Genomic DNA, 71,614 nt, shown 5'->3' with positions numbered 1-71,614 from the left:
AATGTAAATACGTTTTGTTTTGTTTTGTTTTGTTTTAAAAAAAACAGTCGACTGAGCTGTGTATTTCACTCATAGATTAGAGTGAAATCTTGAAATCTATAACCCAGTTACACCTTATTTGTCATCTCAGGTATACTTTAAAAACATAAATTAAGTATGACTTTATATTATGTTCTTATGTAATTTTTTAAATAAGTAACAATACAAATGGACTGCACATTTTAGAAACGTAGGTCAGACATAGTGGTGCATGTCTTTAATCATAGTGCCCTGGCAGGAGAGGCAGACAAAGATTTGCGGACATTCATTTTTCTCCCCCCAGCACCATTTGTTGAAGATGTTTTCTTTTCTCCAGCTTATGCTCTTGACATCTTCGCCAAATACTAAATGTCTGAAGTTGCATGTACTCAGGTTTGGGTCTTAGATTTTGTTCTATTGGTTTACATATCTGATTTTTTTTGTCAGTACCATATTGTTTTTATTATTATGGCTCTGTGATGTATCTTAAGATCCGCAATTGTAATCCTTCCAGCATTGTAATTTGCTCAGGATTGCTTTGGCTAGTCAGGGTCTTTTGTGGTTTCATATGAATTTTAGGGTAGTTTTTTTTTATTATTATTCTGTTTCTGTGAAGAGTGAGATGGAAATTTTGATTGGGATCACAGTGAATCTATAATAGCTTTTGGTATAATGGTCATTTTCACAATGTTAATTCTACTAATCCATGAGCATGGGGTGTCTTTCCATTTTCCAGTTCTTTCTTCATCTCTTTCTTCAGAATTAAACCTTTCATTGTAACACTCCTTCACTCCCTTGCTGAGATTTATTCTTTGACATTTTATTTTCTTTGATGCTATTGTAAAATGAGAGTGTGTTCATGACCTTCTTCTCTGTATGTTTGTTGGTGGTGTGTAAAAAGCCATTTATTTGTGCAGGTTGACTCTATGCCTTGCCATGTTGCTGAATTTGTTTGTCATTTCTAAAAGTTTCCTGGAAGAGCATTTGGGAACGCTGATATACACTGTATCATTTTCAAACTATAGGGGTAGTCTGGCTTCTCCTTTTCCTATTTGTATGTCTTTAATTTCCTTCTCTGTCTTACTGCTTCAGCCAGTACTTTGAGCACAGTATTGAAAAGGAATTGGGGAAGTGGACATCCTTGTCTTGTTCAGTGGTAATGCTTCAGGCTTTTCTCCTGTTGTTGACTGTAGGTTTCTCAGATTTAGCTTTTATGGTGTTGAAGTAAGTTCTCTAGAATTTTATCTGGAAGGCACGTTGGATTTTGTCAAAGGTTTTTCTGCCCCCATTGAAATGATCATGTGATTTTGATCGTTAAGTCCATTTATGTGATCTGTGCTTTTTTTGACTTATGTGTGTTGACTCATCCCTGCATTTCAGGGGTAAAGCCAATTTAGTCATAGTGTACAATCTTTTCGCTGAATGTCTGTGTTCTGTTTGCAAGTATTTTCTTGAGTAATTTTGAGACTGTGTTCATCAAGGATATTGGCCTGTAGTTTTCTTTTTTGTTGTTATGTCTTTACCTGGTTTGGGTACTGGAATGACACTGGCTTCATAGAAGGAGTTTGGGATTGCTCCTGTTTCTATTTCTTTTTTAATAATCTAAGAAGGATTGGCTGGAGATCATTTAATGTCTGATAGAATTCTTCTGTGAATTCACCTGGCCTGGGCTTTGCTTTTTTATTTGTTTTGTCTTGTTGTTTTTGTTTTTGCTTGATTCCATTAGTATTTCAGTACAAGTTTGTTATGTGTAGGTTGGGTTGTTGACTCTTTCTTGGTTTAATTTAGGTGGTTTGGTTGAATGTAGAAGTTCATTAATTCTTTTAGGTTTTCCAGATTAATAGAGTATCAGTTTTTAAACTATTCCCTATAATATTCTGAATTTCCTTGCTATCTTGTATAATGTTTCTCTGTTCATTTCTGATGTTGCTAATTTGAGTCCTCTCTCTTTTTTTTTTTTTTCTTTGTTAGTTGGGCCAAGGGTCAGTTAATCTTATTTATCTTCTCCAACTAGCTCTTAGATGTCTTGAATTCTTTGTATTAATTCTATATTTCTATTTAGCTGATTTCTGCTTTAATTTTTACTATTTCTTGCCATTGACTCATTTTGGACTTGGTTTGTTATTATTTTTCTATCCTTATTTGTGTTATTTCTGATTTTTTAATGTAGGTCCTTTGAGTATAAATTTCCTTCACAGGATTGCTTTCCATGTTTCCCAAAAGGTTTAGTTGTATTGTGTTTTCAGTTTTCAATTTAGTCTCAGAAGCTTTTTATTTCTTTCTTGATATATTATTTGGCATATTCATCATTCAATAATGAGCTGCTAAATCTCCATGGATTTTACTATTTAGTAGAGGGTTTTTTTCCCATCAATTTTAAGTTTTATTCTGGTCAGATAGGATACAAGGAGTAATTTCAATCTTTTTAAATTTGTAAAGATTTATTTTGTGTTCCAGAATATGGTCTACTTTTGAAAAGCTATCATGTGCTGCTGAATGGAATGTGTATTCTTTGGTGTTTAGATAGAATACTGTGTAGATATCTGTAAAGTCCATTTGATGTGTGTGATGTCAGTTAATCCTGGTGCTTATTTTTTGTTTAGATGATCTGTATATTGGGAGAAATGCAGTATTGATATGACCTACCATTAACTGATTAATTTTAATCTGTCTTCGTTACTATCTATTGATATGAAGAGACACCATGACCATAGATACTTATAAAATAAAGCATTTGATTAGGGGTTTTCTTAGAGTTTCAGAGGGTTAGTTCATGATCATCATGTGGTAGCATGGCAGATATTTCACTGGGAGTGCATTTCTTTAGTTTGGGGAGTTTTCTTCTACAATCTTGTTGAAGATCTTGGTCTTCAACACTGACTAAGGATTCTTCTCCCTTACCTATGCCTAGTATAGATGCCACAATGAAAGCTTTAACTCTGATAAGAGATGAGAAAGACCTAGAAAATTGAAAGACACCCCATGCTCATGGATTAGTAAAATTAGCATTGGGAAAATGAGAATTATATCAAACATTATTATAGATTCAATGTGATCACAAGCAAAAGCTCCATCTCACTCTTCACAGAAACAGAAAAAAAAAATCCTTAAAATTTTATGGAATCATACATTGAATTATACATCATTATCTGTATAATTTGAAGGTTTATTTTTTCATGGTGTACCTTCCTATCCTGTATGTTCCTTTCCCATGTGTACTTTAAAAGATCCTTCATATTTCTTGATAACTTGGTCTAGACTCTTTGTTTTATTTTTGAGACCTGATGTTCTATCTTCTGCTTGATTATTTATGAGAAAGGCTTCCCCTTGAGTTTTCCAGTTGGACTATTGGTTGTTTTCAATTGCATTTTCATTTCAGCTTGAGTCTTCTTTAGTGTTTCCATCTCTTGACTGAACTCCATTCTCAAGTCTTGGATTGTCTTCATTATTTGTACCAGCCTTTTGGTCTTGAACTTTCAGGTGCTTATTTTCCTTAAGTTCTTCTCTTTGATTTCACTGAGCTGTTTCTCTGTGGCTCCTTTAAGCTCCTTGGAGTCTTTGATAAAGTTTATGATTATGCTTTTAAATTCTGTGCTCTGGGTTTATCTAGCTAATTCTCATTGGCAAGCATTTCTACAGCACTGATAGGATTTGGAGAGAAGATACTGGCTTGATAATTCATATTGTTGGTATTCTTGCTATGGGATTTGGGCATGTGGACTTATTTTGCCAGTTTGGGTTTGTTATAGGCAGAGAAATCTTGCATGGTTCTAGGCCACTTTAGGTCTGTCTTATGAGATGGGGACATTCCTTTATTAATTGTTGTGGATACTGGAGGAATATCTCTCTGAGGACAGTTCTAGAATCCACTTTAGAAGATCTTTCATTAGTACTTCATAGGAAAAGGTTGGGAAAAGGGCCCATTTCTGTTTCTCAAATGCCAAGGGGTCATATTCTAGGTCAGTGTTTCCTGAATCTGACAGGCCTCAGGGAAGGACACTCAAGCTGGTGACAGAAAAGCTTTTTGGGTCTAGATTCAACAAAGTCCATTAAGAGTTTTGTGTTCCATTATGTTAAGTTCCCTTATAACATAAAGAAAATAAAAGTGACACCTAGTCTGCTTGCCTTCAAGATTAAAGAGAGGATTAAACAAAGCCCTTGTGAGAATAAAGAATATTCTGTAATGGCACAACAGAATGGCCGCCTCTATGACTGAGAGTCTGATTTGTCTTTGCTAACAACATGGCAGGCCTGCATAGACCTCCATGGCCTTCTTGCCTGGCACGCCTTCTCCTTTGCCCTTTGTAAAGCTTCAGCACCCTTCAGGATCTCTCCTCTGCCAGGCTGCATTTCTTCCAGGCCCAGCTGAGCTCACTCAGTGGAGTTTATGGCTCACTATTACTTGGAGGTTTTTTGTTTTTTGTTTTTTGTTTGTATCTTATGCCAGAAGCACAGTACTTCCCATGCACACCCCCCCCCAAAAAAAAAAACCAAAGAAACAAACAAAACAGAAAACAAAAAGCATGGGTCTTTAGTATGTAAATGCTTATGAATAGTGTGTGTGTGTGGTGTGTGTGTGTGGTGTGTGTGTGTGTGTGTGGTGTGTGTGTGGTGTGTGTGTGTGTGTGTGTGTGTGTGTGTGTGTGTGTGTGTGTGCTGTGTGAGACAATCTCTTGGTTGGCTGGAATCTGCTCCCTAGAACCAGTTGTGCACACCAAAAGTGATCAACACTGTCAAGTGAATACATTGAAATGGACAGGACTGTGATTACAGCACAAAAATTAATAAAGGTTATAGGTGTGCAACAGCATCTCCACCTCTAACCAGCTGTTAGCATGGCAGGTATAAGATGTACTAAGCAAATATGCAAGCACAGTTCCTAGCACAGAGACCACAGCTGGTATACCTCCATGCAGGAAGACGGATGGAGCTTTACAAAGAGGCTTCATATCAGACTTGATCTTCGCAGTCTAAATAAATATGAGAAAGGAGTCAGACCTTTTTATCTTAGTTTTTGTGATATTAGTTCTCGACATTAAAATCATAATAGAGGCGTTAGGGAGATAGCTTTGTGGGCAAAGCCCTTAATAAGAAAACAAGAGGACCAGAATTGGAATCTCTAGCACTTATATAAAAAGCAGACTGGGTTTCACGTGACTATAAGCTCAGGCCTGGGAGCAAACACATGGAAGCCCAGGAGCTCAATGAGCCAGCTGAGCTGCGAAGGTGAGTTTCAGGTTCAGTGAGAGACTGTCTTAGAGAAGTCAGATAGAAAGCAACAGAAAAAGATACCAGTCTCAGGTCACTTTCTATGCCATAAGAAGCATGACCAAAATGCAGCATGGGAGGAACAGATTCACATCCCACTGATAGCTTTCGGTTCACCTCCCATGGAAGCTAAGGCTGGAGCTTGAAGGCCAAAACTGAAACAGAGAGTGTGGCAGAACACTCCTTACTGGCTTGCTCTCCATAGCTTCCTCAGCCTGCTTTTTTATACAATACCTGACCAGAGGGCAGGAGGGCTGGGGCCTCCTACATCCATCATTAACCAGGCAAAGGTCCTACAGAAAAGCAGTTCCTCAGCTGAGGTTCTCTCTTCCCCAATGACTCTAGTTTGGGTCAAGTTGACAAAACGTAGCCAACACAACACCCAACATCCTTCTCTGGCCTCCACATGTGCATGCATGAGTGCATTCACCTGCACATTCACAGATGTGCAACACACATACATCCCACACACCACTACTAGAAAACTGGGTAGGAGAGGCACAACTTTAGTGTGATTATATAAAGATCCTAAAACAGAAAGACCCTGAAAGGCCAGCCTGAGAAAATAAACAAACAAATGAAAAATGTTGGAGGTTATTGCCAAGAACAAAGCAACACAACTTAATTGAAAAAGTACCAAGGTAATAGGAATACAGAGTTAATTGAAATTTAAAGTTGTCATCATTAGTTACAAGGAGCAAAGTGACTGCAAGAGTTTCATATTTGAGTCTTGGCATTCACACCACTGAATGTTCTCCCTAGCTTTAGTATAATCACATGGTAATCATAGGATGGGTTGTTCTGCTTTGTTTTTTGAGATTTTTCTGTATTTCCTTATTGCTCCATTTCCTCTCTTCTGTAACCTTGCTTTTTAACTATTTGTAATTTTACTCCTTAAAAGGGGCCCAAGAAATGTACTTGGGCTGTTCTCTTTAACCCGACTTAGGAGGCAGTTGCTGGCCAGCTCTTGAGTCACCCCAATAAAATCAAGCTTGCTCCAAATTTTGCTTAAAAGTGTGGTAGTGGCCTTACTCTCACCCAGTGGGATTACTGTAACCTAACATACTTGTGACTACTGGGTAGATTCGTTTACAATGTACAAAAAGATCTTGAGCTTCCACTAATCTTAAAGTTACAAATGTTACCAGGTAGCATCTTAGGCCTTTAGCAGAGATCTTGGCACTTTGCTATAATCCACTGTGGTGCTCATGTATTGGCATGTCTAGTTGCCAGTTAGTGAACTCTTTAAGAAGCATTATGAGATGTTGCTTTGCTACAGGACGTAGGCATAAGGTTATTATATAACTCAAATGCTGATTTCTGTACCCTGCCCCGTATCTGGTTGCAATCCTTGTTCTGAGAATCTCCTGTCTCAATGTTGCGTCAACTCTGCTCCCCAGCTGTCTCCTGATATACCAATAAAGCAGCTCACAGCCAATCATTGAGCAGGGAAGAGAATAGGGCTGGACTTCCAGGGGAGTCAGGAGTTAGAGCCAGCCAGGGGAGAAGGAGTTAGAGGAGAAAGAGGCGGTTCAGCCACTGGAGAGGTCAAGGAAACATGGGGAGAGAAGAGCTGGAGCTGAAAAGCTACAAAGTGCTGGGATGTATCCTGGAAAGAAGCCAGATTAGCTTAGACAGTTAAAAAGGAGAAATAACTGCTCAGTTATTGCACTGTGAAGCTTATTATTAAAATACTATAATGGAGTCTCAATTATTTTAGTGATAGCTGGGTTAAGAGAGAAACTGAGAAACACGCATAGTTTTATAAAAATAACTTTAACAAAAGGAGGTGTGTCAGTGAGTGGGATTTCAAGAGCTCCCAGCAAGCTCTTTTCCTTTTCCTTTCCCTCTCTCTTTTCTTTTCTTCTTTCTTCTTCTTCTTCTTCTTTCTTCTTCTTCTTCTTTTCCTCTCCTCCCTCCCTCCCCCTCCCTCTCTCTCTCTCCCCTCCCCCTCTCTCTTTCACCCCCTCTCCCCCATCTCTCTCCCCTCTCCCACCCTCTCTCTCCCCCCCACCCCTAAGGATCATGTACACTCAGCTACTTCTCCATCACCATACCTAACTGCATGCTGCCATGCTCCCTGGAATGATGACAATGGATTAATCTCCTGAAACTGTAATTAAGCCCCAATTAAATGCCTTCTTTTTATAATGGTTGGCTTGGTCATGGTGTCTAGTCACAGCAATAGAACTAAGTAACTAAGACAGACACCTACCTAATATTTCCTCCAATGTATTTTTAAAGTAGCTTGGTTTATGGTTTTATTACTATAAGAACTGCATAAACTTGCTATCATGTTGAAACATAGTGTTGTCCAAATTTGTGTTCTCAGGCGTGGCACTCATATTTAGCTCCAAGTTATGTTGTTCCATATGCCCTATTATGTGCTATCTCATAAAACACTACAAAATGAAACATACCTTTCTAAATAGAAGATTAATTTAAATCTTGTGTTCCACTCATAAGAACCTGAAAACTTAATAAATCATTTTCAGAACCCTTGTCTATAATCTCATAGTGACTTTGTGGCCAAGTACCCAGGACTACTAAGCAATAAGCACTGCTCTCTGGGCCAGAAGCATGGCATAAGAATGGGATGGTGCTCTGTCTTCTAGATCTCACCTTTAGAAGCTGGATCCTACAGAAGAGAGGAAGAAAAAGATTGTAGAGGGGATTGAAAGAGGGAATGGAGAACACCAGGTTAACATGGCCCACTGAATCAACAAAGCAGGGTACATATGGGCTCACGGAGTCTGAACAGCAAGCATAGGGCCTGCTGGGGACTGCACCAAGTCCTCTGCATGTAAGTTGTGGCTGTTAGCTTGCTGGTTTTGTGGGACTCCCAACTATGGGAGCATGTGCGTCTTTGACTCTTTTGCCTGCTTTTGGGACTCTTTTCTGTAGGGTTCCCTTGTCCAGCCTTGATGAGAGGGCTTTTGCCTTGTCTTATTGTATTGTTTGTTCATTTGTTTTGTCATGTTGGTTGTTGTCTCTTGGAGGCCTGCTCTTTTCTGAATAGAGATGGAGGGAGAGTGGATCTGGGGAAGGAGGGAGGGGAGGGGAGCTGAGAGGAAGAGAAAAAGGGAATCTATGATTGGGGTATATTGAGTGAGAGAAGAATCTATTTTCAATAAAAAGACAAGGAAGAAAAATATAACATAAAAAGACAGCATACTTCTTAGCTGCACTGGGGGTCCTAGGACTGAACCCAGAGCTCCTTACACACTAGGTAAGGCCTCTAGTCCTGAGCCAAAGTCTATATAGATTTATGTCAGGGGTACAAGAATGATTTTGCCATTTCACAGCATTCCGTCATCTCATCCAATTCATTAAGTTGCATTAGGGTTAAAATGATAGAACTGAAGAAAATATGTACTCTGCAAAGTATGGCTTTTAAGTTTAGAATCTTGTAAGGGGTAAGTGTAGTGGTTCATGCTCACAGTCTTCACACGTAGGATGCTGGGACAGAATTTAAAAGAGTTCAAGGGCATCTATTTATTTATCAGTGGCTTTATAAGCTAGTTCTATACGGGAGTCATTGGGAGCAATGTGGCCATGGACACGGGAGTGCAAATGTCCTTATAGAATGGGGTGTTGACTTCTTTGGGGGCACATGTCTAGAAGAAACACTGCTGCACTGTATGATAGTTCAATCTGTAACTTCCTTATGAACCTCTGTGCTGCTTTCCAGGGTTTGCACCACCTACAATTAGAAGGACAAGTGTACATACAAGGCTTGCTCTTTTCTGTACCCTTGTCAATGTAATTCTCTTTTTTTATTAAAAACAAACAAACGTCAAAAAAGGAGAAAGAAGAAGGTGAAGGAGAAGTAGTAGTAGTTGACTCCCTAATTGGTGTCCTTGGGACACTTGAGAGTATCAGAAAATAAGTCATACTACAAAATAAATGAACAACAACAACAAAAAGCAAAAGCGTATGCAGGAAATGAAGGAGAGCAGGAGAGGATGTAGAAGAAAGGGGCAGCAAAAGGAATGAGGATGCAGAAGAGCTGTGGCTTTGAAATACAAACCTGAAAGGAGAGAAAGGAAACCAAATAACGAATGGAGTAGCCTTGTGAAAACTGGGAAGTGAGCTGTGCGAGGTGACACACATCTGTGCACTCCACCAAGACAGGCTTGAAAGTTAAAGGTCAATCTTGGCTACATAGTGAGACTCTATGCCTAGGTGTGTGTGTGTGTGTGTGTGTGTGTGTGTGTGTTGTACCTACAGAAATGAAATCGTATATCTGAGAAATGTGTGACTTATAACAACTAGCAGAAGAGTGCATGAAGAGTCTATGGAAATCTTAGTTATACCAAGAGGACTTGACCTAATGGCCCCAGAGCCATTGATCTGTCCACAGAAGGGTGGCAGCAAGGGATGTTGAAGCAGTGAACCAGGATCCTGAGGAGTCGGGATGAATCTGACCTATCACACGCTCACAGAAGTATTTCACACTACTGTACACTTTCAGGTCAGAGGAGGCCATTTGAACCCAAACTCTGCCTTGGTCTCTGGCTTGCTGGGCCTGGTGCCGAAGCTTTAATGTAGTTGGCACCAGAGAAATCAGCCATGTTAGGAGGGCAGTGAATGGAAGAATACCCCCAGAGAGCATCAACATGCACGTTTCTTTTGCAAAGGAAAGAGGATTCTCACAGGCTGAAATGGGATGGGTGTCTTTAAGAGCTCAACACTGCCAGTTGGGGCATCTCCTGATTTTAACTGTGTTCTAGCTCCTTTTCAGACTGGTGTCCATTCATCATGCCTGTGATGCTCTCTAACCTGAATTTGACAGGGAAGTGGAGTAGCCTGTTTGGAGGGCTACCATTAAGTACAAACAACAAACTGATAATGTTAAAAAGCTTTACACACATGTAATATACGTTAAACATTCTAGTCCCCTCTTTGGAGTAGAAATAGGATGATTCCTATGAGTCAGAGCCACAGTTAAAAGACAAGGTCAACGTGAGACACCTAATAAAGCCAGAGACAGGTTTTATTTTCTTCATTGGGAAGCCACACTTATGTGCATAGAGATTCAGGGGGGCCTCAACCAAGCTCCTTGTTTACAGGCAAAGTGAATGCTTTGAGAGAAGAAGGCTTTCCACAGATGGCCCAAGTATTACTAAAGAAAAGAGCCAGGAATAAGCTGGCATTAACATGAAAAAAGTGCCCTGGCAGGAGAAAATGAGGGCGGTTTTCTATAGTTCAAACTCACTGGTTTTGAAAAATTGGTCCCATTTGCATTTAAATGGGCATATCAGAATACCACAAACCCAGGGAAAACACTTTGTAAAATGTTGACCATACTTTATTTCAGGTCAAAGACTTTTCAAAAATTATTTTAAATAAAAGGGTTTATGTGTATGAGTGTTTTAGAGTACATATATGCATGTGTGCTAAACACATGCCAGGTATCCTGAGGAAGCAGAGGAGGGTGCTCAAGGCTCTGGAACTGGAGTTACAGAGGTACTGAGCTGCCATGTGTGTCCAGGGAACTGAACTCAAAATATATTTCTTGAACTTTCATTCATCTCCAATCCCAGGCAGCAAGTTCATGATTTGCCCATTTATTACTGTCACCAATGCCCACAGTTCTTGAGAAAGCATGCTTAGGTCACTTTCTTCTCTCCCCAGCACAGATGTGAGATCAGTGCCGTAAGCAATGCCTGCTACCTGAAAATCATTCATGAGTACTCAAAGAACCAAACATTTCAGAAACCTGCTTCTATTTCCCAGAGTTTGGGAAGAGTTAACTTTACTGGCTTCCCTAGGACAAAATCTGCTTCATTTAGGTCAAAGGTAGTCCCATCCACTGCGGTTAGTCAAGGGTGAGATACGATTTGAGATGGCACAGGCAGAACGTACAGCCTTCTATTTCATGTTTCTATGTCAGCTCAGAGGCATGCCATCCTCCTGTCCTGCAGCCCACATTGTGAGCATGAGGAGAACACCTTTTAGGATGAGACTAAGGCTGTTCCACCTTTGGATCGACTTATGTGGATAAACATCCTCACACTTTACTTTAGAGTTGAAAACTATTGGCTTTATGTGGTCTCATGAGCAATTTGTACTCCAGGGGCTGAATTCTCCAAATCCACCAGTGCTCCATGGGAACTGGGCACAACACATCTAGGCATGCTGTGCAGCCCCCCTTCTCCAGCGCTAGAGTGTGTGATTGGTCCAAGTGAGCTCAACTTGTAGAATTGGTTTTGTTCCAAGAGACTTCATTTTATCTTCAGGCAAGTAAATTTTTCCTACTCAGCTGCCACAGAGAATCTAAATTACCCTAGAGTGTCAGGCTAGCCTCTAGCTTATGTACAAAAAACAGTCCTTTTCTATGAATGTTTTACATTTATCCAGCTTAGTTCCTCTCTTAAAGTGAGAAGAAGGGAAGAAGAGAGGACAGAGCTTGGAGTTCTGCTGGACCAGTTGCCATGTGCTCCACCCAAGTTCCTCTCCCAATGGCTTATGTGTCTGTTACAAGCACTGTGTTGAGTGCTTGAAACAAAGTCAAGAAGGATTCCACAGCTAAGCAACCTGGGGTGCTGGCGTTTCTCCTTGTAGCTGTTACTCTGTGGTGAGAACATCAAAAAGCATCAAAGCTGAGGAAAAAGGTTAAGTGTGAAGATCAAGGTCAGTATGGCTGTCAGTATGATGGGTAAAGGCCAGCACATCTGTCTGATGAGGAGGCTATCCTGTTTTATTTCACCTATCCACCTTTTTCTAAGTATTCTCTAAAATAGTGGAGTAGCAATTTATGAAGACTAGATTAACCACCACACTTCGGTACATAAAGCTGGAAGGACAGGCTGATCTTTTATCATATACCAAATCCTTACAGAATACCTGGACTTCCTTATGGGGACTGCTGCCAAACAAATCTACAGCAGGACTTTTCCGTATCCCCCACCCTACTCCAATGCACGTGTGGCTCCTTTGCCCTTCATCCTCAAATCCAGACATCCTTGGCTGAGTTCCAGAGAATTCTGAGACCACATATCACTACTCACCTTCTCACCTCCCTGCTCGCTCACACATCTGCACCAAAGTTAGCTTCTCCATGTGATACAGCCTCCGTTATTCATAAACCTCTCTCCTTGGGGTTGGACCACATACAGCCAACATTGGCAAGACACTCTCAACCCTCCGGTTCCGATCCCTTTACCCTATAGTCTCCTTAAAAAGCTTTCCTCTTCTGAGGTATACCCAGCCCTACCCAGCCCTACTGCTGTTCCTTTACTTCAACGCAGGCTTCATGACTGTGCTCTGTTGTACTTTTCTAATTATTTTATTTGTTTAAATCTTCTCACATATAAGAATAAACAATGGTGTCTTTTAGTATTTGTTCTACAGAGTACCTTGCTTACCATGGGACTTGAAAGCTTGCCTGCAGATGCTTATCAACTGACAGAGAGAAGGCACTGGGTTATACATGATCCCTACATCCCTGGCCTTTCTGTTGGTCCTGCTCTTTTCAATAGGACAGGCTCTTGGAGACAGAGCAATAGGCTTCCGTGCTCTAGTCTACCCTGTCCTTCCTGCCTTGCTCTGCATTCTGAGTAGAAGGGCATATGACACGGATGACTCCATTTCCAACACTGACAGGCCCAGCGCTGCTTCCATGTACTCATGTTCTCCAGGCTGTTTAATGTCTTGCAGATACACGAAGTCATTCTTGATTTCTAATCTAAATGTCCCTGGCTGCAGCACAAGTCCGTTCCCTTTATCTTGTATCCCCACGAAAACTAGAACCAGGGCATTCTCTGCTGAAAGCTATTTCCACACCACAGAGCTCTTGTTAAAAATGTGCTTACCAGCTTGTCGTTTTTTACAAGTTAAGGATATGGCTTGCTGTATTTTAAAATTGGCCTTGGTTTTAAAATTCATGGCCATCTGCAATGCTCACTATGGGGAGGCCAGCCTTTAAGTCTCCAAAGAGAGAGAAATTAAGGAATTTATGCTTGCTTTTAATTTTTAAAATTAAGATATCAGAAACACAAATGATGTTGCCTTTGTAACATAGCCCATCCCAGCCTTGAAGAATGATTACTATTGGAAAGTTAGGTCACGCTGGTAAGTTTGAAAACTCTCTCTATACATAATATTATATACATGTCTGTTTTATCATATATATACACACACACATATATATACCATACACACACACACACACACACACACACACACACACATATATATATATATATATATATATATATATATATATATATATATATATATCCCACGTCTTAGTTTTCTTTCTACTGACATGATAAAACGCTGACCAAAACCAGCTTAGGAAGAAAAAGGTCATACTCCATCCCCAAGAGAAGTCGGGGCAGGAACCTGGAGACAAGAACTGAGGCAGAGACCATGGAGGAGCGCTGCTTATGGGCTTGCTCCTTGTAGCTTCCTCAACCTACTTTCTACATAACCCAGGACCACCTGCTCAGGGGTGGCACCACCTACAATGGGCTCTCTGCCCCCATAACAATCATCAGAAAATGTCCCCACAGACTTGCCAATCAGATGGAGATGACTGTTTCATTTGTTCCCTCTTCCTAGATGACTCCAGCTTATAGCTAGTTGACAAAAAACTAACTAGCATGTCCCATATATTACATACAATACACACAATTTTCAAGTGCTCATACTTTTTGCCTAAATATCAGGTCAAGCATGTCCCTGTGAGAGGCTCACCATGTAGGACAGTCAGGGTCTGAAGTTGTGAACCTCCTGCCTCATCCTCCCACAGAGTTGGGGTTATGGGCTTGCGCCATGATGGTACCCTTGACCAAATTCTTTCTTTCTACTTTTTTTTTTGGTTTTGTTTATTTGTTTGTTTTGGGATTTTGAAGACAGGGTTTGTGTAGCCTTGGCTGTCCTGGACTTGATTTGTAGACCAGGCTGGTTTCAAACTCAGAGATCTGCCCGCCTGATTACAAGCATGAGCCACCACACTTGGCTTGACCAAATTCTGTTTTTTTTTTCTTTAAAGATTTATTTATTATTATGTATACTATGTCTTGCTTACATGTACACCTGCAGGCCAGAAGAGGGCACCAGATCTCATTATAGATGGTTGTGAGCCACCATGTGGTTGCTGGGAATTGAACTCAGGACCTTTGGAAGAGCAGCCAGTGCTCTTAACCTCTGAGCCATCTCTCCAGCCCGACCAAATTCTTGATAGTTTAAAATTATTTGTACAACAAAGGTTTGTAAGATCACAACTCTGTGTGTGTATGTTTGTCTGTCTGTCTGTCTGTAGATGGGTGTGGGTGCCTGCAGAGGCCAGAATTGGGCATTGGATCCCCAGAGTTCAGTGTGAGTGCTGGGAACCGGACTCTAGCGCTCCTAACTGCTGCAACAGCTCTCCAGCCCCACTGTTGTATTCTTTAAGACAAACAGACTTGCATTTAACATTTTAAATTATGCATATAATTTAAATTTTAACACGACTTCGTCAGAGCAGCCAATGTCCACTGCATACTTCCTTTCTAGGGCCTGTCCTTTATTGGGCTCTCTACAAAATTGGATGAGAGCTGCCGCTAGCTCCTGGCAGTCCATCCTGGAGGAATGCACTGATTTTTAAAAGTGATCCACTGGTTATAACTAACAGGTTTGCTATCGCTAATCAGGGAAAAATATATACACCTTTGCTGAGCCTAGTTATCCAACATGGAAGAAGAGATGGTAAAGGAAGCCAGAAGATCTATCTCAGGCTTGGCTGGCTGGCTGACAGCATAAGATCAAAGGAGAAAGTAATATCCATGTGCTGCCCTTGATCTTTTTTTCCTGAGGCTGCTCAGTTTGGGGTGAAGGGGAAGTTAACTATGGAGCTGGCCCTGCTGCTGAGGCAGGGCGGCTCTCTGCTTGGGCATCTCATTTATTTCCTGTCTGGAAATTTCCAACAAGGTTAGACCTTGTGATGTCTGCCTTGCCTTTGTGTCCTTCCTTCACCAGACAACCCAGACCAGACATTGTTATACAGGCCACGCACAAAGCAGCTGCTGGTTCAGGATAAGATTCTTAGTAGAGAAATTATTTCTGGAGAAAATGGTAGGAATCCTGTTCCTGCTGTGCATGGTTAGGATCAGAGAAGACCGCTCTGACATGTGTCTAAGGTAATCAAAAGTCTTTTACTAGCCGACTGGCAACTACACTGGCTGTTTGGGATCTCAGTGTAGCAGTGAGCCTTTTTTGGGGTGAGCTTTAAGCATGAAAGCCATATCCTGGGTTGACATACTTCAGTCAACAAGAGTACTTAGCCAGAAGTGGTACTGCAGAAGCAAAAAGAGCCAAGGTTAGTACATTTAGAGACTTCCCAGAACTATGGACTTTGATGGGTTAGGTATTTGTTTTCATTTTTTGGCAGATAGTGTTGTCTATGTGCTCAGTTTCCTGGCCTGAATGATCCTGCCATTATGGCGTCAGTTTGCTGAGGTCCAGGAGCCTGTTACAGCTACTGTGGGAACATCATTTGTGTGTTGGATCACAGAATACACATTTGATGTCAAAAATAATTTTTAAAAAGAAGCAACTTAACCTAGAGTGAGGTCATATAAAGAGCAGATGAACAAAGCTTTCACAAGATTCAAACTGGCTTCTCTCAGCTTCTGACTGAATTGCTGTACCTGGCCTCAAAACGAATTCTGGCAACATGTTTTAATCTTTTCGTCTTCACCTGTGTTTAGCTTGTTGTCTCTGCAACCTGCCTCTGTAAAAAACGTCCCCGTAAAGAAACTCTTGGTCAAAATCCCTCTTCTTTCTCCTTTTGCTGCTCTTAAGTAGCCTCTCTTTCCTATCCTGTTCTCTTGAGCGTTGGGTGCAGCCCATCTGACTCATTCTGTCAAATCTTTCTCTGATTCATCACTTTGTCTGCCTCTAATCACACATCATTTCCAAACATGGCTGCTTCCTCCTATAAACTGGCTTACCTTCATTGTTTGGGATTAAACGTGTGTACTAAGGTGTGTCTGTATTCCAGTTGGATTACATAGGCCAAGAAGGTCTTTGGATGCAATCCCTTGCCAGAGCAGCCATGTTGCTAGATTGAAATTCCTCTACAGCTTGCACACCAAGGATTGATTTTTTTAAAAATATTTATTTATTTTATATATAGTATTCTGCCTGCACTTATACCTGCACACCTAAAGGGGGCATCAAATTTCATTACAGATGGTTGTGAGCCAACATGTGGTTGCTGGGAATTGAATTCAGGACCTTTGGAAGAGCAGCCAGTGCTCTTAACCTCTGAGCAGCCTCTCCAGCTCCAAGATTGATTTCTAATTAGGCTCTATTTGCATAACAAGAGGAGAGAACACAGGTTTACCACTAGCAGTTAGCCCTATCCCCATATCAAAGAACATGCCTCTGAGGACTAGCTCAAGGGTCACTTCCATCCTTAAGTCCTGGTCCGTCATGAATTTCTCTGTGCTCTCATCAGGAAAAGCATAATTCTTGCAGGTAGGCAAGAACAAAAAGAATACCACCAGTATACTTAAGACAAGTCTGTAGATCTGCCATCTGCCCAAGTGAGTGACCAGACCTGCAGTCTCCTGCTTCTGTTTAAACTGTTCAAAGTGTAACCTGGGGCTGGGACCTGAGATTTATGGCCTAAGAGTGTATGTAAGTTAGCAACATCTTCTATTCAGGGCCAGCTCCTCTTTGAGCATTAGCCAGAGCCAGACAAGCACTATTATTAAAAGGCTTTTCCTTTATTAATCTTTCAGTGTGCAGTAATTTCTCCCTAGGCAGGCATATCAATTCTACAACACCCCTTTTTTGCCCACTGAGCCATCTTGATGGTCCAGTTGGGTTAAAATTCTTCATCTCATATCCAGCATAAAAAGTAAAGCTGGTGGGGGGGGGGGCGCACCCCCTTCCCCTCCAGTGTTTGTCTTTGTTTCCTACCTCTTATTCACAGCGAGGGGAGACTAGCACAAGAATTGAGCTGTACTGGGTAAAGCACCAGTTCTCACAGTGGTCAAGTGCTGGGGTTGTTGACAGTGCACAAATGACACTGACTTTGCTTTTGTCTGACAAAAATCATGAAATGTTCCTCCTTGGCCTTAGAATAGTCTAGTCGGAAATGAGGTGGGTTTTTTTTGTTTGTTTGTTGTTTGTTTTTGTTTTTGAGACAGGGTTTCTCTGTGTAGCATACGCTGTTCCAAACTCACTTTGTAGACCCGGAGGGCTTGGATTAAAGGCGTGTGTCACCACGCCCAGCAGAAGTGAGTATTTTTAAGTGGTTCCTGCCTGACGGGAGAATCTTAGCATTTGGCTTGAGATCTTGACCAACTTCTAGTGTCACAGGCTATCCTATGTCCTTTCTCCAAAGCTTCAGCCATCTTTATATTATAACTCAGACCTCTGCATTTATGTTGCGTGTATCACACTGCTGCCTCCACAGAAAGTACAAAATGCTATTAGACTGGAAAAGAAAAAACATAAAGGACATATTCTGCTCAGAATGAACAGTTCAGGACAAGGCTACTGTCCCTTATAGGTAGGTGGCCCTTTAAGAGATGAATAATCGACCTCTCCATCTCCTGAGTCAGGGCATAATTGCTTATTCTGTTGTCACTGGTGAACACTAGGCTGCAAGACAAAAACAAGATAACCAAATTTCCTCATTATTATCCAGCACATGGAAGGCTCCTGATCCAGAGTTCAAAACCAGCCAAGGCTACATAGTTTCAAAGTCAGTCTCTGCTATGTGGTAAGACCCTGTGTCAAATCCAAATCAGACCAAAACTAAGTCTTGTTACTAATAAATTTGTATGTTGAACCCCACGTTATACACATATTTTTTTATTTATCTTAAAGAATTAACTACCAAATTGGCCCGAGCCCAATTTGAATACTGCTCACGTGCATTAGGAACCTCGCTGTGAGAAATACACCCATGGGCAGAAAGCCGCGGAGCTCCACAGCCTCCGCTGCCACCAGAGCCCGCGCAGAATTCAAAAAGGAAGCCGAGCGGGCGGGCCCGGAAACGGAGGCACGCTAGTGGCTCCGGCTGGCGGGCCCCTGGGCGCGACTTCCGGCGGTGCGCGACATGGCCGCAAGCCGGGACCGCGGGGACTTGGCTGCCCGGCAGCTCGTGTTCCTACTTCCAGGTAAACGTGGGCCGAGAGCACTCGTGGTGGCGGCGGAGCGGGGCTTTTGTCCGGGCCAGCACCGGGTCCGCCAGGTCCTGGCGAGCGCCGGCGGGAATTCGGCGCTCCGCACTTTGCAGCGCATCCTGGTCACGTGTCACAACACGCTGGAGGCTCCAAACCCGGAAGCGTTGTCAGAGTTTGCGCGGGTTCCCTAGGGTTGTAACTGGTGTTACCTGGCCCGTGGCGGGTGTCTGGGGTTCCAAGACGCCGCTGCCCTTGGGAGTTGCTGGGGCACTCAGTTACAGCTCAGCGTCTAGAAGCTTACCGGTTGCAAACCATGCTTAGCCGCTCTCTGCTGCTCTGGAAAGGCCTGGGTGGCCAGGCGTGAGGGAAACTGGATGGGGTTAAGCAGAGCGTGGTTTAAAGCAATTCCAAGACATTACAGTCGAAATTTCAGAACCGGGCAGTTCAGCATCCCTGTAGAGGGGGAGCAGCTATCCGGGCATGTGGAGGCATGGGGCAGCAGTCAGTGCCACATGAGGGGGGACCTATTAAAAGGCCTGTGAAATAAATGTGGGTTAAGGGTTGCAAGCCAGAAGCGTTCTGCCATTTTACAGATGATATAGATACATTTGATGTTACAATACGGGGAAACAAGGAAAGCTCCATGGTCATTGTATTTTTGAATTTTAGCTCAGCAGACGCAAAGAAAGCATTTTTACAGCAAATATACTTCACCAGGGTACGGATACCCAGTCGTGTAGATTTTTTACAGTCTTGGCGTAACAACCTGACTTGTGCATCTTTGCACGCATAGCTCTTCTCCTGCGTCAGATGTGTGCGTTTTGAGTACGCACCTCGCCGAATTGAACACAGCGTGTTGCAGATCGCAGTGTAGCTTTCCAGCTAGTAGCTCATACCTCGTCCCAGGTATTCTGCCATCGAGTTAACCTTTTCCTGTTTGGACGCCTGTGCCTTTTGCATCCGTCTTCCTTCCCTCGGTGCCATATCTGCCAGGTCCATCCATGTTGTATGTACCACGGGTTGGTTGGTTTTTTTGCATTGCTTCTAGTTCGCTGTGTGTGTATCAGTGCTATTTCTCTATTGAGGGTGCATGAGGTTAGGTGTTTCTATTAGGAGTTACACTCCTGAGAGCACTTTTCTGAGGCTGCTGATGGACCTTGACATTCGTTTCCTTAGTGTCTCCACCCTGGAGTGGAAGCCGCTCTTAGGTGCTGGGTGGTTTAGCTTTAGTCCTGCAAAACGCTTTTCTGAAGTGATGGATACTGATTGCTCACTCCAGCTGCCCAGGAAGAGTTACAGTTAAGCCACGCCCCCCACCCCCCCACCCCTCCGCATTGAAAGTCTTTGGATGGTAAAGCAGCTAGTGATAATTCAGGGTTCTGGTGGTCCATCAGAGGGCTAGCGGATACTTTATTTTAATTGGGGGAGTGGGTCCTCCTTTCACCCTTCTGTTCGTTACATCAGCATAATTTGATTTTCAGAGTAGGAGCCTTAATCATCATTTTGCCATCTAGTATGCCGATACTATGTAGACAGACCCAGTAGCTGGTCAAAGTTAGAGGGTTTTGTTTTGTTGGCTGTTTACTTAGCATTGACTTCATTCGTAAAGTGTGTCATCATCATAGCAAACACAGAAGTGAAAAGAGTCACGTTCTGAGTGTATTTCTCAAAGTGATAGGTGTAGTTGAGGTGTCCCCTCACCTGTTCACTCATTAGTTCACTCATTAGGCTGATAGCACAGTGTGGTCAGTGGCAGTGGTTAGGGGGTTCTGAAACCGTTAAAACTTGAGCTTCTGTTCTTCCAGATGGCCTTTAGTGCCACCTGCAGGCTCCAAGGGTGCAAACACCTTAGATAGCTGCCATGCTGACTACCCTTAAATGTCAGTGCATCAGCTTCCTGGGACTGAGACGTCATCTGGGAATGCCCTGGTTCAGTAAGTCCTGGCCTGAGACCCAGGAACATCTTGTAAATTCCCAAGCTCTACTTCTTAGGTCCAGCTGGTCTGGGACACCTCCTGCAACTGCTACAGTGAGGACCAGCCCTGGGGAGCTGGAGTGTGGGTACCCATGACTGAGGATCCACTGTAAGATAGGCTGGATTTTCCATAGTTAGGAAGTGCATGGCAGAATACAGGAAGAGGACCAGAATCACACTTTGTTGTTTCTAGCAGCAAGTGAAGCGTCTTTCCAGGTAGCAGTGGACTGAAGAGCAAGAGACTGTTTGCCCCTGGCTAAGTGTACAGTTAAGTTGGGCCCTTCATAAAGAAAGTAAAGATCATATAAAAGTTGACAAGGGTATTTGGCAGAAGTGGCCTCTATTGTTTGAGAGTTACATTGTTCTCAAAGTGAAAGAGGATTGTGTACATTCAGGGCACAGCCACCTAACCTTGTGATGATACGCCCTCAACATTTAATTAACGCTCAAGTAGCCTGGCGTCCCTTTCAGAGGCAAGGTGGGATGTTGCAGCATGGTGAATATATCTTTGCATCTGGGATGAGCGTAACGCTTCTCTAATGTAGCTTGGGAATGCTGCACTGATTGCTGCTTAGTTATTCTAAGGCTGGTAGTATCTTTACTTTCGGAACATGTTATAAGTTTCCATCCCTCTTTGCTGCTAAAAAAAAAAGGTAAATGGCGAGTCATATTTTTAATACTTGTTTTCTTTAGTCAAGCCTTTGTACACTTGTCAGTTCTACTGAGCTGGGTCAGGTGTGAGAGTCAGTCAGGAACATGTCAGCTGACTGTAGAGTCCCCCCCTCCCCCCTTCCCTGCGCAGGAAATGTCTACACGTTAGTGTTCTATGAGACAAAAAAGGGAAAGTTGAAATAATATAGAACTCATGTATCTGGGTCCACTTAGCTTGAGTAAAAATGTCCTTTATCAAGCCTCAGAGAGAAGAAGGACCCAGACCAAATTGGGCTTTAGAGCATCTCAATTCTGTTGAGGTTCCTTTGGGTACGACATAGCTCCCAGAGGAAGCATCTTTGTTCATCATTTCCTTGGGTAGCGCCCATATTGGCAGCTTTTTTGGAGGCTAAAGCCTTTGGGGAATCCCACGTCTGCCATCCCAGTGGATCAGGTTCTGACGGTTGAGCACGTTCAGCCGCCAGTTGGTGTGATCTTGTCCTCTTAGTAGTTGTTCCAAAAGACTGAGAACAAGTAAGTACTTATGGCTCTCACAGATTTATCCCCCAAGGCAGAATTTAAAAATGCACATAAAGGAAAATAAGCCGTGGTCTTAAAATTTGAATAGCATCCTAGGAACAGCAAAGATTCGCCACACCTTAGAGCTGTATGGAGGACGTTAGGCAGCTGCTCGGTCAGTCCTGTCTGAAGCCTGCCTATAACGGAGTGGTTGGGTTTAATTTCTCCAGTATGGAGAGGACTGAAGTCGCAGTTTAAAACATCGCCCTGCAGTACCACTTTCCTCACTATACCATGACCCATATTTGACCGGCACTGTGACTGACTCTCGTCCAGAAGTAGCTGAGCAGAGTAGCTGCTCCTCCTGATCCAGTTGGGAGGTGTTTCATACGAGGAGATTTTCAATAAAAGTCAATTTTGACCTTTTAAGTACCAAAACTTGCTTTGGCCATTTTTTATTGAGCTTGTTCTAAAGCTGAAGAATGCATATTAGATTTACTGAGAGTGTTTGTGTGCAAGATATCCTACCAAGTTCTGCATGTCTCTTCAGTTTTACATGGATCATAAGACACACTGGTTCTCACTTAACGTATTCTAGAAAGGCTAATTGTCCTTTTAACACTTTGGAAGTTGTAACTCGTGTGTGTGTGTGTGTGTGTGTGTGTGTGTGTGTATAATTCCCTGTGCATTCCTGATTTTATCACAAGTTGATGGAAACAGCCTAACTCTAAACTGAGTAATTATTTTGTGCTCTGGGCTTTTTTACATGCATGTTGGCCCGACAGACGCCAATGAATTGTCATACCCATTTTATAATTGAACAGCTGAGGCACAGGCAGATTCACTGTCTTGCTCAAGGTCACACTGCTTGGTAATGTGAGGGTCTGAGATTGGCAGTGAACCTTTACGAGTCCTGGCCCCATGCTGACGTCGTTGGAGAAATAGTTGAGACTCTCCACAGAGTCCCTTTTCTCGTCATTTTCTACCACACTGACGTGAGTCCTTTAGTGTAAATGTGGGCTTTTACCTTTTTCTTAATTAATTTATATGTTTTCCATCTGTTCTGGGTAAAAGTAAAAGAGAAGTTTAAGGGAAAACAAGGAGCTTCCAAGTCTGGTAGGCAAAGAGCCAGCCATGGGATGAACAAAAACTCTTTAAGTTTGGTAGAACCCTTCAATCCACAGGTAGTAATTTTCTCTGTAGACTACTAAGTGTAGGGATGTGTGGGATATTACGGGAGATTCATGACTGGCCTTTGAGGTGCAGTGTCTTAGTTAGGGTATCCACCATGACCACAGCATCTCTTATGAAGGAAAACATTTAACTGGGGCTGGCTTACAGTTTCATAGGTTTAGTCCATTATCAACATGGCGGCACACGGGCAGACATGGTCCTGGAGAAGGAGCTGAGAGGTCTACATCTTAATCCACAGGCAGCACAAGGAGACTGTGTGCCACACTGGGCATAGCGTGAGCATAGGAGACCTCAAAGCCCAATCCCACAGTGACACACTTCCTCCAGCAAGTCCACACCTACCTTGACAAGGCCACACCTCCTAATAGTGCCACTCCCAAGCATTTAAACACCTGAGGTTAAAGGGGCCATTCCTCCTCGAACAACCATGCAGTGAGAGCCAGCCTCTGAAGCCATGAGGAAGGCCTGGCTGAGACAGGATGTCTTTAGAAAGCTGAATGTCCTTAGAAAGCTGGAAACTTACCATCTCCCCAGTCTCCACCAAAACCCAGCAGCCTTGTAATAAAGAAGCACACCAGATGTGATCTGAAGCTAAAAAAAAAAAAAAAAAAAAAAAATCCCACTGTGGGAACATTGTCCTTGTTTGACCTGTCTTGTAGCTTCCGCCCCCACCTGACTCCTCAGGACACTGTTACTGTCTGACCTGACTTAACTGGGGAAAGTCCCATTCCCTAGGGCATTTGTAAAAAACAAAGGCAAAGGTAGTGTTTAACATCGTATCTTCTGAGAGGCTGTATGCACCCAAAAACAAAAACCTGGCCAAAACTTACAGGGAACATGTAGAGAGCCACGTGTCTGTTTGGGGCTCTGGGGAACTCCGATTTGCTCACAGAGAGTGAGAAAGCATTGGCCCAGCCTCTCATCTCTGACTGATGCCCTGAGAAAGTAACGCAGAAAAGTGAAAGCAGTAGTGTAAACGCTGGAGTGTGGAAGGCTTCCCCCAACACACACACAGAGCCCCTTAGCAGAGACGTACTGGATCCGAGTGCTAACCACTGAGGTGACTGAACAGAACCATTCTGACTGGCTGCAGAGAAGACAGACTTCCTAGAGTTAGTCCAGGAAAGTCACTGAAGGGACCGGCAGCAATACCTAGGAGTTAGGGAAGGACGAGCAAATGTCCAGAATTGCAGCATTCGTTATATTTTATCTAACATATAATGTTGAGTTGTTTTAAAAACACAAGATGCACACTAACAGGAGAGTCTGGCCTGAGTGTGAGGAAAGTAGTAGATGAGCCTGCCCTGCAGGAGGCTGAGGGGTTGAGTCTATTCTACAAAGGTTTTCATCAGAACTTAGGAATTTATTCTAAGAACTAAAGCAAACTGTCTGAGTAGTGAAAGCATAACTGAAACTGTACTGAGTAGAAATAGATGTACAAAAGAACACGCAGACAGCACTTTGATAAGGGACCAGACGATCAAGAGGCTCTCCCACCTTCCCCCAGCCAAGACCTAACCAGCACTGTACATCAGTCAGACCTAACAGATAAGGTATGAAAGTTTTCTGTGTAGCCTTGGCTGTCCTAGGACTCACTCTGCAGACCAGGCTGGCCTCAAACTCACAGAGATCCTTGGCCTCTGCTTCCCAAGTGCTGGGGTTGAAGGCGTGGGCCGCCACTGCCCAGCACAGCAAACATTTTAAGTGATAGAAGATAGACCAAATACAGCCTTCAGCAGTGGTGAGGTGAAAATGGAAGACAGTGGCAGAAGGACATTTGGACTTACAAATACTTGGAAATTAAACAACACAGCCTTGATGACCAGTGAATCACAGAAAAAAATATGAGGGAAACCAAGCAAATAAAACATGAAGACTTACAAAACGCATGAGACAGTGCTTGGAGCGTAAGATACAGAGCTACAGAGCTGCACAGTATGAAATTAATAAGGTAGAAAGACCTCGAGATCAGTAACCTTGCCTTCTCCCACAGGGACGTTCACTAGCCCCACAGCACAGCAGAAGGGAGGAAGCCAGCATGAGTGCGGAAAAGAAAGAAAGACATAGGCAGGCACCAGAAAGATCAGCAAAGCTGAATTGGCTCCTTCTGAAAGCTGGAAAGCATTCAGCAAATCTTTAGCCAGACTGGCCAAGGTGGGAAAAGGAAACTGAGTTTCTAAAGTCAGAAGTAAAAGAGAAAGATCGGACTAGACCGCAGTAAACAGCTTAAAGAAGTAGCCTGGTTGTCATAGAAACAGCCCGGTTTCCAGTGGCTTCACTGGAGAATTCTATTAGACATTGAAAAATAAAACCAACCCTGCAAAGACCTTTCAAAAAAACGAGAAAAGAAGACGGCATACTTCCCTACTCAGTCTGTGGGCTAGTGTTACCCTGAAAAGCAGACAAAGACATTGCAGAAGCCAGTTTATAGTTTATGCACATAAATGCAAAAATCCTAAACAACCAGCAAATAAAGTCCAGGAGAATTAAAATAAAAGGATTATGTATGAGCAAATGGGATTTATTCTGGGAGAAAAGGCGGAGTCAGACTGAGGTAGGCCCTGCTGGTAGAGTAAAAGCCAAATGCGGAGGCATCTCCCCTAACACCCTTTCTGGTGGAAGTCCTCGGCAGTTTAAGATTAGGGAACTGTCTCCATCTGGGAAAAAGCTACAAACAGTGTTGCTGCAACATATTTCATGTGTGTGTGTGTGGTGGGGTGAAAGTATTTTGGGTAAATTGGGATAAATAATGTCCATCATTAAAACTTACCTGTGCTTAAGGTGGCTTCTGGGAGCATTTAAGTTGCCTTTGGCCCTTGCATTTATGTAATGCTCTTCTTTTCCTTTGGATAATGCAGTTCTGTACCAGGGCTGCCAGGCTGCAGGTGGGGTCCTTCACTGCCCTACTTGATGATAAAGAGGTGAGGGGCCAGAGGGATTGATGGGCAGGTATAGGGAAGTAGACAGGGAATAGGGGTGTATTGGGCAAAGCTTCTGTGGGGGCGCTTTTATTTGTAAGCTAGTCCCAGCCTGAAACAGCGGCATAAAATGTTAGAACTAGAACAGCTGAGGAAAACGGTGGCTTAGGACGACACGGCTGTTTCTCATCCTGCTGTGCCTGCGTGGAACCTGTCAATGAGAAGGCATTTAGGGAAGGCCAGCTTGGCGGTTGCTACTGTCCCATTGGGATGCTAAAGGGAGCCAAAGAGGCCGGATCCTGGTGGCATTTGTCACTGTGAACTTGTTATTGTCCAGATTTTTGATTAGGCAAAAATCGTTGCGTAACTTTTTTCATATTTAGAGGAAGTATAATTAGTTTTGAAACCATTGCAATATACAAAAGAACTTGATTTGTATATCGGCATCTAAGTTCTTAGGGAGCACAGCAGTTAGCACTTCTCAGTTCTTAGGGAGCACAGCAGTTAGCATCTCTCAGTTCTTAGGGAGCACAGCAGTTAGCATCTCTCAGTTCTTAGGGAGCACAGCAGTTAGCATCTCTCAGTTCTTAGGGAGCATAGCAGTTAGCGTCTCGGATGGATTGCTTGTCTCTTCTCTTTGGATCTTCTCTGGTTGCTGTGGAGAAGCTTTTGTGTGATGTAATCCCACCTGTTATTTTGGCCTTTGTTGCTTATACTTTTGGAATTAGATCCCAGAAAAGCCTTTGATCAGACGAAAACAGAGGTACTTTCTCCTGGTAACTTCACAGTTGAGCATTTTGACCCACTTGGAGTTGATTGCATCTCGACTCAGTCCAGCAGCTGGTTGTTTTGTGAGGGAATAGGATTTCCCTGCTACCAGGACAGCTTCGTGCTGTCCGCCTTGGTGCGTCACAGAGAACGTTGGCATTTTCAGCATGGCACACTGATGATTTGGTTGTGCTCCATAGCTGCAGATGTCCTTACAGCCTGGCGCTGTGGGCTGTTGACAACTTTCTCGCTGCTTTCTGTTGAAAACACTGATACTTTTGGGGAGTTTCTAGAAATCTTTTTTTTTTTTAACTTGGCATTTCAATTTTTAATTATTTGGGGCTCTGGAGGAATGGGGGAGCTGTTAGAGAAGCACTCAACACAGCTTTCTCATGATAAAAGGAAGTAGTCAAACTAATTCAAGTCCTGGTTGAAGGGTGTGCCATTGTGGTGAGGTATGAGGAAGCTGTGAGCTGAAGGCTGTCAGCTTTCCTGTGCCTGGAGACACAGGGAGAGGGGTAGAACTTGCTAGGCAAGAAACATGGGGGCGACAGTTAACTTACTTTGGTATTTTAGAAAGTTCTAACAGGACCAGACTTTCTAATTTACATTGTAGTCTAGATGTGTCCCTTACAGGAGTCTTACCGAACCTGCAGCGCTCTGTAACATTCCCCACAGACTCAGGAGCTGGGGGACAGGTTAGCAGCTGTCGGCGTGAGGTACCCACAGGGTCTGTGTGTGCCATGCGTGCTCTGCAGCTTGTGCTTGGGGGAGCACTGGCAGTGCCATGCCTTCTACATTAAGGTTAGGAAAGCTTCCTGGTGAAGTCTTAGCTTGCGCCTCTCTTACGCCCATTCGTTCTTTTTGTGCTTGTGTGTCTGTGTGGTTCCTGTGGGCAGCATGTAGTTTTAATTTGGTCGGATTTCTGCTTATCGTTGGGATGTTCAGACCGTTGACATGTGCATGTGATTATTGATGCAGCTGGAGTTGACTCTGCTGGCCTGCTGTTTCCTGTTTATCATGTGGATCCTCGTGCCGTGTGTGTCTACTTTGCCCTTTTTCTTTTTGGTTAAATGGACGTTTAACCAAATGGGATTCAGCTTTATCTCCTTTACTGTCTTGTTCATGACAGTGTTTTGCGTTTCATAAGTTTAGTGATTGCCGTAGAGGTTCTTGTACACGTATTTAATAGGTCATATCTACCTCCAAGTGCTGTATCACTTCGCATGTGGCACAAGAAACTCACAAGTACCCTTACGTTTCTTCTCTTTTGGATTTAAGCTGTTGTCATAACTGTTCTGTGTACATATGATGTAAACACTCCTCTGAATTACTTTAACCTAAGCAGGCAATAGTCCTTAAAGAGATTAAAATAATAAGAACAACCCCTCCCCTTATTAGTACCCATTTTCCTGCTCAGCTTCCTGCGTCTGGCACCACCATCCTTTTCCTGAAGGGTCTCCCTTAGCGGTCCTTGTGATGCGCGGATACTACTGATAACTTCTTTCAGCTCTTGTATGTCTAAAGTTTTATTTTCCACCCTCTTTTTCCAAGGGTAGTTTCTCTGTGGTTATGGTGTTTGACTTCATGGATGTTTCTGGATTGTCCTCTGGCTTGCATTGTTTTCACATGCTTAGGCATGTGGTCTTGCCTCTGTTACCGAGTCTTTAAGTTCATTTCTCTTCTGACATTACTTCTGTCTGTCAAGTTTTTCTTCTCTAGCATTTTAGTTTAGATCATTTAAATCTTCTGCCCCTTTACGTTTTTATGCATGAGCTGTTTCTGAGCCATTTCCTTCAGTTTTAATGCTCCATGTAATGCCAATCTCTTTTGCAACAATCGACCTTTTTTCCTACTTGTCATCATTGGCCACACTTGTCCATATCTTTGGATATCTAGTCATGTGTGATTAAATACCAGATATGAATTTATTTTTTTAGATGATGAATATTTTTGTATTCTCAAATATTTTTGGACTTCGAAAATAAGTTACTTGGCAAGAAGAGTCTGATCTTTTAGCCGTTGCTTTTTAACTAGTGTGACAAGATCTTAACAGCACACTACCACAAGATCTAGTGTGACAAGGTCATGGGTAATCACTGCCTCCTTCCAAAGCAGTACGTGTTTAGTGCTCTACCTAATGCCCTGGAATCATGAAAAATGGGTAAAATGAGTGTGAGTTGTCTCTCATGTGCTCATGAAAGTGAAGAGCAGTTCCCTGATGCACACACGTGGGATCGCATTGTTGCCAGCCTTCTTCAATGTGGACTCCATCACCTTCTTGTCTTGGGAGCTCCCTGCTCTGTCACATCAGCTCTAAAACGGCCAGGCTTTGCCTCGCTCCTCTGCACCAGGCCCTGGAAACCCTCTCAAGGAAATAAGCCAGGGCAGTGAGCCCACCGTTCTGCACGGCTGCTCCTGAGTGTCTTTAGAACAGCGGTGTCATGCTTTGTATGGAAGGCTATTGTTGAGTTCCCCGTTACTCTATCTTAATTAAAAGTAGAAATCTTAAAAGGAGATCTTCCTGGTTATGGATTCTGTATGCTGTTAGTTCAAGGAAAGGTTGTGTTCTGTTTATGCCTAAGCCAATTTTTCAACCTGCTTGCGATATCTGTGTGCATGTGGAATGGACAGAGCAAAGAGAATAAGCTCAGCTCCTCACCAAGACCTCTCTGGGTGCTCTTGTGTAGACAGGCTGTGCTCTTGACCACCTTCCTGGGTGCTCTTGTGTAGACAGGCTGTGCTCTTGACCACCTTCCTGGGTGCTCTTGTGTAGACGGGCTGTGCCCCTTGGCTGCCTAGAGTCCCTGGATCCTTTGGCATCTGTGTGAATTTTAACTGTGCTGCTCTGTCTATTGAAGGTATCATCTTGGTTTCCATTTTTAAATCTATGTAATTAAAACTTTGACAGATACTGTAAAGGAAACAGTGCAGAAACTTGTTTTCTGCAGATTAAATCCATTATAATTAAAGTCTTAAGGTGCTGATACTAAGGCAGACACAGATAAGTGGATCAAAATATACTGTCTACAGACAGACCACACATATATTTAAAATGATTAGGGTAAAGATTTTCATGGTGGGCTTACTCTGTGGGTTTTGGTACAGATGTCCAACCGATTAAAAATTAAAATTAGATTTCTTTCCCATATCTTGTACCCAGGGTTCTGAATTGCCTAAATACAAATTTAAAGTATCCACAGAAAATACAGGAAGTATACATACTTTTGAGGAAGAAGGCTTTCTAGACCGACACAAAAGATACAAGCATAATGGAAAATAGGATTACACAAAGATTTTATGTCTTTAATATGGCAAAAGATAAGTATAAACAAACAGAGCTAAGCTATAGCCTTTATTATATAAAGGCTATCTATAAAATAGTTTTTTAAAAAAGATGACAACCTCATTGAGAAAATGAGCAAGGGATATGATTAACAAATTGGTGTCAGAAATGAAAAATAGAGGTGTCTACTAAATATTTTTAAATGACTTTTATAATAATAGCTATGATTATTTTTTATTTCTGTTCGATTATGGTAAGTGCTTTTGGCTACTTAAAGTTTTTTTAAAAATATATTGTCATCACCATCTTGTAAGAGGAGATTGAGCCTGGGGAGAAGAGCGTTGGCCTAGGTGACAAAGCGTCCAGCATCTGACTCTAGAGCCTGCCTCATCCCTTCCCTTAGAGGAACCTTAAGCCTGCGTCAGAATTCACCATAGCTTACACTGAAAATAGTTATTTACCAAGGGCCACACAGCTCATAAATTGATAAAGTAAAAATTTTTAAAAAGTGGGAAAAAGGAAACCAGGGTAAAGTGAGGGCACAGCAGGGAGAACATCTTCACATGTCTCAGGCTCACCATTCCTTTTCAGAATATTTAAAAGATGCCTCCAAGAAGACGAAGAGTGGCCTCCTGTTTGTAAGACTGGTCAGCCCGCGCACAGGTGGGTCTCGCTTCCCCCCGGTCCTCTCATCCCCTCATCCAGCGCTGAGTGTTCCCTGCCTGGTGCGGAGTGTGTGGAGTCCTGCCTGCCTGTATGTCATCTTGAATTAACCTCAAAGTTCAGATGGTGCCCTGCAGTGAAAAACCAAGCTGATTACTTTTCCAAGATAAATCATGCTAAACACTGCAAAGAATCTTTTTCTTTCTAGTTTTCATCCACAGAATGTTGAATCATTAGACATGTTGGCAGCATAGAAAAGTCACATGTTTGAGTTCTTTCTGGAATCGGATTGATTTTTCTTTGGCTCTTTTATGCCAACTTTTCTTAGAGTGCTTGCCCAACACTAGCCAGTGTTTATATTCATTTTGTGTTGTACAATAAAATAAACAACCAGAGTGAAAACGCAGAAGGCCATCTTTGACATGCACGATTCTGGTTGGTTTTGGTTTTTATCTGTTCTTTCTTTCACGCTGACCAAAAAGGATATTCCCCAGTGGTTTTTCTTTTATTAAGATCATTGTTTACTGGAGAGCTTTATGTTTTTTTGAGAGGTAAGTGTATTTTAATTTTTAATTTATTTTTATTTAGATTTTTCAAGACAGGGTTTCTCTGTGTAGCCTTGGCTGATCTGGAGTTGCTTTGTAGACCAGGCTGGCCTCAAACTCACAGAGACTCGCCTGTCTCTGCCTCCCGAGTGCTGGGATTAAAGGCGTGCACCACTACATTTTCAGTTTTATTTTCTACTTTCAAGGCAAAAGTATTAGAGCGCACTCAGCCTTGTGCTGACGCTGGATTTACTTCCTGGATTTATAAAGCTCTGACAAGACACCTGATGCCTCGAAGTCATGGCTCTCCTGGTGACTGTAACTGCACAGCGGATGAGGGAAACTCGTGGGTAGTGTGCTTTGTTGGAAAGATGTTTAAAGCAGGCAACGAGAGAGTAAAACAGAGCAAAACAAAAGCAACCGCCTCCCCTTTCCTCCAGTCCTGTCCTCAAAGTGAAACTGAATGTGCTTGTTGAGCCTCAGGAAGGAAACAGCCAGAGCAGGGAGGAGGGGTCCAGGAGACGCTGTGGGCGGCCTGTTCCGCAGCACTTAGCCAGAGAAGGAAAGCCTGCCTCTGCAGCTCCGCCTCCATTTAGATGCTCACAGACAGGAGCATGCGTGTTTTATTTTCACTACCGGCCAAGAAAAAGTAAGAGCTAAGTTGAACACTTATGTGCCCTTCTGAGGTAGCTCAGCGTGGCTCTGCACATACAGATGAGCACGCAGAGGCACACTCAGGGTCATGTAGCTTCCCCATGTCACACTCAGCGTGTGGTCCCAGCGATTGCTCTGTGGTCAGGAAATGATTTTAGGAGTTGAGGGGTAAACATCAGATATGCATTCCTTTTGTCCCCCCTCCCCGCACCACATAGGCTATGGTGCTAAAGACGGACCCCGACCCTGAGTTAGGGGTAAAAACCCTAACTCAGATATGCACAGGCTTCACACCTCCTGTCCCCACAAGTCTGAACCCCAGACCTGGCACATGCTGGGCAAGTGCTCTTCCGCTGACTGAGCTGACTCCTCTCCCCGCTCTGCTTTTAATCCTGTCCAGTTGGCTGAGGCTTGAAGATGCCCTTCCCTTTCTCAGTAGAGTGGCTGGTGACGGCTGAGGGCTTGGTTCTTGTCTTTGCTCCTGTGACTAGCGAGCTGCATGCTGGCAGAGGGACAGACGCAGGCACTAGCTCGCACGTCTGTCTGAACCATTAGGACTCTGTAGGCAGGAAGCTGTGTAACACACAAGGCGAATGACCGTTCGCTCTCATGGCTTGAGCTCACTGAGCTGAGCTGAGTGTCTGTGCCTAAAATCCATCAGCTTTCCCTGGGTCTCCATGTCTAGGTTCCCCTTAGGAGCATTCCTCAGAGCTGTTGGACAGACTTCCGAGGGACACGAATGTGAGAGAAGTGACTAACTCTGAGCCCGCTTGTGTTACAGGGGAAGGAGCCATTTACTTACTCGACATGTGTCTGCAGCAGCTGTTTGAAATAAAAGTTTTCAAGGAAAAGCACCATTCTTGGTTTATAAATCAGTCAGTTCAATCAGGTAAGTGACAAATTGTGTGCACATGCATGCGTGTGTGTATGCCTGCGTGCATGTGTGTGCATGTGTATGTGTGTGTGTGTGTGTGATTTTGTCCCCATCATTAGCTAAACACATACTCCTTATCTTGTGTGGGTCTACTCTCTTGCCTTTGAAGTGTGTAAGAGGGGCATCAGAAAGGGTTTGGATCAAGTGAAGCTAAGTCAGGTTGTCACATGTTAAACTGATGATTCTGATTTGTCTCCTAAGACACCAACACATCCTCTGGCAAGTTAGATGGCCTGTGTGCCCTGGAGTGCAGGTTGAGTTGATTAGAAACACTTCCTTTAGAGGAACCTTTAACATACTACTTCCTTGAGCAAACCTATACAGTTTCTAAAACATACTGGGATGTAACGAGTTTTTAAAAGATGGTTTCTCACCTAAGTTACAGTGCCCTTTAGGCAGCTGTCCTCTCACTGTGTGGCTGTCCACTCCTCAGAAGAGGGGTCTGTAGTTCACAGTTTGGAGGTTTCAGCCCACAGTTCCTTGGGCAGGTTGGTTCTGGGGTAGCACATCATGGTGGCACCGCATGGCGGAACCACTCACTTCATGGCCAAGAACCAGAGAGAGAACAAGGAAGAGGCCTCATGGCCCTCCCTCTCCAAGGGGTCTGATGCCCTCTGGGACCTCCGTGGGCACCTGCATCCAAGTGCACATGAGCACACACATGCACGCGCACATGCACACATGCGCACATACAAACACACAAAGAATAAATTTGTTGTTGTTGTAGTTTAATGAAATGTTGTTTTTATATATATAGCTGAGGAGGTAGAAAGTACACTGTCCCCTTCTGTTGTTGTAGCTGTGCCTACTCATTAGAGCCTGGATAGTCTGCCTCATAGACCACTCTTTTTCATAGTTCCATTGTGTTTTAAATATATTCCTTAAAAAACAAAACAAACAACAGTCATGGCTCCCAGGATATTGATCCTCAGCTCAAAAATGTGTCCCTAGTTCCTGCAGGTGGTGGAGTGTCATCTAAAACGAGCTCAGAGCTTCTGACTGGTTTTTTTTGCTAACCTGCTTTTCAGAGTGGTCAGACAATGTCATAACGTCGCCTCCTTAATTATTTGCTTGCTACACACACTGACACAATTTAGGTTAGGAGTTCTTACATATGTAGATAGGTTGTTCTGCCAAATATTAAAGATAAGCACATCTCTTTCCTAAACCAAAATTAAAAGGTTAGGTAGAGGCAAGAGAACTGCTTTCAGTTGCCTTAATAACTGTACCTTCCCTGTTTCAAGTGTGTGGAGAGGAGGGCTCCGGGTCTGAGAGAGGAAGAGGCAGAACTGTGTGGAGGGCAGAGTTTTCACTTGACTGCTGACTTCGCTTTGTCTTCTGGGCTGGGGCATCATCTGGGGTGGTGCACTGCACAGGGAATCTTACTCACCATCTGCAGTCCTCAGCCTCAGGCCATAGTGGAAGCTCTGCCCTAGAGCATGCTGGGCTGGAATTCCCAGGGCTTCACCCTTGCGCCTGGGGTGGGGGTGGGGGTGGGCCTGTAGTTTTACAGACTGGCTGACATGGCTTCCTGAGCTCTCTGACTCACAGTTCTCCTCACTTTCCCACACCTGTACTTTCTCCAGTGAGGCCAATAGAAAATGATTCCAGAGTTGAAATGAAAAGTCAGAGGTCGCTTCCAATATTTTAGTTCTCTTCACTCAGGAGTTTGAAGCCATTTAAAATAAAAGCTCATAGTGTGTGTGCCTTTTGAGAGTCTAGACTGAAGAAGGCGGTCGAAAGGCAGTTGGAATCTCACTGTAAGAAAGGAGAGCATTTAAACCAAGGTATCTCTTCACACCTGAGTTCACACCCGAGTTCACACATGAGTTCTCCTGGTGGGATGCACAAGCTGCTGCACGAGCTGTCAATGGGCAGATGTAGGCATGTGCAGAAGAGTTTCTGAATGTGAGGTTTCACATGCAGCTCCACCTGAGGAGTGAAATAAGCAAGTGGTCCATGTAAGGCTACACCCCTCTTTGTTCTTTTTCATCTGCAGGGGGCCTTCTCCACTTTGCAACACCCATGGATCCTCTATTTCTGCTCCTTCACTACCTCATAAAAGCGGGCAAAGAGGTGAGTTTCCCACTTGGGGCCTTTGCAGGGAGGGGCAGAAGACCCTGCTTCTCCTTCCCACAGTGAGCTTCAGTCATTAGTGGACAAGCCCCACGTGTACCAGTGAAGGTCAGAGCACCCTGCCCTGTCCTGAGAGGCAGCGCCTCGATGGTGATCTGGCTTTGCACTAGGTTACTGTCCCCTCAGCAGCCTAGCTTGCCGCTCTGTGCCCTCAGTGGTAGGCAAGCGTAGCAATGAGAACTTACCACAAAGCGCTTGCACGGGAATGTTAAGAATTTAGCCGGGACGGAAAGTGTGAGTGGCTGAGGAGCAGGTAAGCTGGGGTGTGCCTCGTAAATGCTGACTAGTGGGGAAGCTATGTGTAGTTGGGACTTGAGCATCCCAGAGCAAAAGTGCTTGTTTCCCTCAGCACTCGGTCTTTCAAGGCTTCCTTGATGATGTCTGTGCCTCGAGGTACAACAGCAGTTACTGGATACACTCTTAGGGCTGTGATGATTCTGCATTCAGGATCCAGATTTATGGAAAATTCATTGCTTTTACTACTTAAGCAAGGATATTGCTTTTTTTGTTGCTTTGGTTGATTGATTTTTGGTGTGTGTATATGTGTGTGTGTGTATGCATGCATGTGTGTGCTTAAATAGATATTGTTTATGTGCAGGCATGAGTAACTGCATTTATGTACAGCATATGTGCCTGGTACTCATGGAGGCCAGAAGAGAGCATCATAGCTCTGGGAGCTACAGGCAACTGTGAGCTGCCACGTAGATTCTGGAAACTGAACCCAGATCCTCTGCAAGATCAGCAAATATTCTTGACCTCTGAGCCATCCCTCTAGCCTCAGAGATGGGATGGCTATGTTAAGTGAAACTTGCAATTTAAAAACTGCAAGAGTACAGTGCCAGCTAGGGCGCCTTGGTGTCACTCTTGCACTCACCTAAGGAGCCCAGTTTTGCCTAACATTGTTTCAGTTACCAGCGCCATGTCAAGCTGGTGAGAATGCAGGCAGCCTCTTAGAATTATTGTGACTATAGATTTGAGATTGGAGCTTCTTAAAGGGGAATTAGAGACACTCAAGGACCATCAGTCAGCTTGAAAATCTTTGAGTTCACAACTTTAGTGAGTGTTATTTGAACTGCGCGGCTTAAGTACACGCACCACCTCCCCATCCTCTGTTAAAAGCAAGACCTGGGTTTTGTGCGTCTTACTCTGGCCTTCTGGTGGCCTCTAGGATGCTGTATGGCAAATTCAAGGTGACAGATACAGAGTGAAGCAGAAATGATGCTCACCAGAGCCACTGCCTTTTCTTCTTAAATCCTAGCCGTGGGGCCTGGGCATCTGGTATTCCCTTCCTATATTTTAGATGGGGTCGTATCTAATTTAGTTATTAAAATATTGTCCCCATTTTTAAAATTTGGCCTGTTCTTCTAAAGTCATAACCTTTAGCACCAACTCTTGCTAACTTTATATTTAAAACAGATTTCTTATTTTACATTTTTATATACATACGGCAAAGAGAATTTGAATGCAGTAGCAATGATAAAACTTCTATCGTGACTGTGGTGCCATCCGTGTCAGTACTTTTAAAGCCAATAAGTATAAAATACCGGTTGATCATGGAAGATAAACCTTTAAAGTAGAAACCTAAAGACTGTAACACTGAGGAGCCTGGTTAGATGGAAGAAGATTTCATTCAGGTATTTCTTGCCTCTTTTAGCCTAATGAGAAAAAAAAAATAACATGTTATCACATGTGCTATGAAAGAAATGAGAGCATTCACCTTGAAAACCCGAGAAAATCTATCAGTCACACTGCTTGCCTTTAGACTTTTGGTCACAAACAGAGAAGCAGAGGTGGGGCCTGGACAGACAGTGCATCCGCTCCTAAGCCTGGGCCCCTAACCAGGAGACTGTCTTCATCACATACACTTTCCACTGCCATTAGTGGAGTTAGAGAAACCGCACCTGAGAGCTCTGCATGGCTCGGACCTAGCAGCCGGGCAGCATCAGCGTATCTGTCTGGGCCCGGCCTAGCCAGCCCTGTCTTTTTTGTACTTATATCCTAGCTGCCTTTTCCTTTATCCCTGTCTGATTTGCAAGCCTCGTCTAATACCTCTCGGAGGAACGGACTCACTTTGGGAATTTTTTTTTCTTTTTGTACTAGAAATCTTTTTTGTTTTTGTTTTTCCTTCAGCCCTGGAACGAAGGCTGGGAAGGAGATATATTCTGAGTCTGTTCTGGGCTTATTCTACTAGGCCTGTGTGACATTGGGAACTTGATTTGAGATCTCAGCTGTCTCCTTTTCATGTGGAATTGATGGAGCATCCACAGTCTCTGCCATCTTTTCAGTCCTGTCTCTCTGTTTCCCTGGATTTCCTGTTTTCACACAGCGAGCGACTGTACCCTCAAGCTTGCTGGGTGGGAGCCCCTCTCCCCTTCCAAGAGGAACCTATCCCAGTTTGCAGCCTCCTTCAATGGAATGAGGAGCTCAGATTCTCATGTACAGGTTTTCCATAGGCTGCTCCATTGTTTTTCCTCTTCTTTTTGTATGAACGCTCATTGACTGGACTACGGGCCACTGACTGACTCAGATGTTCCTTTTAGGGAAAGTATCAGCCCTTGGATCAGGTTGTAGTGGACGACATGTTTCCAGATTGTGTCTTGCTGCTGAGATTTCCTGAGCTTGAGAAATCACTTCGGCACGTGACAGAGGAAAAAGGTATGGTGCTCAGGCCTTCGGAACCAGGCTATGGTCATGTGAATCTGTGAGGTTTCCAGCGGGGAGAGCTGGAGACGCTAAGGTGCTGCAGTCATCGAAATGGAAGAGCAAGGGAGCCTGAGCTTGAGGGATGGAGCTAGAGGGAAGCAGCTGTCTTGATGCAGACCCGTCTGTGTGGGCTTCATTTACAAATGGCCTGATGAATGTTTATTACTAGACTAAGTATTATTACGGTGGTATTTTCTACCTGCTAGCAACCAGTGAGAACACAAAAATGAGCCTTTATCTGGGGCAAGGCAGATACTGTGTTTATATCATTTCCACCCCACTCTCTCAAACGCCTACAGTGGTCTCCCCGCTCCCTCTCAAATTCATGACCTCTTCTTTAATGAGTGCACAAGTGTGCACACATGTGCACGCACATGCACGTGCATGTATGCGTAACTGAATATAGCCTGTTGAAGCATTTGATATTGCTCATATGTATATATGTTAAGGACCAATGACTGGGGATTGAATAGCCTATCAGAGGAATATTTAACCTCAAAATTTATGATATAAAAAGTTCCTAGATAGAAAGCCTAGCTGACTTTATGTAAATGGTATTTTACTTTAAGGAAGAAATAATACTCAGAACAAGACTATTTGCTCAGACATTTTCAGCAAATAGATGAGAAAGCAAATTTGTGAAACTAAAATGTTATGAGGTCAGAAATGGCTCCAATACCAAAATTAAAGCTATTATAAAAAGAAAATTTGACTAACATCTTTGGCATCACAGACTGAAAAATCTAACAGAAGAATGTTAAAGAAAATTAAATCAGGAATACCAAGTTTGCTGAGCAAATTTGTATATTATAAAAGAAGAGCTGCCATCAATGTCAGTAAATAGAGAAAAGGCAACTGACAAAAGTCAGTCATGAGATACGTTTGAAGTGAACTTTCTCACTCTGATAAAGGTGACTTTGACAGGCTCTTCACATCATCCCTGTAAAACACCGAACACAGTTTCCTTTAGACCAGTTCAAGGAAGGGGCTCATCTCTGTCTTCATCTTGGCAAACGTTTTAGAAGGTCATTATGATGAGGAAGAGAGAAGGCAGGCAATTTAAGAATAACTGTAAAGCCACCTTTCTTCCTGGACAGTACTGTGTGTGTAAAACCCAGAGGGACCTACAGAAAAGAAAGCGAGGTGTTGGGATACACAGGCCATGCACAGATGGCAGCTGTGCAGTCACACGTCGTGAAGGCGCAGTGTGAGAAGGGAGCTTTGAACCAAGTCCATAGGAAACAATGGACATTGGTAGGAAAAGAAACTCAAGTAAGAATGATTTAACTTCTAGAAGAAAAAGGACAAAAACATCTGTGATCTTTAGGAACTCTGGTATTCCTTAGGACACAGGACCACCTGTGTAAAAGTGTACCTTGCATTTCATCTGGTAAATATCCTTGGTTTTTTAAGAGACGCAGCTATGACCACTTGGCAGCGTTATGCAACCCAGTAGTTGTACTCACAATTCTTTTTTTTAGGCATGTTAAAATATGTATCAGAGCAAAAAGTTGAGTCAGGATGTGGCCTGTCTCTTTTGATTGTTTTGTTTCAACCACCCTAAAGAGCCTTAAAGGAGAACAAACGAGTGGTTCTCTTAGATGAGTCAGCAGATGCAGCCTCTGTAGCCAGCACCACACCACAGTGCTGAGCAGGGAGCTGCTGCACACAGCGGCATGGACACGCCTCTCCCACAGTGTTGGATACACTCCGCACGACCCATTTCACACAAGCTCTAGAGCAGTGGGTCTCAACCCTTTGGGGGGGTTGCATATCAGACATTCTGTATATCAGATACTTACATTACAGTTCATAACAGTAACAAAATTACAGTTATGACATAATGAGATAATTTTATGGTTGGGGTCACCACCATATGAGGAACTGCATTAAAGGGCCACAGCATTAGGAAGGTTGAGAACCCACTGGAATAAAACAGAAAGGGATCTATAGCAGGCACTAAGCGGCCATCTGAGAAGGGAAAGGCGGGAGAACTGGAGGTGTTCATGGAAACTTTAATGTAGGTGCATGTTTCAGTTTGACTCATGCGGTTGTGATAAAATGCCCTGATCAAAGGATTCACTCAGGGGAAAAGGGCTTGTTTTGGTTTACAGTTCCAGATTACAGTCATCAGAGCAGGGCAGTCACCACAGTGGCAGGAGCTTGCGAGAACTGCTCATGTTCCATCCCCAGTCATGTGCAGAGCAGCACATTCATGCCTGCGCCTGCTAGTTCTCAGCTGGCTGTGCCTGCTCTTACATAACTCAGAACAGAGCCACATGGTGGGCAGGCCTTCCTACCCTAATCAACACAAGTGAGATAATCCCCAGACACGCCCACAGGATAACCTGATCTAGGTAATCTCTTGTTAAGATTCCCTTCTCTGGTGAGCCTAGATTTTGTCAAAATAACAGGTAAAAAGTTAACCTCGCAGGGTAAGGTACCTACATGGTCTCTCCAGGCTGTTCAGGTAGTTCACACTAACAGTGGACATGTACATTCTCTATGAGCAGAACACCTACATAGTGTCTAGTCAGTACACTTACGTAGTATCTAGTTCTTGAAGAAAGTCATTTCTGACCACACACTAGAAGGTAAGGCCTCTGATTTGATCTGCACTTCCCACCTCCCAGTCTATCTAGAGAGGCAGTGGGTGTCCAGGGAAGGCAGGAATAGTGCTGTCCCGTAATTTGAGCCCCTACAACTAGGCACACATGGTCTGTGGGGGAAGGTGAATTGTTTTGCTGTGGCCTTACTGAGGTTCATTTAGGGTGTTACCCTGCCCTATGGGTTTGTTTAGCTTTGTTGAGAAAGGTTATGGTCTCTTCAAGTGAAAGGAAGCTGAGCTGGAAAAAGAATCCAAGAAGTCTTGGGAGGTGGAAAACCAAAGGAGCCAGTTTAATGGGTGCCATGTTGGAGGGGCTGTTTCCATGGAGAGTCATTGAGCAGAAATGCTGGAGTCGGGAGACGTCCTTGCTCTGGGGTCTAGGCTGGGGCGGGAATGCTTCCTCCCTCCCTCCCACCATCCATCCATCCATCTATTTGTCATTTTTGTTTGGTTGGTTTCTTGGCACAGGGTTTCTCTGTATAGCCCTGGCTATTCTGGAATTCACCCTGTAGACCAGGCTGGCCTCAAACTTAAGAGATCTACCTGCCTCTGTTTCCCAAGTGCTGGGATTAAAGGCGTGGGCCACCACCACCTGGCCCACTTTAAGAGTCACTTTAAGGTCACTTTCAGGGCAGTGGTGATAATGTCTAATTCCAGCACTCAGGAGGCAGAGGCAGGCAGATCTCTCTGAGTTCAAGACCAGCCCAGTCTACAGAGCTAGTTCCAGGACAACCAAGGCTACACAAAGAAACCCTGTCTCCTAAAACAAAACAAAAAAGATTAAGCTAAAAAAAGTGATAAAATAATTTTCACCTGAGATTTGCATATGAAAAGAGCTTGAGGAGATGCCAGTTCCTGCTGCTACTGTTCACAAATGCCATTGTCTTTTTTTTATTTTTATTTTTTAATGTGAGGCAGGCACTGTACTGTGATTTGTGTGTGTTGTCTCCTGCTCTGTTCACAACAGTCGCTTAGGGAAGCCCCACTTCCTTTATATTGGAGGAAGCAGGTTCTGAAAGTGATGCCACATCCCGAGGTGATGACACAAGCTGGATGTGCATAAACTCAAGCAGGTAGCTCAGTCTGACTCCACCCAAGATGGGTAGGAGAGCCTATGTCAAGAAGTGGGGTGCTTCCAGGATGTTGGAGATCAGAACAAAAGAAGCGAGCATCAGAGGCGAGCCTTTCATGGAAGACGTGAGCCCTGAGGGTTTCTGGAAAGTCTCTTCTGGTGTGAGTGGAGCTTCTAACAAGTCACTAAACAGTGTGCCTTTGTTGTGAGGCTGTGTTGCCACAGTGTCTGACTTGTGTCCTAGGTGAGAGATGGCCTCCCAAGGAGTGCAGTCCAGGCTAATAGCCGTGTACTGCAGTGGGCCATGTGGCCAGGCAGTCCTGGCCCTCGAGGAGCAACAATTCTTAGGCACATGACAGAATGTCCTTGCTTCTTATGTTGCCAGTAACATTCTCAGAGGTGACTGTGGGGTGACCCCTCCCTGTCCTGCTGCACTGGGGAGGAGACACACTGAGGCTGAGGCTCAGCTGCATTTAATAGCCATCAATAAACTACCCTAGAAAAGCAGTTTTTATTTCGTGAGGCCCAGAGAGAGCAGAAAGGAGCTCATTCTGTGTGGCCCCCCATGGAGCACTGGCCACAGGCTTTCCAGTGGTCATAAACATGACTCCTGCGTGGCTGTAGAGAAGGCCTGGCGGGAGGAAGAAGAGAGCTCGGAAATAAAAAGTGTTACACGGGAGGTCCTGGTTTAATGACTCAGTGTATAAAGCCAGGTGCATTGTGAAGAGAGAAGTATCATTTATAAGAGGTGGAACTTTCATCCCTGTCAGGGACCACACCGAGGTCACCATGAATGTAAATCCTCCTGACTGTATTGGTAAGACATCAAGAGGCACATGTGTCTGTCTTTTATGCTTCACTAATCCCACTGGGGAAGCACTCAGTAGATCCAGCCCCCACCCCTACCCTGAATATATACAGTGAATTTCCCAGCAGCCTGCCTTACTTTGATTCCCACCCCAACTTTGGGATTTTCATTTTTATTGTGAAGGGATGTGTTTTATTGAAAACATCAGAGTGAATTGCTCAGAAAAAAATAAGGTTGCTTAGCATGTCAGTTGGCCCTATTTTAAAAATTGTTTTCTTCTGAGTTGCTTATATGAGTTGAGGAACCTTTAAAGTCCTGTTGGCTTATTGGTGGTTGATTTCGAGAGCACTCAACTCTGCTGGGTTTGTTTGTTTGTTTGTTTTTCTATCTCAAGTATGTTCTCAGGTTTAAATCTTGAGTTTTTGAATAATACAAAGTGCTATGAAATGTCTTTAAGTTACCAATTTGTGTATGTATTTTGTGATGTAAGTATGGCTTCTGTTTAATTCATTATACTGAAGCTCTTATTTTTCTCTTATAATGCAATGCAGAAGTAAACAGCAAGAAGTACTACAAGTATAGCTCAGAGAAGACGTTGACATGGCTGGTGAAAAAGGTGCGTGACCTGACTAGACCGCCAGGAGCTCTTGTTGTTAGGTGTTGCTCACATAACCTGGGGGAGTTGTTTCTCTCCATTCTCACAGCACCCCCACTATGCTGTGTGGGTCTCAGAAAGCCTTTGTGCTGAGATCATTCAGCCCTGAGCCTCCACTTCTTGAACTGTGCAGCCATTTCATCTTCCGACAGCTGGTGTCTTAGTCACTGTTCTGTTGCTCTGAAGAGACACCATGACCAGGGCAACTCTTATAAAAGGATGTATTTAATTAGGGGTTGGCTTATAGTTTCAGAGGTTTAGTCCATTATCATCATGGTGGGGAGCATAGCAGCGTGCATGGTGCTGAAGCAGGAGCTGAGAGCCACATCCTGGTCCATAAGCACAGAGAAGCAGAGACTGGGCCTGGCAATGGACTTTTGAAAACAAACTTCCTCCAATAAGGCCACGCCTCCTAATCCTTCTACAGAGTCCGCTCTTTGGTGACTAAGCTTTTGAGCCTATGTAGTCATTTTATTCAAAGATATAGCTGGCAAAGATAATCCTAGGTGCTTAAATGTTTTCTGGGTATCAGGTGGACCAAAAGCCATCTGAGAAGTCATGGCATTCTGAAGTTGAAAATATGTCCCTGTGTTTACCTCCTAGGTTAACCAAACTGTGGCAGCATTGAAAGCCAATAACGTCAATGTTGGAGCCCGGGTACAGTCTGCATATTTCTCTGGGGATCAGGTTTCCAGGGACAAGGAAGGTAAGCAGTGGGTTGACACTGAGTTAACCTATCTGCTCCTGGAGGGTTTCAAACTGCAGAAGCTCCCTGTTCTCCCATGTGGGCGCACAGATGTGGGCAGGTGTTTCAAACTGCAGAAGCTCCCTGTTCTCCCGTGTGGGCGCACAGATGTGGGCAGGTGTTTCAAACTGCAGAAGCTCCCTGTTCTCCCATGTGGGCGCACAGATGTGGGCAGATGTTTCAAACTGCAGAAGCTCCCTGTTCTCCCGTGTGGGCGCACAGATGTGGGCAGGGGTTCTTCTGGTCTCAGACACTGACCATTTCCAGCCATGGATGGCACCTGTCACTAACTGTGACTTCAGTAATTTTTTTGGTGAATAGTGTTTTATACTAATGGTGAGAGTGATTCTGAACACTCTTGCCACTTTTTACAAAGTGTGTGTAATGACATGTATACCAGGCGTGTCATAAGAGGCAAGGCTGTGCCAGATTCCTAGCTAGCAAACAGTGAAGCTGGAGCAATGCTGATGCGGAATCTCAGACTGCATGCCCTTCACCCTTTGGCCTGAAGGTCATCCTGTCTCATGGCCCCAGTGGGGGGTAGCTCTTTACAGTCCCTGTGTACCTCACTTCTCCTGAAAGAGCCCTTTGTGTTCTAGTAGTGAAAATTAACTCACTTGGCAAATGTTTGGTTCATATTTTCATCTTCCTTCACTTCTTTCCTTTCTCCTGTCCATCTGAGAACTGACTCTGGAGTCTCAGGCATGCTAGGCAGACTCTACCACAACACTGCATCCTCAGCCCTTTTCTGCTTTTCATTTTAAGACTAGATCTCACTAGGGGCACTTTTCTTTTAGGTTATTAAGGTACATTATTTTGTTTCTTTCCAGTATAGTTACCTTTTATCTTTCTATGTGTAATTAAATAAAAACAATAAATTAATGCAATTCAGATTCTCCGGTGGTGGGACAGAAATTCTTCTGACCTTAAATCCAAATCAGTATTTACTTGTCCTGAGTTACAACTAACTCCCAATTTCTTAGATCAGCCATAAACAAAATAAGTACATCTGCCCAGGCTATAGCTCATGAGTCAAGTGTTGCCTAAGACTCATGAGGCCCTGGGAGCAGTCCCCAGCACTGTGTGAAAGTAGCAGTCAGTGCACAAGACAGCCAAGGACCAGCTGTGAGAGGTCCTCATTTAGGTAGGCTTTGAGTCTGTTTTCCAGCACCTTGCTTGTAGGCATAGCTGTTGCTGGGGGTGGCAGGCAGCAAGCTTGCTGGACAGAGTTCACCAAGAGGAAGGATTGAGTCAAGTTGGTTGCTGGATGGATAGATCAGCCAATCAGTGAGTAAGTTATATTTTTTAGGTAGGAAGAGGGATGTTAGAGATTATTTAGATGGATCTTCTCATTTAAAAAATGGACTTAAGTCTGATTTTAAAAGTCAGACTTATCTTGGCTGATAAGAGGCTTGCTCTGAGAACAGTCCTGGCAGCAGGACTCCCCGGCAGAGGCTCTGGCTGGCCTGTTCTTACTGTCCCGCCATGAATCCACTTGATGCCCTGGCCTGCCAGGGTTCGGCTAGCGCTCGTGAGGAGAATTTTCCTGTATAGGGACAGAACACAAGACATTCTGATCAAACCCCGTTTATTGAAAAATTTCACAGAGTTTTTATAAGGCAGGGGGCAGGGAAGCATATTGCTATGGCAACCCAGCTGCAGGCTATCTCAAGATGCGAGGAATTCCAAACAGGTCACAACCTCCTGCCACTCCGAATATTTTGCTATCTTTATCTAATCTAACTGCTAAACTACAACAGGGTGGCTCCATCTAAATCTTATATTTAGTCTAACTGCCGAACCACGACAGGGTCAGCTGGTTTCTGGTAAATGGCAGACTGCTGGAGAGATAGGAACCTAGGCTCTGACAAGATGGCTGAACATTGGCCATATAGCCCGTCCCCTACAACTTGATGCACTTTGCACTGCTCCTGTTCCCCCCACCCCCTTTTCACTCGGTGTATGCATCAGTTACATTTGTGTGGCTGTGACAGCAGCACCTGAAGGGAGCAAGGGAGAAGGTTCTTCTGGCTCCTGGCTTCAGAAAGGTGTCATCGTGATGAGCAAAGGTATAGTGTTAGAGGTGGATCAAGCCAAGATGGCAGGAGCTTGTGCTACATGGTCACAGGTAGAGAGTGGAGCCAGAAACAAGAGCAGGCATCCCTTTCAAAACCCTCCTCTACTGGCGACCTCTACCAGCCAGGCCTTACCTCCCTCGGGCTCCACAGCCTTCAGACCAGTACCGCCCACTCTAGAAACAAGTGCTAACAACATGAGCCTGTGGGGAGCACTTCAGATTCCAGCAGTGCGGTATTAGAGGCAGCAAATGACCTGCAGTGGCTTTCTCACAATAGTTTGGCTCTTCTTACCGGCACTGAATAACTATTACCCAGAATCCTAGCACATTTTAAAGAGGGTTTGATGAAATTTTTCAGTTTTGCATCATCTGAATTCTGTGGTTGAAGACCAGACTGCCGTTTTTTTCAAGTAATCCTGAGGCACTTGCCTCCCTTAACTTGAAGGCAGGAGCGAACCTGGACACAGCTTTGTACTTCATGTGCCCTTGTTCAATAATTAGCTTTCTATTTTATTGAAACAAGTTTGTGGAAAGTTTCCATAAAAAAGAGATGCAAATAGTTCACGCTGTTACAGCTGGCTTGTGATTTTGTTTGTTTGGGACTTCAATTAAGAAAGCTGTCCCGAGCATCTTTGCTTTGCAAAGTGGGATTTAGGGCCAGTGCAGTCGCATCTGTGACCGCATCCCGTATTGTATCTCATCTGCTGTATTTCTCCTCGACTGATGGGAAGGTCTTGATACCCCTGTTACACCAGTGCAGAAGCTGAAACTAGAGTTTAAATGAATTTCCAAAGCCACAGAGAGCAAGAATTTAAACTCGAATCAATTTGACTCAAACCACTATAATTCTTACTAATTATTTTTCTTTCATTCCCTATTCTGTTTCTTCCAGAAGATTATGTTCGATATGCCCATGGGCTGATCTCTGATTACATCCCTAAAGAATTAAGTGATGATTTATCTAAGTTCTTGAAGTAAGTGTCATTCATCTTCAGTCCTAACTCACAAGCTCCTTCGTGCGTCTTTCCGACAGCAGGTTCCTCTGTGGCCTGGCGTGGCAGGTTGTGGTGAGATTGTATCCCCGAGCTGTGTTCTACTGTGTGAGCTGGAAGTTGTTTTTAATGGACAGGAGGCAGAATGATTTGATTTGGAAGAAACTGCAGCAGATTAATCTTAGGGTTAAAATTACTGTTTGGTACAGTTTTAGAGAACTGTACATGATAAATGTACATGTTAAAATTTTATCCCTTATGGCAGTTAATTTTGCTCTTTGTGGTCATTTTAAGAGAGAGATGGGCAGTGAAAAGCAGATGCTAATAGTTTTAAAAATTGCATGTAAAAGCGCCTTCATGGTGCTGAGTGCTCAGCTCACTGCAGAGCAGTGTCTTGAAGGGCTGCAAGAGTGGCTGGTCTTCAGGATCACTTGGAGCCTTCCTTTATAAAGATCCTTAATATGTATTTTTAAAAAGACTTTTTCTTGTTACTTTTCAAGGTATTAGTAGTTGGTATTAAAGCTTTGTGTGTGTGATGGTTTAATAGCTTTTCCTGATCCTGATTAAATCCTTTTCTTCTTTACTCTGTAATAGGTAGTAATAGAGTTGTTACTTACAGCCCCGCTGTCCTAGTTTGCTCTCTGTTGCTGTGATGTACTACTAACCAAAACCAACCTTGGAAGGAAGGGGTTATTTTGTCCTACCTGTTAAAGTCCATCTCCAAGTGAAGCCTGGGCAGGGACCTGGAGCAGAAGCCATGCTAGTAAGAAACACTGCTTATTGGCTTGCTTATGGAACTTTCTTACACATCCAGGGCCCACTCTGCCTGGGGTGGTGCTGCCCACAGTGGGCAGGGCCCTCTCTAATCAGTCAAGACAGCACCTCACAGACACGCCCACAGGTACAGTCTGTTCAAGGCAGTCCTTCAGCTGAGGTTCCTCTTCCTGGATGATTCTATGTTGTCAAGTCAATGTAAAAACTAACCAGTTCCCCTACTTCAAAACACTGTAGCGGAAGCTGGTGTCCTTATTCTTAGGGGTGTGGGAAGCTTGCTTTTACTAACTGTCTCTCTGCTTGATGGTCCTCTGGACCTTCCAGCTGTGTGACTTGATAGAGGAATTTGTTTCCTTCCCATTATTTTTGTTGATTCTTTTCTTAACACTGAAATTTGGGTTAAATATTTTGGGTGAAACATAATGAAAACTACACTATTCTTTGACAGAGAGATGTTCATGTGGCTTTCCCCAACAGTTACAGCACTTTTCTGTAAAATGAACTTTTATTTGCCTGCTTCAATTGTCTCAGAGGATTACTGCCTCTGTCTGCTAACCTAGGCCTAGCCCTGGAAGCTTCTAGCCTCTGTACAATATAACCTAGACCTAGAATGTTTCAGCCTCTGAGACTTACTGCTTAATAAGCTCACCCTTCCTTGTTCTTTCTGAGCTCTGGGCTGGCTGGGTCAATTCACTGGGTCAATTCAGCTGTTCTGGATCTAGCTTCTCTCCTGGCACCTGAGTTGCTCTGTTTGGCCTCAAACTAACTCAACAATTTGCTCTCATCTCCTGGCTTCTTCTCATTCTGTGCCTCATTCATTCTTCACCTAAGTTCTCTCTGCAGTCTGTCTCCCTATTACCATCCCAGTAAAACTGTGTTCCTTCCCTCCTTCCCTCCCTCCCTCCCTCCTTCCCCATTGCCTCTTAAATAGCTTCCCTTTCTTCTCTTTTCTCATGAGAGTTGGGTGTATCCTATTCTGTCAAGTCTTCTCTGATTCATCACTTTCTTTTTCAGCCACTTGATTAAACATCACTTTCAAACATGGGTGCTTCCTTCTACCAACTAACTTTACTTTCATTTGTTTGGGATTAAAGGTGTGTACCACCAGGCCTGAACCTAAGCTTTTCTTTACCTGACACCTGATCTATATCAGGTTGGCCTTGAACTCAGATCTCTTTGCCTCTGTCTCCTGGAGTAAAGGTGTGTTTGTATTCCAGCCAGATCACACACACCTAGAAGGTCTTTGGATCTGATCCCTTGCCAGAGCAGCCATGTTCTCAATTAAAATTCCTCTACAAGGTCCCCCTTTCTATTTAAGCTAAAAATTGTGCACAGTTTAACTTTAACAATAGATACAGTTATCAACCCCACAAACTTGACAGTTCAAATGTTCTTATGAAGATCCACCCAGCTGTTGATGCAATGATCCTCCATAATTGCAGTCCTGATCATCTTCCTTCAGCAACACTTTTCACTTTTAAGTAAATGCTAGCATTATTATTTCTGAAGAAACAAAATGTTCCTCTGCCACATGCAGTCACGGAGGTGAAAGCAAGGCAACTCACTTAAACCAATGGGCTCTAACTGTGTGCTTCTGCTCAGACGTCTCTAGTGTAGGGACGTGAGAGGCAAGGTTTCGTTCATTCCGTGAGGCTGCCTTCTTCACTGCGGGGAGCAGGATGTGTGTGGAGCTCAGGGCTCCTCACCAGATGAGACTCCTATGCCTTGGCCCAGCCTCCCTTTGTCTGTGGGAAGCCCTGACCATGATTCCTTTTTAACTTCCTTAGGCTTCCAGAACCTCCAGCCTCATTGCCAAACCCTCCATCCAAGGTAAGAAACTGTGACCAAGGTATCTTTTGAGACTTAGAGAAATACTTGTGTTTGTAACCATCACATCAGCCTTTCTATTCTGTTTTAAAATGGATAGAATCTATCTTGCATGACATGGGGTTACTTGAACTCTGAATTGTATGACTGTTTTCATTTGTATATTTTTTTCTGGATGGTGAAGAACAAGTTGGTTTAGCAAGACACCTTTGTCAACATATATAGGCCGGGCTGGCAGTCTGGCTCAATAACTATAAGAGCTTGCTCTGGCTCCCTTTGCAGAGAAGCAGTGGTCAGTTCCCAGCACCCATAATAGGTGGCTTACAACTGCCTATAGCTGCAGCTCCAGGGATTTGATGTCTGTCCTCTTTGGCCTTGGTGAGCACCTGTGCACACCGTTGCATACACGCATACACATAAATAAAAATAAAATAAATCCTTAAAAATTCATGACAGATATATAATGAATTTTTAATTTTTATTTATCTATTTATTTACTCTACTTGAGATAGGGTCTCATTATATGGCTCAGGCTGACCTTGAACTTAGTTCTGCTGACTCAGCCTCCCAAGTCTGGGATTACAGGTGTCTGCCAACCATGCTGGCTGAAATCTCCTTGCATTGACTCTACATAGAGCTGAAAGTCATTTCGTCAAATTTATTTGTCACTGGCACAAAGGGGGCACAGAGCATAATTTTTCTAACATAAGGAATCTTTTGAAAAAAGAGTGACCTGGGCTCTTTACTTTGAAATGAGTATTGAGTATGTTTGTCATCTGTTACTTGGAATTCTTTATGTGTTTGTGTTCATGCATACATGCAGGTGTACGTGCACATGTACACATGTGCATGTGAGGGCCAAGGGACAGCCCTTCTGGAAACACCGTCCCCCTTGTTTTCCTATTTGGTTGTCATTGTCTCTTACTGGCCTGGAGCTCACCAAGTATGCCAGACTGGCTATCAAACCCAGGGAGTCTGTGTGTTTCTGTCTCCCCAGTGCTAGTGCTACAAGCATGTATCACTCCATCCACGTTGTTGTCAGGTGCTGGAGACCCAACTCCACTTGTCTTGTTAGCATGTCAAGCATGTGTCTCCCCGACCTTCGTGGGACCCCTTTCACTCTTCCAGAAACTCCTCCATAGCTTGTGTTCATTTCCCGGATCCAGGTGGAGAAGGTGGCCAGGTATTGGCTACACCTGGTCACAACTACAGCCTGCCTCACAGTGCTGGCCACATCCTAGGTCCCCGTGTGCCACTCTAAGACGGGATCAGGCCCACACCCTTGCGTGTATAACACTACAGCAGAGGGCTGAATGCCTTGAGTATAGCATGCTGTGGCTCACACGCCCCTGGTGTTTGTTGTTCGGCCCTTCAGGCTGGCCAGCGTGCTCAGGACCTCTTCCTGTCCTGTTTGCTCATCCCAGATGGCAGCAGCTTTAGAAGCTTTTCCGGGAAGCTGGAAGTGCATCAGTGAGTGCTTCTCAACCTTCCCGACGCCACAGCCCTTGATAGTTCCCCGTGTTGTGGTGATCGTCAACCATAAGATTAGTTTCACTGTATATTTCACTACTATAATTTTGCTACTGTTACGAATTGTAATGTAAATATGGTTGGTCGACACCCCCCCCCCAAAGGGTTGTGACCCACAGATTGAGAACCACTGACCTAAGACAGTGGTAAAACTAAAGCACACAGGGACTTTGGGTTTCCTGAACAAATGGTGGTGAGACTGCTCAGGTCAGGTGCTTAGTGAGGGCACAGACACTACAGCACACAGCAAAGCTGTGCTTCAAGAGAATTCTTTTCGTAAAACCCATGGTTGGCTGCATTTGGCCTGTGGGCCTTACTCCGCCAAAATGTTTAGAACTCAGCATCTCATGCTCCTGAGCCTCAGCCTTGGTCCTAGCTTGTTTGTAGCTTCCTACTCCGTGTGTGTACTGGGGATTCTGGTGTTCAGAGAGCACACTGTAGTGGATAATATAGTGTAGTTTAACATAGCAAGGCATGGTGGTGCACGCCTTTAGTCCTAGCACTCTGGAGACAGAGGCAGGTGGAACTCTGGAGTTTGAGGCTAGCCTTCTAGGACAGCCAGGACTACACAGAGAATCATGTGTGGTCCAACAAGCAAATAAACAAACAAACAAAACAACAAACAAACTAAAAACAGCACAGGATGTCTCTGGCCTCTGACCTTCCTATTTGTGCCCAGGAGTTGACTTGTTTTCATAAGATATGAGTGCTTGTTTTCAGGAGTCTGTGCATGTAGTTATAAAGGGTTCTATTTCTATTATTTTGTTCAGTTCTTTTGTACCAACTTCCCAGTCCATAATGATTCAGAATTTTAAATACCAAATAATAGAAATATTACATTCCCTTATTTCCCAGTGTATCTAGCAGAATTATGCCAGAATTAGCGTACAAACTAGTCACGTGCAGAAGATAAGCACTTGAATTAGTTTTTATGTAGATTTGAGCTTTTAAAGCACCTTTTCTCTTAGAACATGTTAAGTGTTTGTATGATGATATCCTTGTCTTATGTACCAGCAACGAACAGTAGATTTTTACGTTTGACTTTTCAGTGAAATGAGGCATGTCCAAGTGCTTTATAATGCCACCTCTCTGTGATATATTTTTAAATTAATTTACTCCTTGACAATTTCATGCTTGTACATAATATATTCTGCTGGCACTCCCGCTACCCTCTCAACCTCCCTCACTGCTACAAATCCCCCCTCTTTCCACCAATCCCCACCCTTACTCTCTTGTCTTTTTATTTTGGTTTTGGTTTTACTTTATAGCCCATTAGGTTTAACCAGCCCCCACCCCTAATGTGGAGTCAACCCCTGCAACCAATTGCTACATCACCTGAAGACAGTAACTTCCTTTCTCCTCAAAGCCCCCAATTCCCATTAGTTAACTAGGGTGGGAATGGGACCCACGGGTCGATCTCATCTAGGACTGAATGTTCCCTGGCTGTGTCTTGTTCACTCTCCTTGCAGGTAAGTGCAGCTGTTGTGAGCTTGTGAGTGCCACAGGCGTGCCATGCATGTAAGCCAGGCTCACGGCCTGCCTCTCAGTGGGCTAGCTCTCTGATGGTTTTCCCCCCCTTTTCAGTGATGTTCTCTGAGCCTTCTAGAGATGTGGGTGTCCCATTTAAGGCTGAGCACCCAATAGCCATTTGCTCTCAACACCTTGACTCAGCACCATGAGGCTACATTGGCCAGATTGCTTTAAAGAGAACTTTCTTTGGTCAAGGCAAAGGACAATACTAATCTTGAGTGATTCTGTCCTGTTCCTAACTTCTGCCACTTCTGCCAGTTCTCTGAGCACCTGCACACCCTACCCTGAGTCAGTGGAGGAACACTTGCCATAGAGAAGGGATGCAAACATCTCCGTGACTTCAGGTTCCACCTTCATATTGGCAGCTGCCAGCTCTGCTCTTCTGGCTGAAGGCCTGTTTAGTTTGTGTGCGCCTCCGTACCGCTGGCCAGGGAGGTACATTCTTTTGATTTATCTTTTGAGACAGAGTCTCATTCAGTAGTTCAAGCTGGACTGTAGCTCACTCTGTAGCCCAGGTTGACCTTGAACTCATGACAATCCACTTGCCTCATCCTCTCAAGTGCCAGGATCGCAGGTGTGTGCCACCACAGCTGGCATCCTTCCAGTTACTTTGTGCTGGTGGGCCGTTACTGAGTAGTAAGCCAACCTTTGCTAGAGATTGCGCTATGGCCAAGAAAAAATCCCTCCTTCTGTTTCTTTTGGCATTTCAGAAATTCAAGCGTCTCTTTACCTTGTGTCCTGGGGGCTGTGAAGGAGGAATTGGGGATGAGTCTGTGTTTCTCAGGCATTGGTGCTGCCATGCGTGCATCTGGTTTTTCAGAAGAGTTTACAGGCTTGTGTAAGCCCCAGTTGTGATCACCATGCCATCCGCCCTCTGCACAGCAGCAAGGCCCATCCATTCGCCTCTGCTTTCTCTGTGAAGGCTGTGGTGTGACTGCCGTTCTTCATTATGATCACTTGATATATTAAGAGCACAGCCCTTAATTTCTCACATGCATAGCTGCAAAGGGAGTCCATGAATGGTGAAAATATATGAAGGTTTGACTTAGCTGCATTGGGCCTAATGGCCAGAATGTGTATGAAGACTGAGATTCACACACACACATACACACACACACACACACTTGCACACCCGCACGCACGTACACACACACATATCATTTTGAAAAAACATGAGGCAGAAGGGGCAGTAAGATGGCTCAGGGGATAAAGATGCTCGATGCCAGTTGAGAGTTCTTGAGAGTGATCTTTGGGGTGTATGTAGTAAAAGCAGAGAGTCAGTTTCCTCAAGCGATCCTTTGTCTTTCACGGTGTGCTGTGGCGTGCACATACCCACACATGTATGGAAGTAATAAATAGATGAATTTCAGTTAGGTTGGTTTTGGTTGGTTTCTTGCTTTGGTTTGTTTTGTGTTTAGTTTGAGATCTAACTCCCTATCCACTGCCTACCTCCTGGAGTGTTTGTTTAGGTGCCCGGGCTTGGGGTGTCTGTGTGGATGTCTGGGGAAGCTGAATGCAACGATAAAGCAGAACAGGAAGCTGTGCAACGTTGGTGGTGCTGGGACAACGCTGCCTGTGTTCACTAGTGGACATTAGAACCAGCCAGGGCTGAAGGGAGCGGCCTGGGCCTGGCAGAGGGCCTCACGGGGGATTTTATCTCCAACTTCTATGCCTTTTCTTTGACCCCTCAAGTGTCCTTGCACTCTGTAACCACCTAGAAAGCCACAGTGCCTGCTACATACAAGAAAACAAAAACAACCAAACAAAACAAAAAACCCTACCAGTTTACGTCATTGAGGGACTGATGGAGCCTAGACCTGTACTCACAGGTGTGGCCCGTTGTCACCAAGGCCACTGCTTGAAGACACTTGTGGATTCTCCCCTGAGGTGCTTGTCAACAAGTAAAGGAGTTTATAAAGTGTGGGTCCCCAGGGTGTGTTTGTTTTGAATGGATGTTGAGAGGGCGGTGTCTGACACGCTTCGCTGCTCTAACATTGCAGAAACTAAAGTTATCAGATGAGCCTGTAGAAGCAAAAGAAGATTACACTAAGTTTAACACTAAAGACTTGAAGACCGGCAAGGTATGTGTGTCCCGGTACACAGGGAGTGGCGTGCTGCACAGCCCCCGCGGCCTTGCATGTTTCCAGGGAAGGCCGCACTGTTGGCTGCACTTACACTTTTGACCAGGAAAAATGATAAACTTGCATTTCTGTCACCCTAATTGATTCAGAATTGTTCACAGTCGTGAACGAGTTAGATTAATAACATTTTGCAAATCCAAGAAAAGGCACGTTCGTGCAGAAGGGGCCTGCATTTTACTCTGTGTGCGTGGAGCAGTGGATGAGAGGGGAGCGACTTCTCCAGGAGTTTGTTTTCAGTCCTACCGCCTAGAAGGTTCCCAGAAACTATAGTAAATAACAAACTGCTCAGTTCCAGCATGCACACTCACCCCACAGTCGGCTGCTGAGTAACCGTTCTTGATGGGTTTTGTTTTACACATGAGTCATGAATAATGTGCTGCATTTATAACCCAGGGCTTAGCTCTGCCCTTCAGTTAGCATTATGAGAGTGCGGGCCATCCCACCTCCCTCGCCTCACGGCTCGTGCACGCAGTCATGGGATTCTCTCCCTTTCTATGTTTGGACATTCAGGTTATCGCCCAAGGTTTGCTTGCTTTGGTGACAGGACGGCACTCGTATTTAGCCCTCTGCTCTGACCACTTCATTACCCACAGTTTAGAAGACTCCCAGTGCAGAGAGCAGCAGTCTGTTCCGGCGATTGAAGCAGACAGCTAAAATGCTTTCCAGAACTGCAGGGCAGCTCTGACTCCTGGACGCCGCCAGCGGTGCTGCATCTCTGCCTGCGCTGAGTGTTACTTTTATTCTTGAAGGCATTTCTTTAACTAGAAACGTCTGCTTTTCTAGTGCTCGTTGGCTCTTTGCATTTGTACAGACTGTCAGTTGTGACCCTTGCTGGTTTCTGTGTTGTGACAGTGCTGTTGATCTGTGAGAATTTAGTCTAAATTAAGGCTAGTAATTCTTTTCATAATGCATGCAGGGCATAGGAAAATCCCAGTGTATTTTTAACTTTTTTTCTTGATTTTTTTTTAACAATTGTAAATTTTTTCCCGAGGTTAGGTATATAATTTACATTTATGATTTTTCCATTTTTTCTTTATGCTTACCCAGCCCGAGAGCATTAACTCCCATTTAGATTTTAGCAATGTATAGTCCTTATATCTTTTTATTAAATTTTATTCCTTGGGCTTTGATAGCAGAAGAAATTCCAATTTTAATACAGTGTTCTGTATACATGGGGACATTGTGGATTTCTCTGGTAGAAATTTTTCTGCCCCATCTTCTACAGAAAGGCCACTTCACTGCCCAGTGGTTGTACCCCACCATAGCAGCAGTGAGCGCAGAACACTGGGCCAGGCTGACAGTTACATGCATGGGGCAGCTTACCACCCAGCCACATATGAAGCCCACCAAATTACAAGGGACAGAGCAAGGGGCCAGATGCGAGATGGTGCAGAATACATAAGGATTCGTGAGCATGCGCTTGTCCTGAGCTCCCGAGGAGACAGGCTCTCTGTTAGCACAGTCTGTACTTACCTGCATCACTGATACTTCTTATCAGCAAGCCGTGGCAAGCAGGTAATGTCATCTCTGCTGCTACCATCTTCTAGCACAAACTTAATAGGAGCCAGAGCAGAGCCTGGGACGAGGTGGGAACTTAGAGGGCAGAGTGGTATAGAGTGAGCTTTGGAAGGCATTTTCCTCTTGCACCACATTGGGACAGCTAGGCCGCAGCCTGTAGTACTCTGCCTTGCAGGCCATCTTTTAAATATGACAGTGCTGTCCTTGCTTTCCTGTAGAGCACCAACAAAATCATGGCAAGTTGGTGTGAATTCTTCACTGGGTAGTTAACACAGGCTGCATGCTGCGGGTGTTGCCCCCCGCCCCATTGTCTGCATTATTTCATTAAGTGCACCCTCAAAATGTTCCTCAGGGGGAATCAGAATGGCCACACGTTTCCTCAGCACTAATTGACTAGTATGTTCGGGTTCTGAGTAGGTAGCAGGCTTGTTTCCACCCCAGCGCTCATGTCCCCACTGATTTGCATGTGTGATGATTTACAAATATTCCAAATCTCTTTTTATTTTTATTAACAGAAAAATAGCAAAATGACTGCAGCTCAGAAGGCTTTGGCTAAAGTTGACAAGAGTGGAATGAAAAGTATCGATGCTTTTTTTGGTGCAAAAAATAAAAAAACTGGAAAGATTTGAATCATTGAAAATAAAATCCAATGAAGCTGAAAAAGACGCTTGCCTCTTGCTTGTCCTGTCTTCCCTCTTCTTGCCCCTGCCAGCCCCACCCTAAGTCACCACGCTGAAAACGGACAGGTGCTTTTCACATGCTGCCAGTACTTGCTGGAGTTTGACTGTTGTATTAACCAACTCTGGGAAAGTGACTGTGTGAGTTACTGACGGGGCCTTTGGAATGGTTGCCGTGATGAGAGTCATCAAGTGAATGGATCTTCAGAGTCACAGCCTCCTTGGAAAGGTGTGAGTGGTGGCCAGCTAGGCTCTGCTCTGTCCTGTATGGCTTCAACTGATAAACTGGGTACCAAAACTGTTCATTCTGGTAAATCTTATAAGTAGCCATAATTTTGTTTGTATGAATTCATGTTCTTTGTGAAAAAAAGGGGGGGTTAGAAATAAAATTTGCAGTCTCTCACCTTTCCATTATGCAGACACAACTAGTTAATTTTCTTAGAATAAAAATATTTTCAACAACTCTATGATGATTTTGTTGCTTTTTATACACTGTCTTTTTGTGACTGTTTTCCCAGCCTCCTGGGTACTCATAAACAGGCTTGCAAAGGCCCAGGGTGCAGATCAGGTGGTGGGGGATGGAAGCACTTCCTGTTCATACTGGAGGCCCTGGCTTCAGTCACTGGTACTGCCAAAAATAAATACATGAATACCTTTTAAAATTACAGTATAATGGTCAATCATTTGGGCATTTAATTATTTAGTAATCACTTTTCTATACAACTCCTGGACCTGAGGCTCAGGGCTCATCAGGAAGAAGGGGCAGAGAGAGTGGAGGAGCCAGAAGAACAGGATTCTGCTGTGGTTAAAATATACGATTTTCAGCTGAGCGGTGGTGGTGCTCTCCTTTAATCCCACCACTCGGGAGGCATAGGCAGGCGCATCGCTCTGAGTTCAAAGCCAGCCTGGTCTACGAAGCAAGTCCAGGATAGCGAAGGCTACACAGAGAAACCCTGTCTCAAAAAAACAAAAAAAAATCATATGTATTTTTTCATATATATATATATATATTTGTGGAAACACCTTTCACAAAAAAGTTAGCATGTAGTGTATATGGTTTCTTAGATTAAAAGGTATCTTACTATGGTTTAAAAAATATTTTTTGTGTGTAATGTATATATGATATGGTGTGTGTGTGTGTGTGTGTGTGTGTGTGTGTGTGTGTATGTGATTTTCAGTACAGATGTGCCACAATGCACATGTGGAGGTCAGAGGAAACCTCTGGCGTATGTTGGTCCACACTTTGACCTAGTTGAGACAGAATCCTTGTTCTCTGCTGTGGGTACCAGGGTAGCTGGCTAGTGAGCTTCTTCCTGTCTGTTCTTCCTGCCCTGTCAGCAAACACAGGGTTACAGGAGTTGGCTACTCTGCATCATGTGGGTCCTGGGGATTTGAACTCAAGTGCTTTATCCACTGGCCTACTCCCTGCCCCTTGGTGTGGTTCTAACTAACATTTTCCTGATTAATAATTAGGTTTAACATTTTCACTTTTATTAACCAGTTGCCGTCATATAGAGAATTGGGGTTTTTTTTTTTTCAGTCACTGGGTGGTGGCCAAAAGCCTTCCACTGTAAATTATTATAAGCTATCATTTTAATTAATAAGTTGTAGGCTGTTCCTGGACTTTGTAAGCATCTATTCCATGCATAATATTGCACGTGCTAGTTTTAGGCTCTACAGTTGTTTTTTAAATGCATATCTTTTGTATTTTCTTTCTTTAAGGATCTTTACCTCTCCATTTACTTACTATAAATTTATATTGGGGTTTTCCCATCTATCCAGTGAGTTATACTGTGAATTCCGTACTCATTTGTTTGCAGAGGCTGGAGGAGTGCTGCTTACTGGCTTGTTCCTCCTGGTTGCTCCGTTTGCTTTCTGATTCCACCCCGGACCACCTATATAGGGATGGCACCGCCCACAGTGGGTGAGCACTTCCACATCGAGTATTAATCAAGATAGCGCCCTATAGATTTACCTATAGGCCAACCTGATGGGGCCAGTTTTCTCAGATGACTGTAGCGTGTGTCAAGTTGGAACAACAAGAAGGAAAAGAAAAAAGCCAAACAACACATAACCTTAAAATGAGTTGGAAAACTCCTTTATAATTTTTAAAATATATATTTATAGGTTTGTGTATCAGTGTTTTGCCTGCATGTATGTCTGTGCACCAATTGCATGTAGTGTCTGCAGAGGTCAGAAGAAGGCAACTTGATTCCTTGGAACTGGAGTTACAGATGGCTGTAATGTATGGATGCTGGGAATCAATACCTTTTAATAACTTGTCTTCAGAAGGAATTTTGGAAGATATTTTGTTTCTTCCTTATGTGTCAGAATTCCCCAGTGACTGTTGGGCCAGGAATTTCAGAAGAAGTCCTTAATTACAATTTTCATCGTACTACTCCAGTTTGCTCCTTTTTCTTCTGCCAGTTTTACTAATTTGCCCCTTTTTAGGTTTTTATTAGAAGATGCTAAACACTACTAGGTGTCTATACATGTGCATAATGTGTTTTGATTAACGCCCACCCACCACCCTGTCTCCCCGAGTCCTTAGATGTCTTTCCTTTCCTCAGGTCATTCTTCGGCTTCCTTGCCTCCTTCCTTCCTTTCTCTCTGTGGCCCTTGAGTTTAATTAGGGTTGGTTAGTGATACCTTTTTAAGTCGGATGTCTTGACACAAGTTGCTCATAGTTTGTGTGATCTTCTATTGTGATGTGCCCTTTTGCATGTCTGCTATAGGTCATTTGCATCATTTTTCCTTTCTTGATTAGTCGAGGTAGGGTATCAATTCCTTTTTTTTTAAATTTCTTTATTCATATTACATCTCGATTGTTAGCCCTTCCTCTGTTTCCTCCCATTCCTCCCTCCCTCCCACTTCCCCCCTTCTGCCCTCCCCTATGTCTGTGACTGAGGGAGACCTCCTCCCCCTATATATGCTCTTAGAACATCGAGTCTCTTCTTGGTAACTTGCTATCCTTCCTCTGAGTGCCGCCAGGCCTCCCCATCCAGGGGAAGTGGTCAGAAAAGGGGCATCAGAGTTCATGTGAAAATCAGCTCTCACTCTCCACTCAATGGTGGAGAATATCCTGTTCGTCACCTAGGTCTTGGTAAGGGTTCGAAGTTTACTGCCTATATTCTTCTTAGCTGGTGCCTTAGTTTGAGGAGGACCCCAGGACCCAGATCTGCCTGGTCTTCACCAACCTTTCCTCTGACAAAGGTTTAATATCCAAAATATATAAAGAACTCAAGAAAATAAACACCACAAAACCAAACAACCCAATTGTGAAATGGGGCTTGGAACTTAACAGAGAATTCTCAACAGAGGAATATCAAATGACTGAGAAACACTTAAAGAAATGCTCATCCTCGTTAGTCATCAGGGAAATGCAAATCAAAACAACTCTGAGATTCCATCTTACACCCATCAGAATGGCTAAGATCAAAAACTCAAATGACACCACATGTTGGCGAGGATGTGGGGAGAGAGGAACACTCCTTCATTGCTGGTGGGAATGCAAACTAGTACAACCACTTTGGAAAGCTATCTGGCGCTTTCTCAGAAAAATGGGAATAGGGCTTCCTCAAGACCTAGCTATCCCACTCCTTGGAATATACCCAGAAAATGCCCTACCACACAACAGGGACATATGTTCAACCATGTTCATAGTGGCCTTATTCATAATAGCCAGAACATGGGAGCAGCCTAAATGTCCCTCAGTAGAAGAATGGATAAAGAAACTGTGGTACATTTACACTATGGAATACTACTCAACTATTAAAAACAAGGAATTCCCGAAATTTGTAGACAAATGGATTGATCTAGAAATTATCATAATGAGTGAGTTCACCAAGAAGCAAAAAGAGACAAACGGTATATACTCACTTATATCAAAACACTAGTCCAAGGGATACGTCCCATGAAAAACTTTACTTACCAAGAAAGTGGGTCAGAGGAGAGGACATCCTATTGAGACTTTAGGCAAGAGTAGCATGGAAGAATGGGGAAATTGGGCCGGCGTGGTGGCGCACGCCTTTAATCCCAGCACTCGGGAGGCAGAGGCAGGCAGATCACTGTGAGTTCGAGGCCAGCCTGGTCTACAAAGCGACTCCAGGACAGCCAAGGCTACACAGAAAAACCCTGTCTCGCAAAAACCAAAAAAAAAAAAAAAAGGGGGAAATAGTAGGATCCACAGGGTCTTAGAAACCTACAAGAATGTATCAATTCCTTTTATCCCTTCAGGACCATTGTCACCTGTCCTGTGCAATCTAGAGGATAAGCCACCTGCAGTGGCTTTCTTTCCTGTTCAGGTTTGTTCTGGAGTCGCTACACCAAGCTGTCTCTTCAGATGGATTCTAGGTGTTTACTTGTTTGCCTAAGCACCTTGAACTTTGAGTTTATAATTGCCAGGTTTAGGAATTTCTGGGCAATCGGTTTTCAAATCGTTCTCTGCTGTTTCTCTTTGCTTGCCACATCTTCAGACTTTGGGACTCCATGTGTGTTCGGCCACTTGACGTCATCTTGGCACTAAGTTCCTGTTTCCTTTTTTTTCCTTTTCTGTTTTGACAGCTCCTCTGCATTTTGTACTCTGCTTTGTAGTATTTATTCCTCTATTAACCTCAATTAGTGCTATTGTTCAAATACTGCAGTTGTCCTCTGTTGGCATCCTTTGGTTGGAACAGGTCTCCCTGTTTGTGCTGCTGTTATAGTTGTAATACCTTAGGTGTCCTTGTCTGCTAGCTTGATTGCCTTTGTTGTTTCTGAGCTGGGTTCTGGGTTTCTCTTTCCTTTTAGTTTGCAAACATTTCTTTTTTACAGTGAATTAAAGTAGAAATTGGACCTGGGTCTGTGAGCACGCTAAGCAAGTGCTCTGTCACTGAGCTGCATCCCAGCCTCTTTTTTTTTTTCCTTTGAAATGGTTTTAAACTTGTAGGAAAGAAGAGAAATAGTACGGAAAGTGTATGTGTACCCTCAGCCCTGTGTTCCACAATAGTAATCCTTTGTATAGCCATACTGCGGTGATCCAAACCAGGATATTTGTAACAATATCATTCTGTTAATCTGTGACCCTATGGAATTTTTAGCCTCCCTAATATTTTCTGTTGCAGAGATATATTTCATGATATTTACTGTTTGAGATTCCCTATTGGCATTTTTTTCGTTTGCAGGATTCCCTTACTTTTTCTTTTATCTTTCAAGGCCGTTGGCATGTTTGAGAATAGCAGTTGGTTATTTTGCAGAATGCTCCTTGCTTTTTGAGCTACCCTGAGACAATGCTACAGTTCTATCTCCCATGTGGTCAGATACAGAACTACTGACATCAGTCATAGCCAGACGCCGAGTAGTTTTGCATTTAGCACTGGTCTGAGTGCTTGGCCTATAATAACTTATTTAATCTCTGTAACAACTAGAGTTTCAGAACAAGGTGCCGTAGTAACTAGGTGGATGATGTTAGCTGCACCAGGAGGAATAACTCAGTCTTGAAGCCTAGGGAGTTATTTCCAGAAGCTTCTACTCAGATGCAGCCAGGATATTAACTCAGATGCAGCCAGGATATTAACTTAGGTTGATGAAAAGAGTCACAGAACAGGTTAGTATGAAACAAACTTAAGTTTGTTAAGGAAAATACAGTGTATACTTAGATTTAAGCTTAGGTACGTGTGTGTGTGTGTGTGTGTGTGTGTGTGTGTGTGTGTGTGTGTGTGTATTGTCTTGAGTTTTATTGTTCAAATGATGTAATCTATATATTTCAAAAGATTTATGTAAAACCGTTTTGTTAACATTCATTTTTAATTTACAGATTTTTTTTTCCATTGGGGCAGAAGAAACCCCCACACCCAGGTTTCTTTGTGGGTCCTGGGAATCAAACTCATGAACTCTAAGTTTATGGAGTACACTGTACAGGTTTCCAAAGACAAAAGGAGTGCCGTGAAAATAAAAACACCCCCAAAAGTCAAAGGAATTCTTATTATATATAGGTCACAGAGAGGTCCAGGTACCTCTTTTGTCTGTAAAAATGGTTCACGATTTTATTCATCAGTGTTTTCCAAAGCTTTATAGAACCTAACACTTTACAGATGCCATCAGAGTGCAAAGGCTAGCCATGGTTCGTTGGCTGCTGTAACATTCTTGTTTGGGAAATACCCCAGAAAAAGGAGCCTTGCCTCTACGTAGGCAATCTTCACAAGGCGTTTGGTAGGCTTTGGCTAGCTGTGGTAAAATTCCTGACTTGCAGCCAACAAGAGGCTCAAACAGAATCCAGAGAGTGATCAACTCTTTCCTTTCTGGGGTTGCTTTACATTTTCTGTCTTTCTGTCTTGCGTCACTGACACTCACTTCCCTTGCCCTGTGGAGGCCAGCTTCCAGCAGCAGGAGCTGCACGCTGCTCGGTTCTTCATCTTTCACAGGCCTAGGCGTAGTGCGTGCAGGAGCAAGATGTTGAGCAGATGGAAGGTCTGATTTGTCTGGATAATTGGAAGGATTCAGTTTTCATACCCTCTATGGTATGGAGATTTGCACACTCCTCTGGTTTATGTACTCTTTGGGGCTGTCAGACTGGACCAGTTTTCCTAGCTATGTTTAATAGGCCTTTACAGTTTCCATAGCAGTCACATATCATTTAAGTTAATCTTTACAACCGTCGAAAGGAAGCCAAAGAGAGATAGATACAGGTGTTTTATAGGTATCCAAAGTGAGGCCATGCAGACTATCTGTAGCAGAGCCAAGACAGCATCTTTTTTTTTTTTTTTAAATGCATGCTCAGGCCTCTTTCTTTTGGCTTCCTCAAGGTTCTTAACCCATTCTCTGTATAGCTTATAACCATTGTACTAGATTTTTTTTTCTATTGCTCATCACAACAGGAAGTCAGGCCAGGAAGTCAAGGCAGGAACTGAAGCAGAGTCCACAAGTGCTTACTGTCTTGTACTCCATGGCTTGCTCAGCCTCCTTCCTTATACACCCCCAGGAGCACCTTCCCGGAGGCAGCACTGCCTTCAGTGGGCTGGGCTTTCCATATCAAGTATTAATCAACAAAGTTCACCACAGGCTTGCCCACTCACCAATCTGATGGAAGCAATTTCTCAATTGGGATTTCTTCTTCTCAGAGAGTACCCTAGCTTCCGTCAAGCTGATTGATTGAAAAAAATAAGCCAACAAAGCTAGCCAGCACAACGACAGCTCTTCCTGAGGAGACGTGAACATCTGTTCACCCGAGACAGGACACCAACAACAAACTAAAAATAGGATTCCACTCATGTCTAGCCTTGTGAACCAGTCAGTTTGGGGGGTTAACTTACAGAGCTGTGAATCGGGGACTCCTTACAGGAGCGTGGATGACTCAAAGGGAGCTTGCATAATGAATGAATAACCAAAACAGCTGCATTCTGGAGCTCTCTGGAAATGCAGCTCCTTCACCTCAGCAGTTGTTACAGCTTTTGTAATTTTGCTGGGAGCCTTGGCAATCTTCTAAGTTTTAGGAACTTCCTGAGATTTGTGAGTTTCGTTTATTTCCTGAGTCTCCATAAACTGTCCCCCAGAGAGGAATGCTTCAGCTCAGAGGAAATACCTGCACAATAGCCATTGATCCTAAAATAGTTTCTTATAATGAAATTAGGAATTCTAATGGTAGAAAATAAGAAAGGAAAAATTAAACATTTTTGCTTCACCTTCAAGTTTTGTACTTAATAAGTTCTGTAGGTCAGTTTGTCCTCAGCATTTCCAAGCTGGAACATAACACTTCCAGGTAGCAGATGCAGTCAACTGTTAGACATCAGGATTCAACTTTCTAGAATTTAATGTACTTTGTTAGCATCATTTTGCTAATCAGGCCTATCTGAGAGGGCAAAAGACATTAAGTGAGAATAGAGAGGAATCAGAGGAATCGTAGGCATGAATGTAATCTTCCTTGTGTGAATATATGATTGAAATAGTGTTGATAGTTTTTTTCAAAAGAAAGCAAGGAATAAGCTTAGATTCTCTTATTCCATAAGGACATGGTCCAAGTGCCTACTGTGTGTCAAACATGACTCTAGGTACCAGAGTCATGGTACCTAGTGTGGTAGACCAACAAACAAACAAACAAAAAATGCCCTGGAGAAGTTTCCATTTCAGGGTGGGCATGCAAATCACCTTCTAGGTGGTGGGGTGCAGGGCAAGAGCTCTGAGTAAGGGAGAAGTGAAGGAAGGCCTTGCTACCTTGATGCCATACTCACATGGACGTCAGACTTCCTCAGTGAGGCCGATTGGAACGTATAGCCTCGGGATACATTACTGGTAGTCTTACAGTCCGTGAGAGGCCAGGTTACAGCTGCCACACACGTGTGGTTAATTCTTCAGGGATATTAGCGACTCCTGCCCGAAAGCCTATGCCTTTCTATCCTGCTACACAGTCAGGTGTGTGTGAGGCTCATACTTGAAAACATTTGTTTTGAGGGGGGAAAGGAGGAAGAAAAACAAAACTGAAATCACTTAGGAATTATTCATCTCAGAATCATGTTTTCATACACTTCTTGCGTTTTCTCTTCCCCTCCCCCCCCCCCACAATGATGGTATCCATTCTGCTAGTGATATGAACATTGTATTATATTTTAAACATTATTTTACAGTGGACATTAGAGGGAGAATTTCTTCTTAGTCGGCTGGTTTTATCCCTAGATGAGATGGCCAAGCTTGTGGGTGGAGGGGTGGGGGGTGGAAGGGCTTGGGGGAGCAGGAGGCATTCTCCATGGGAACACACACTGCTGTTACTTCTGGGGATCCAAGCGTCCAGACAAGCTTTTCTGCTCTGTAAATGATGCCTGGACTCTCAGGTGACCATTTCTTCTCCCCTCTAGATGGCAACCCAAAGACGAAAAAGGGGCAAGTGACCGGTGACACAGCCCTCGCAAGGCTCGGCTGCTTCCTGTATGACTTCAGATGCCGCAAATTTTCTGCTTTTTTGAGAGCGCTCTGCAACTTACTTCAGGGAAACTACCAGGTGCCAGGGCCATCTGCTAAAGGCCCAGTGATAAATGCGTTGTTTCTCAGCTCAGCCGTGGCCAGTTCTGCAGGAAGCTCTCTGCAGAGTGTCCAGAGCTCCATTGAGTCCAAGCTACCCCAGAGTGGGGATCCGAGGGTTTGCAGCGGCCTCACCCTCTGTCCCAGCCCAGTCTGCACAAGAGCGCAGATCTTTCCAGAATAGTGCCTCAGACTTCCAATGGTCCAGAAGCGGTGGCTTCCTGTGAAATCTAGGTTACGCCTCCTTCCTGTGAAATCCAGGTTACGTCTCTTTCCTGTGAAATCAAGGTCATGCCTCCTTCCTGTGAAATCAAGGTCATGCCTCCTTCCTGTGAAATCAAGGTCACGCCTCCTTCCTGTGGAATCAAGGTCATTCCTCCTTGTTGGCTTCTCATTTTTGTTAGGGTTTCCGCATGGTTGACATAAAGCACATGAGTCCACACTACAGACTCTGGCGAACCAAGCTTCAGACTTTTAAAATACTTGCCCCAAACATAACCCTTCTTTCTTACCAACTTGGCAGCTTCAAATGCAGTAACAATGCCCAAATATGTACATTTTATAACTTCTTAGAGTTGTAAATGTGGCGTTGTTTTTAAAAGCTTTGTCCAGTGTGTGAATCAGTGTGATGTCTTAGAGCCAGGATGGAGTGTATGAGAGACAGAGTTGAGAATGGATGCCAACAAAGCAGTTCAGTGGAGAATGCCCAGTGAGGCTCTTTTAAAGGAGGCAGGGGGAGGTTTGGGGCAGAAATGCCTGAGGTTCGAGTGACGCTTGCACTGGATGTAGGGCAGGGTAGGCTGGCTGCTGCTCAGCTGACCTCCCCTTGTTCATGCGGCACCCCCAACCTCTTCTCAGAATAATCCTGGGTTCTATCAGCCAAGCGAGCCTCACTGCCCAGCACTCTCATTTCACTTTGCCTCCCTCCTACATAGAAATGACCATGAACCCTCGGGGCTCTCGGTGCCTAGGGGCTGAGAAATGAACCCACCTTCCCAACTCCAGCTCTACAAAGCCGAGGTGGAGGACTGGGGGTATAACTCAGTCAGAAGGCTGCCTGCCTAGCATGTGGGAGGCCCTGGGGCTTGATTCCCCTGCAGCACCAACGCACACCTGTAATCCCAGCACTGGGGAGGTGGAGGCAGGAGAATCAGGGATTTCAACGGCATTCTCAGCTGCACAGAGTCTGACACCAGCCTGGAATGCGTGTGATTCTGCTTGAGAAATGCTACCCACTGTTAGCAACATAGATGTAGGGAGAAGCACGCACACAAGCAAAGATTTAGCTACACTTTGGCACTTTGATTGTGGTGGCAGCGGCGGTGGTGGTGGCGGCGGTGTGTGTGTGTGTAAGTGTGTGTTTGTGTGTGGGGGGGCTTGAGTCTATATGTGAGCGTCAGTGTGTGTGCACATGTGTGTATGTCTGAATGAGTGTGGTTTGTGTGTCTGTGTGTGTGTGAGAGAGAGAGTGTGTGTATGTGAGCGAGAGAGAGAGAGAGAGAGAGAGAGAGAGAGAGAGAGAGAGAGAGAGTGTGCGTGCTCCTGCATGTGTGAATAGTGTGTGGAGGCCAGAGGACAGCCTTCAGTGCCCATCCTTACCTTTCCATGGTGTCTGAGACACGTTTGTTACTGTTTAAGCCAGCCAGCAGGCTCCACCCTCCTGGAGGTTCTCCTGTGTCCGTCTCCTACACGCGCCTCCTGAGTCCAGCTTTTACATGGGTTCTGAGGACCCGAACTCAGGACGTCAGGCTTGAATGGCAGGTGCTTTACTCACTGAGCCACCTCCCTAGCCCATGCAAGACTTTTAATAGACATTGTTCAGGAGAAGCTCTAAACTGGGTCTATATAAATAACCATGTATTATATAACTCATATCAAAACAGATGGAAATCTCCATTGGTGTTTTTCCTAACATTCGTTCCTTGAAAAGTCTCGCTCAGGATTTTTAATTTTACTTGTGTCTCATTTTATTTTATAAGTTTCTTGGGGATCACACATATTTCATTGTCTTGTGCTACCTAACCCATGTGTATGTGTGCATAGCAAATGCTATCAGAAGCCAAATAGTGGGTCTTCGGAAAATATAAGATGATATGAAATATGCGCCACACAGCAGATATGATATGGAGAGGCTTATTAAGTGAGCATGAGAGAGCAGGGAAGTGAGAGGGGTACGCCAGGGAGAAGCAGAGAGATAGTGAGGTAGAGACAGAAAGAAAGGAAAGGGGCAGGAATAGGTGGGTTTGTCCTTTTATAATCTTGGGTAGGACCACGCCTAGTGGCAGGTAGGCAATGACATCACAGGTTGCTAGGCAGACTGGGGCAGAATCTTAACACTAGCTCCTACAACTTTAACTGTCCTGGAGGCCCTTGGTGTGACCCCTTACCCATCTTCCTCAATCAGGAATGTAGGATGGGCTTAAATTGTGGCATTATGTAGGTAGAGGCTCCAAGGTTTTCTGAGTTTTTAGAATGAATCTCACCTGTCCCGGGGCATGTCACATCACAGCCAGGCTGAGAGCCACTGCTCCTGTCTACAGGGAAGAGGAGAGAAAAACAACCAGCCTGGGAGAGCCTGGGAAATAAGTAAATTCCCAGGAGGTAGTAAGGAGACTGCCTTAGAAACTCAGCTCCCAGCGCTGCATGGAGACCCATTGGGCTGCGTGAGGACGCAGTGTTTCTACACCGTTAGGGGTTTTGAAGATAACTGGGCCACTTCTGGAAGCAAATGAAATTGTATAATCCTAATTTATATTGCACTTGCTCTCATAGTTTGCAGGATTTGTTATAAAAAAGAAAAATTGTAAAATTTAAAAAAGAAAGAAATATAGGAAATTTGTGAGGTTTCAATATCACTGATGTTAAGGGAAATTGAACTCTCAAAAGACCGAGCTGAAGACCTTGGTTTATTAGCCTAGGTGAGCCAGCTGAGCTAGCGCTCAGGAGAGATCCAGCTCAAAATTACAGATTCACCCTGCACTGGTGGAGTCACACTGTGGCCGTGGGAACATAAGTGTGGTGATTTAAATGACAGTGGCCATATAGGCTCATATATTTGAATGGTTAGTCACCAGAGAGTAGAACTTTTTGATAGGATTAGAAGGATTAGGAGGTGTGGCCTTGCTGGAGGAAGTGTGCCACTGGGGGTGGATTGTGAGGTTTCAAAAGCTCATGCCAGCCAGTCCTCTGTCTGTCTCTGTCTCTGTCTCTGTCTCTGTCTCTGTCTCTGTCTCTGTCTCTGTCTGTCTGTCTGTCTCTCTCTGTCTCTCTGTCTCTCTGCCTCTCTCTCTCTGTCTCTCTCTCTCTGTCTCTCTCTCTCTCTCTCTCTCTCTCTCTCTCTCTCTCTCTCTCTCTCTCCTGCAGAAAGATCCCAGCTACTTCTCCAGCACCATGTCTGCAGTTACCATGTCTGCAGTTACCATGTCTGCAGCAACCATGTCTGCAGTTACCATGTCTGCAGTTACCATGTCTGCAGCACCATGTCTGCAGTTACCATGTCTGCAGTTACCATGTCTGCAGTTACCATGTCTGCAGTTACCATGTCTGCAGCACCATGTCTGCAGTTACCATGTCTGCAGTTACCATGTCTGCAGTTACCATGTTTGCAGTATGATGTCTGCAGTTACCATGTCTGCAGCACCATGTCTGCAGTTATCATGTCTGCAGTTACCATGTCTGCAGCACCATGTCTGCAGTTACCATGTTTGCAGCACCCTGTCTGCAGTTACCATGTCTGCAGCATCCTGTCTGCAGTTACCATGTCTGCAGTTACCATGTTTGCAGCACCCTGTCTGCAGTTACCATGTCTGCAGTTACCATGTTTGCAGCACCCTGTCTGCAGCACCATGTCTGCAGTTACCATGTCTGCAGTTACCATGTCTGCAGCACCCTGTCTGCAGTTACCATGTCTGCAGTTACCATGTTTGCAGCACCATGTCTGCAGTTACCATGTCTGCAGTTACCATGTCTGCAGCACCCTGTCTGCAGTTACCATGTCTGCAGTTACCATGTCTACAGTTACCATGTCTGCAGCACCCTGTCTGCAGTTACCATGTCTGCAGTTACCATGTCCACAGTTACCATGTCTGCAGCACCCTGTCTGCAGTTACCATGTCTGCAGTTACCATGTCTGCAGCACCATGTCTGCAGTTACCATGTCTGCAGTTACCATGTCTGCAGCACCATGTCTGCAGCACCATGTCTGCAGTTACCATGTCTACAGTTACCATGTCTGCAGCACCCTGTCTGCAGCACCATGTCTGCAGTTACCATGTCTGCAGTTACCATGTCTGCAGCACCATGTCTGCAGCACCATGTCTGCAGTTACCATGTCTACAGTTACCATGTCTGCAGCACCCTGTCTGCAGTTACCATGTCTGTAGCACCATGTCTGCAGTTACCATGTCTGCAGTTACCATGTTTGCAGTATGATGTCTGCAGTTACCATGTCTGCAGTTATCATGTCTGCAGTTACCATGTCTGCAGCACCCTGTCTGCAGTTACCATGTTTGCAGTATGATGTCTGCAGTTACCATGTCTGCAGTTACCATGTCTGCAGCACCCTGTCTGCAGTTACCATGTCTGCAGTTACCATGTCTGCAGCACCCTGTCTGCAGTTACCATGTCTGCAGTTACCATGTCTGCAGCACCCTGTCTGTAGCACCATGTCTGCAGTTACCATGTCTGCAGCACCCTGTCTGCAGCACCATGTCTGCAGCACCATGTCTGCAGTTACCATGTTTGCAGTATGATTCTGCAGTTACCATGTCTGCAGTTACCATGTCTGCAGTTACCATGTCTGCAGTTACCATGTCTACAGTTACCATGTCTGCAGCACCATGTCTGCAGTTACCATGTCTGCAGCACCATGTCTGCAGGTACCATGTCTGCAGCACCATGTCTGCAGCACCATGTCTGCAGTTACCATGTTTGCAGTATGATTCTGCAGTTACCATGTCTGCATCACCATCTCTGCAGCACCATGTCTGCAGTTACCATCTCTGCAACACCATGTCTGCAGTTACCATGTCTGCAGTTACCGTGTTTGCAGTATCATGGCTGCAGTACCATGTCTGCTTGCATGTTGCCATGCTCCCCACCCTGAGGATTATGGACTAACCTGAAACTGTAAGAAAGCCCTCCAATTAAGTGCTTTCTTTCATAGATTTACTGTGGCTGCAGTGTCTTTTACAGCACTAGAACACAGACTAAGACAGTAAGGAAGCCTGTAGGTGGATTGCCCCAAACTCTGGCTTTCTCCCTGTCCCCTCGTTAGGCCTTGCATCCAACACACCAAGGAATAAATCTATACATCAACTCCCTTGAGTCGTTTTAACAGGTACTAAGCCATGACAATATCTTGGTGACCTGCCACGTCTGATAGCACCTTACAACCTTGCCTATTGATGCCATTCCAGTATGCAGATGAAATTTAAGACTTCCAGGGTTAGTCTACGCTGTTGAAATACTCAGAAGATCTAGAACTATTACAACTTACACCTGTATTCTGTTGGCTTGTGGAAGAATGCGTCCTTCTGAGAAAAAAACAAAATAAGTGATCTAGGAACCGCACACAGCCGAGCCCATCAGGAAGGGCTTTTCCCTGTACCAGGAATGACTGTAGGGAGAGATGAGCCAGCAACTTGGGTGTACCAACTGTAGTGGGCTTAGTCACCTCCCTCCCCACCATCTGTCCCTGCATTTGTCCACTTTGGTCACAGAGAGTGACAGCTGAGTAAAGGACAGAGTCTGCACTTCTATAGTGGCCATACAATGGTCTATGAAACTTAGATAATAGCTGGGCCCCGGGCCTAACCATACTGTGATTGTGTCAGGGGGTGTGTTTATATGCGTGCCCTCACACCTCTATTCCTTCTCCCCTCCTCCCCATGCCCGCTTTTGACAGACTTCACAAGTCCCACCTTCCAACAACACAAGTTTATACAGGGTATGTGAGTGCACACACATGCACAGCACACTTGTGTGTGCATTCACCCCCTCAGGCACATGTGAAGGTGGGAGATTGGCTTTGGGATGTCTTCCTCGATCCCTTCTCCACCTTACTTTTGGAGACAGAGTATCTCACTGAACCTCGGACTTTGTCCTCATCTGGCTGACTACCGAGCCCCTGGAATTGACCTGTCTCTAACCCCCAGCACTGGGGGCACATCACACACTGCCGCACCAGGCTTTTCTATGCCCGTTGGGATTCCAGACTCAGGGTCCAGATGCTTGTACAGCAATCCCTTTGCTTACTAAGCCAGATCCCCGGTCTCTTATTTTCAAAACACTTCTTCAACGTTTCTTTCTT

General features: G+C 44.2%; 1 protein-coding gene across 5 annotated transcripts; it reads left to right on the top strand.

Annotated features, from left to right (window-relative positions):
- The first annotated feature begins 18,281 nt into the window (after positions 1-18,281).
- Positions 18,282-65,874, top strand: RNASEH2B (ribonuclease H2 subunit B). 5 transcript variants are annotated; one of them, XM_084768020.1, is made up of 11 exons: positions 18,283-18,410; positions 30,319-30,390; positions 32,371-32,478; positions 34,523-34,599; positions 37,200-37,314; positions 42,402-42,466; positions 43,109-43,211; positions 46,223-46,301; positions 48,881-48,923; positions 53,981-54,061; positions 56,155-56,779. In XM_084768020.1, exons 1-11 carry the CDS (start codon positions 18,350-18,352, stop codon positions 56,266-56,268), a joined length of 918 nt encoding a protein of 305 aa, XP_084624146.1. In that variant the 5' UTR covers positions 18,283-18,349; the 3' UTR covers positions 56,269-56,779. The 5 variants fall into 5 exon arrangements, with proteins under 5 accessions (XP_084624144.1, XP_084624146.1, XP_084624145.1 ...); XM_084768019.1 differs by having other exon boundaries at positions 46,220-46,301; XM_084768022.1 differs by lacking the exons at positions 53,981-54,061; positions 56,155-56,779 and adding an exon at positions 65,142-65,310 and having other exon boundaries at positions 46,220-46,301.
- The last annotated feature ends 5,740 nt before the right edge of the window (positions 65,875-71,614 follow it).

The sequence above is a fragment of the Acomys minous genome (genome assembly GCF_964271855.1).
Source record: "Acomys minous genome assembly, chromosome: 18".
Classification (NCBI taxonomy): Eukaryota; Metazoa; Chordata; class Mammalia; order Rodentia; family Muridae; genus Acomys; species Acomys minous.
The sequence above is the reverse complement of the archived record's forward strand: the minus strand, read 5'-3'. Positions and strand labels throughout refer to the sequence as shown.

Coding starts and splice junctions, on each gene's coding strand:
- RNASEH2B (XM_084768018.1), top strand. CDS start 18,350: ATGGCCGCAAGCCGGGACCGCGGGGACTTGGCTGCCCGGCAGCTCGTG. Junction 42,467..43,108: donor TGACATGGCTGGTGAAAAAG/GTGCGTGACCTG, acceptor TTTACCTCCTAG/GTTAACCAAACTGTGGCAGC. Junction 43,212..65,141: donor GGTTTCCAGGGACAAGGAAG/GTAAGCAGTGGG, acceptor TCTCCCCTCTAG/ATGGCAACCCAAAGACGAAA.